The sequence below is a fragment of the Mixophyes fleayi genome, chromosome 9 (assembly GCF_038048845.1).
Source record: "Mixophyes fleayi isolate aMixFle1 chromosome 9, aMixFle1.hap1, whole genome shotgun sequence".
Taxonomy (NCBI): domain Eukaryota; kingdom Metazoa; phylum Chordata; class Amphibia; order Anura; family Limnodynastidae; genus Mixophyes; species Mixophyes fleayi.
The window spans coordinates 24,303,097-24,364,044 of record NC_134410.1 but is presented as its reverse complement, the minus strand read 5'-3'; the positions used below and the strand labels follow the sequence as shown (position 1 = coordinate 24,364,044).

Genomic DNA, 60,948 nt, shown 5'->3' with positions numbered 1-60,948 from the left:
TAATTTACATTCTGGGACGAATAGTGGGTCCAAATCCGAAACTGCTAAATTGGCCCAAGATGTGGGTAGAGTCGGATGGCAGAGACCCTTGTCCAATGAAAGAGAGCAGAGGCAGCCATATCACAAACGTGAGACCTATGTCCACAGAAGGACGAAGGACGTTAAAGTGAAGTGTAGAGGAGAGAAAAGTACTACAGTGCACAGGGCACAGTGCCTTGCGCTTCAAAGAGATTCATTGGAATACATACTGATGTACAACAGTGGGCAGCACTGGGGTCATGAGTTAGATTCCCGACCATGGTCTTATCTGTGTGGAGTCTATAAGTTCTCCTGTTTGTGTGGGTTTCCTCCAGGCACTCTGGTTTCCTCCCACAATCCAAAAACATACTAATAGGTTAATTGGCTGCTATCAAATTGACCCTAGTCTGTCATTGTGCGTGATAGGGAATTTAGACTGTAAGCTTTATTGGGGCAGGGACTGATGTGAGTTCTCTGTACAGCGCTGCAGAATATATAAATAGCTGCTGATGATGATGATATCATTGAAAGGGTCTACCAACATCATATACTAAGTACTAATAGCAGGTACTGATGGGAATAGCAGATAGATAGAAGATGGGAATTACTTACCATGACCTTTAAAATATAGTTCCATAGATGGCAGAAGACCTCTAATCCTCAAAATCTCCATGATCCACCAGAGCTTCTTTAACAGCATCATATCCACAAAGAACAATTACTCGACATTGTCCGAGATATAGTGTGTACACGTCTCCATATCTATCTCTCATCTAAACATTGGACGCATTTATATAATTGGTGTGTTATACAGTGAGACAAACTTGTTTTCCATTCAACTGTTCATATAGGATAAATATGGAAAATAGTGTACTAAATCAGTATACTAAGACCTCCACCCACACTGTAAAATATAAAACCTGTCCACCCCCATACTCTACAATAGGGCTTGTCCTCCTACACATAGTGAACAATACTGTCCCCCACCTAGACTGTACAATGCAGGGCTTCCTCCCACACTGTACAATGCAGCAATGCAGCATCTACCATCCCCCCCACACACACACATACACACTATAAAATACAGATCCATCTCAACAGTATCCAATACAATGATCAATCTCCTATAATATATAAAATACAAGATCCAATCTCCTACAAACTATACATTACAGGGTCTTATTTCCCCACACATGACATATGCAACATTCTCATACTGTACAATATGAATGATTCAAAAAGTAAAACAACACATGTAACATTAGATCATGTATTTACAAAACATTGTTTAATAGAAGACACCTGATATCCGCTCTAATCTAAATAGTGTTTGGCATGTCGGACTCACAGTAGGAAACTTAGAATCTTCACTTACTCACCAAGTTCTTCAGTGATAAAAAATAAAATAAAATAAAATGTTGCTGAATTCAAGCTGAATTAAACCACAAGACCGGGACAGGACCATATGGAGAGAACAGGGTAAGACTCCTATCGATTCCGATGGATTGCTGTTGCTGGTTCAACTTGCTAAATCATACTCTCTGTTCGCCTCCTCGCTCAGACAAAATAACTATAAATCACTTCAAGCAGCAGTCCTGCATTCAGAGTATTTACGTTGTTTGAACTATTGTTTTTATACTATTATTGACTCCCAACACAATGTTAACCACACATACTGAAAATGCAGTGGTGGTGGGACAGGAACCCTCACCTTGCACAACCCTGGGGTAAAGAGGACCCCAGGCCTGTATAAAGGAATACAGGCGTTGGGGTCCGGGTATTGCCGCATTAAAACCGGCATTTTCAGTCTGTCCATACTTAATTACATAATTTCATACTGTAGGTGTTTAGGCCATTCAGATTGGACACTGGATGGTGGTTTCAAGCTCTGGAAAAACTACCTGTTTGACATATGGTTAGTAGTCATTTTAATACTGTAGGGCTTATAGGCATCGTTTGTCCCATGCTGTTTACAACATTGTTGGGGTTCACAGTGCCGTGGTAATGTATACCACCAGATATGATGACTGGCAATTATGTGATAGAGTGAGAGAAACGTATAGACTGGCTAATTATTTTTTTAATTGAATCGGAGAAAGCAAATGCAACAATGGTACAAAATCCTTCATTAAGACTTTGGCCAAAATTGGTAGAAATTGTCTGATGTAAAGGGATCATTAGAAAATAGACTTGAAATGACTGGAAATGAATGTTATTGCTATTAATAGAAATATAGGCGCAAAACCAGTTCAAAATCACATCATTTTACCTATTTTTCTCAATTTTGAATTAAATCCAGATTCAAAACCAAAACAGTTTTTGGGCAAAACCAGTAGCACCATATTGTTGTTAGGTAAGACTTCTTTTGTGGAACTTTTCCAGAAAACTTCTGGTCCTGGAGATGGTGTCTGACAGTGAATTTTTAAATTTTGCAATATCCACAACTTTCTGACTCATTAGAGTTGCCAGCTCTTAGGTTTTAGTCATGTTAAAGGAGGACAAAGGGATTTTACATGTGTGTTACTTTATATTTATACCCCAAGGAAACAGGAAATTATCATAGTTAAAAAAGTACAGTTGTTCTTGGAGAATAAAAGCAATAAAAAGAGTTTTTTGCACATAAGTTGCAAATTACTTTGGTTTTATTTAAAATATTCTTTAGGGTGCCAATAATGTTGCCCCATTTGTATTTGAAAGAATATACTATTCTTAGAGTAACATCCCTTTTCCTAGCACTCTGAAAGAAGTAGTGAAGTGTTGTCTCTCTCTGCTTCAGTGCTTCCACCAAAGCCTTCTATACAGTATGGTGGGATGTTAACTTTATATGAATCCCTCACGGGTTGACTTAGGAAGCCCCTTGTGCCCAACCACACTAACAATTATGGACCACACACTGTAGCTACGAACAATTAACTATGTGTTTATTTTGGGGGAAGAAAATGGGTAAGACAGATTTAAATAGGGGGAGATTCTGGAATAGGTAAGTGGGACGATGGGGAAGATAATATTCAAAGGCAACAGTACGGTGAACAGTAATGCCAAATAAATAAGTTGGCCGCCACATGTGCATTGACTGGCGCCCAAATCTCCCATAACTCACTCACACACAGTATGAGAAAAGTATAGCTACACAACGTGGGTATCTTTAGGGGTAACTTGCATTAGATCTCAGATACTTAGAATGTGTATATATCTCTGACATATAACACAGTCATTGATATATGTACAGATTAATGTTATGAGGTATAACCTGTGAAATTAGGTATAGTGTTCTTTCCTTAATGCAGCAATAGTGGTAGCACAGTGTTTGGTGTGTTATTACCTATCTCTCTCCCTCTGCATGAAGATCTCAGCCACTTTTGTGTCATAGACTACCTGCAAGCCTGATCTTGCTAGCTGTCCCTCTCTGTTAACACGCAATTAGCTAATAGTGGGAGTCTCCCTCTCTCCACATAGGCTTGCTTTGCTGTATAATCTCTCTCAGGCTGCTTGATAGCTGATATTCTGCAAGGATCCGGCTACAAGATTTTCCTGTGCAACTGTACACCCAGCATCTCTTTGATGACTCTAATGGCTCTATGTTTGCTTGTACATTCTGTATTTCCAGAAAACCCTCCTCTCAGACCTGTCTCGTTTCTTTGCTGCTGCTACATACGTCTCTAACTTCTAGCACCTCTCCTTGCCTGTTTTCTCTTTCCTTTCTGTCTCTCCTCCTAGCTCTGACTCACTGCAGAGGCTGATCTTTGTTCCACTGCTTACTTACATGGCAACATGATATCCTGGTTTCCCAGCACAAGCCATAAAATAAAACAACACTCTTGTAGGAATATATATTTTCCCAATTTCTATAAGGATGCCAATAATTCTGAAGTTGACTGTATATTCCTGCAGGACACAGTCATAATTGATACAGCAAAAACCATATTGGAGTGGTTTAAATACAAAAAATAATGTCCTGGAGTGTTCCAGACCTCAGTTACATTGATAGTCTGTGGAATGAATTGAAAAGTTTGTTTAAAAAAAGTCTGCATCCAAACGTATAGAACTTAAGCAATATTGTAAACAGGCAAATATTGTAGTGTCAAATTGTGTTAAGCTGTTTTGTAATTTCAGCTAAAGGTACAGTTTATTTTTCCATATTGAAACCACAGTGAATGATTTTACCAGTTGAGTTTTGCCAATAATCAATATATGGTTTTAGTTTTCAAGGAAGAGTTTATTATATTATTATTATATGGCATATAGACTAGAACTATCCATGAAAATAATTGTGAGAGATTTGTTTATCTGTCTTCCTACTAATGTTTTCAAGAAGATCATATATAATACATAATGATTTATATAAGTGGACCATAGTGTTGAAAATATCTACTGACATCATATAGTAGAAGCAGGTACTATACAAGGCAGATGGTGTTTACTGACCATCACCTTTAAAATCTAATTCTATGGAACACAGTAGAACACTGTTTCATCAGAGCTTCCTTAACAGCATCATACCCACAGAGAACAACCACTCAACGTGGTCAGAGATATAGTGTGCACACATCTCCATATATCTCTCTTGCCTATACATGGGATGCATTTCTATAAATGCTGTATGTATTACAGTGAGACAAACTTTTTATCTCTTCAACTATTCATATAGGCTAAAGATGAAAATAATATTCTAAGAACACTCCCTGTACCAGTCTTGTCCTCCTACACACAGTATACAATACAGCCCCTCCATGCTGTACAATACGGGACCTTTTCTTCCCCCCACACTGTACAATACAAGGATCAATCTCCTATATACTATAAAATACAAATGATGCCTGCGATTATGCCGCGAGTGCTTCCGGAATGGTAGAGGGCATTCTACGGTGATATAACATCATGGATTTTGCTTCACATTCCACAGAGGATGATGGATACTGTAATACCTGGAAATATCTGTGGCAAAACACTGAGGTGATGTTCAGTCGCACAGAATTGAATCGGTGGTTATGGGCCTGATTCAGAGATGGAATTAAGTTAATTTGCTCCATAGGAAAATGGGGTTTTAGTACAATTTTTCACAATACTCACAACTTAAACACAATTTTGAGTTGAGTGAATGTCATGAGCTTGAGATACAATTTTACACCTAAGACAAAACCATGTTACAGGGTTGAGTGGGACATATTTAAAATGTATGAACAGAATGCAAATTGGGCACCACATAATTGATGCCTAAAGGGCAGTATAAAAATAAACTGTCTAGTATTTGTCCGCTAAAAGCGTACATAGCAGTTGTTTCCCTGTTTAAAAAAACATTGCGTTGGCACCCCTTGCATTATTACATGTTAATCCATGTTTAAGTTTGCACTCTAGCATACTGTAATGCATGCCAATGGTGTATGAGAGTGGTGAATTGTATGGTAAATGTATATGTGGCTGGAGGGGCAAGGAGGGAATGAATAAGTGAATGGGTGTGTATAGGTTCTAGAAAAATGCATGTCCCACCTTCTCCTATTTTTTGAAAACATTAAAAAAATATAAGAACTATTCAAATTGAAACTACAAAGACAATTAATGATGTTAAATGATCATTTATTTGGGTTAAACAGCATCTCGTTAGTCCCAAGTATTGATGCAGGTGTCTACTTTATTCCCAACAAATATTGTCAGTTTATACTAAAAGAGTAACATTAGCTTTTTATATAGCTATTTCAGTATGATTTCATCTCATTCCCTCATTGTCTCCATTCCCTTAGCTCAACGAGGGATAAAGCTAATTTTGTAAGGCCGCGGAACATTGGAGAACCCAACCATTTGTGGTGAGATGTCCAAGTCTTTGATATCTATGGGTGTAGTGATTTCAAAATTCTGCAGAACAGTGGTAATGGTGATAAACATCTCCAGGCGGGCCATACCTTCACCAAGACAGACACGCTTCCCTGTGGATAAATAAATTAAAGCCAACAGTCATATTCTAGAAGATAATTAAAAAAAATATTCCACTTATCCTGTTGTCTTATACACTTGTTCCTATATAGCATGACTGACTAAATGTAGTGACACACTAGCCATCATCCTGTCAGCCAGGTTGGTCATGTTCAACCAATCTGGGTCAACTAGAACTCTCTCTTATCAAATATTACTTGAACAAAATGAAAAATATGGTTAGTCAAGGGCATATTGGCATGCTCCGGATGACATTGACCATTCCTGAATTGCCATCTGCCCTGACTTCTGCTTGAACTTTATTCCATTTTCTCCAACCTACACATGTGTACATGTGGTCTCTTGTTATTCTGTTCCAGATATTGTTGATTGGTGTCTCCAATATTTCTAGTGCCAGCACCAATCCCATAATGAGCCTCTACCCTAAGACCTATGGCCACCAAGTACCAGAAAACACTTTGGGCTCTAAGAGACAGAGAGCTGCTATAGGCAAAGATCATGACTAGACTGGTTCTAGAGGTTCATTCGAGGAATTCAGCATGTGGTGTGGTAAAGATAAATGTATTGGTCTCTACAACTTGTTTCACTAACTTGCTCTATTGTCTCCAACAGAGTAGGTAACAGGAAGTCAATGGTGCATTGCTTCCTTTATAGGACAAATCACATATTAAAAATGCAGTTTGTACTAGATCCAGAAACTTTTACATTAGTGCTAAAGCTGTTGTACTTGTTGAATGTAGGGGAACATTGTGTTTGTTAATTGTTATGGATTTTTCACTTGATCCTGATGCTGGTATCTGAAATAAGAATTGATGTTACAGACTGAGTTTTTTCTTTTTGATGGGATGAGTGCCTTATCAGACAAGCTGTTTTTTTATCTCTATTTTGATGTACATTCATTACCTATATAATGTACTTTATTAATTATTTTTGAGAACTTATTACAATATATTTGTCTTGTTATCTCCTATCCCCAATTTTCGAAGTTGATGTCCCTCATTGAGAAGGAGGTGTAGAGGGCATTGATCTACATTGATCAGATAATCCTGGTTCATTTTTGCACTTTGATATGAAACTAGATTGCACAGAGCATTGAATATTGAACATTATTTTTAAAGAAATGCACTGTAGTACAGGGCACAGTTTTTTAGGATTATTATTATTGTTGAAATGTAGGTTTAGGTTGTACCTGCAGAAAATACCATGAAAGCCTCATTCTTTTTAAAATTTCCATCTTGATCTAGGAACCGATCTGGATTAAAGGTAAATGGATCAGGAAAATATTTTGGATCTTGGAGAACGAACGACAGGATAGGAAAAACATCTGTACCCTATGAGGGAGAGAGGACAAGAGGAGCCAAATTTATTAAAGCAGTATGCACAGTTGAGCTATTGGATTGATATATCTGTTATAACTAGACGAAAGGTCACACCTAGCTAAAGGATTCTATTTAGTGAAACATTTTAATTAATGTTTCACATTGTTGAAACCTAAGAGTGTGTTTTAAAAATGAACTAAAAAATGGTTTGTGTTGGTTTTAACTGCTGGCTACTCTCAATAATATAGGGTGATAAACGAGAAAGAGACAGTTTAAAAATCAATTCCTTGATTGTTGACTAAATTCAGAAGAGGACTTGAATTGGGAAAGAAGATATTGAAGGAGATTTACTAAAGTGCAGTTTAGTATGTGGCTTCTAAGCGGCCTGACATTAGATACGATTTTCGGATCCGTATTGCACAATTTACTGTACTGCAGATTTCAAGGATGGAAACGCAAACTGCATATGATGTGTAATGGCTTGCAAACTCTAGACTGCATTTGGTTCTGGGCAAACCGCATTGTAAACCTGGATGATAGACATCATATTTTACTTTGAAATTTATCTGTGTGAAGGGCCAGAGCAGGCATGAGCAACCATGCCAGGCTAGCTTGGATTTAATTAAAATAAAGTAAAATAAAAAATCTCATTCCCAGCCTACTCACCATCAGGCCCAGTTCACTATGGGGCTTATATCCCCTAGCTTCTAAGGCCAGATAAAAATATTTCAGGCACCCCGCAACTACAGAATTCTGGCCCAAAGTTGAGTAGCACTGGGCCCCTCCTAGTACCCCTGGTCTTTTGGTACCAGGGTAATACTGAGAAGTGCAGTCTCATGTTAAAATAATAGTGGCCCCATTAGTAACAAAATAAATTGTAGTGCCCTCAGTAGCAATAAAATAATTAGTTGTACCCTTGGTGTAAATTTAAAAAATTATGCCTCCTTAATAAATACATTTGTATTCCCCCCCATCATTAATAAACATGTTGCCTCGAAAATCAATACTTACCTAACATCTTCTATCTATCTTGTTCTACCATAATCCAATGGTAATCTTGCAATCCCTGAGGAGAAATATAAAAGCACCTATATACGGAACATACTGCTCCCGAGGAACATGCAATGCAAGATTAATTAAACTCCGGTGAGTCTGGCTAGTTAATAGCTGAGAAGCCAATCAGGAGTGGTCTCTTGTACCGATCACCCAATCACAAATTTTGACTGCTGAGCCAATCACAAATTGGCCTGATGCTGAATAGGCTAGGCTTTTAGAAAATGAAAGGAAGCCATCTCGCCTTTTAGAACCACATGGTTTACAAACTGCACATCACAATGAATAAAAAGTTTCAGTTTTTCAAATGGCAATTTAGTAAATCTCCTCCTGGGTCTGATAATGTGGAAAGTGAGAGGATTTTGATTAAGACATGGAGACATTAATTAAAGAAGGAATTTTCTCCAGTCCAAATTAAATGGTTCATGAAACCACACCCAGCATCCAAATATACCACAAGAAGCACCCAGATATAAGTGTTTATAATAGTTCAACAAATTAATTTAGTGCAGAGATTATTACAGTGCTTATGTCTACATTTGGAAACTCTTTATAAAGGGTATTAGTTCTCACTATATTTTAAATCTTAATAGTTAATTTAATATTAATAACTTGTTTTACCCGAGGAATGGTAAATCCACGGAATTCAGTATCCCTTGAAACTGCATGTGGAAGGTTCATAGGCAACACATTGGCGTATCGGTGAATCTCATGGATTACAGCATCTGTGTATGGCATAGATTCCCGATCTTCTGGATTCGGGGCTCGCTGCCTGCCAACTACTTGGTCAATTTCCTTTTGTACTTTACCTGTCATGAAGAATTCATAGTAAGACCATTGGTTGACATTTTTATGTCTTAGAATGAATTGGCGAGAATCTTGATTGAGAATATGCCTAGACTTCGTCATTCCAGTGGTGTTTTGCAGAAATTCATCAATAAGGTATGGGGTATTGAACAGCTAATTCAAATTGCAAAACACCTGCTATTATTACAGGACAATAAAGGTCTCTTACTTTTCTTTGATTGACAATAACTGGATAGACCAAAAATACACACATGACAAACTGCTGCCAATATCTTACACAACACTAAGATATCTCTACTTACTCTCAAAGCAAGCTGTTACTTAAAAGGCAATGGGATACAACAGTAGCAAGAATAAAAGTATAAATACACCAACTGGGATGTCACATTACCCACAAGTCAATCATGGTCTGAATTACAGTTCTGCAGGTGCTTTGTCTCACTCAATCATGAAACAACAATAGTTGACAATATCTGTGGAACCTCACTTCCTCAGACTTTGTCTCTTACTTTTGATGTTAGGGTGTTTTAGTAGAAGCAGAAATGCATGTCTTAGCGTTGTGCTCACTGTTTCTGTCCCAGCAATACACAAAACTGTAGTGTTTGCATAAAAATTCTTCATATTAAACTGTGTAAATGGATACTGCTTTTCCTGACAAAGAGATAGAGAGAGAGAGAAACAATGTAATAGTGGACTTTTGTAGTTTTAGTATCAGAAAATCAGCAACACAATTTTTTTCCATCAATAGAGAAGATGGGATACAATGTAGTCATTTGCATATCACATATCCTGGATGCTCATTTTTTTGGTATAAACAGAAATAACCAATTAAAAAATATATACAGGTACTCACCTTTAAACTTTTTAATATAGACTGCAATGAGATCTTAATAAACAAATATTTAATTTAAAAATACCAATGTATAAGACAAACATATAAAGAGAACTAGACTAGGGGGTAAATGTATTAACCTCCGGATTGTTGAACTCCCGCGAGTTTGCCGTCTTTACAAGGCAGCGCCGCTTTAAATTTAAGCGCTGAAGACGGCGAACTCGCCGGGAGTTCAACAATCCGGAGGTTAATACATTTGCCCCTAGATATCTTCTCCTGTGGAGATATACTGCAAATTCCACCTTTTACATCAGAAAGACAAACATTAAATATTCAAACAGAAGCGCAGTTTGTGTCAATCAGCTTTCTACTAAATAAATATATTTATATATATATATATATATATATCTATACATGCACACACAATTCTCAACATGGATACATATAAATTAACAATATATATATTTTTCAATACAGGAACAGCTGCAATACAATCAAAGATTCAACGCCAATATTACCCCTATGGAAGGAAAAGACTGAAACATTTCACAGCCAATAGAAACTCCCAAGTCCGTAGGGACAACCTCCACATTGTTAATTCAATTGGTAATTTGATAAGTCCCTATTTTTGGAGTTATATTTTCCCAATTATTCTTGCAAGGATTAAATTCTCAAACAACAATTAATAGCATCAACTTCCATGTTTGTATGAATAATTTCTTAGAAGCATGTTATCCTGCAGGTGTCTAAGGATTCCACAAAGGTACAAATAATAGTGTATTGTATTAAGTTCACACTCAAATAACCCGCCATGAGTAACAGCACTTAATGATCTCCAGATTTAAACAAGACCTGGGTCTCCTGAGATAAAGTACAGATCCTCTCCAAGATTTATGTCTGTGCAGATATGAAGCCTGCTTTTGCAATCCAATCACTAAAGCTTTTCTCTGCCTGGTTATGTAGCAGTTTCATCTGAGGATATGGGGAACAAATCCATTTCCTACTTTTTAAACAATACACATCCAAGCAAAATATCCAAACAAACTAATTAGCAAAAACAAGGGATATAACATTAACACTACCTTAAATAATCCCGCATCTTGTTGGCATTTAAACAATAAATTGAATAAATATACATTGTATACAAAAACTGGGAGATTCAAGGTGTAACCTCATTAGTATACTAAACCCAGCTGAACAACATTTGGTAGGCTGGAACCTCTCCAATTATACATTTTGGGATTTAAAATAATCACTATGACACACATTTAAATATAAATATGAGCATCAAAATCTTAAAAATACATCATCCTTGTGATCAAACAATCAACATTATTTAAATTAATCAAACATATCAATACTCGAACCCCGACCCTCATCCTAACTCAACAGTCTCTTATCTTTCTGAGTCACAGCATCATAAATAAATACACAAAGCTCAATTCATAGTTAAGTATTGCAAAATTATAATTAAGCCTTAGCAAAAACAATATAGAATTCAATAAACCAAAAGTTTCAACCTATAGTGAATTCCATCATCCATATTTAGCATATCATGATCAGTTACAATTCTAATTTACTGTTGCAAATTTATTTCTCTGTTACATCTAAAGGAAAACATTCGGCTTATCTGGTAACCAAACAGGTCTAATTAAACTCATTAAATCTTTTTAGTAGAATTAATTCTTTGTGCTGGTCTTAAAACTATTCTTGCACTCTTCCCTATGCATGAATTTTCTTTATTTGTTCTGAATAAGAATTAAGCTACCTAACAAAAATCAAAAATTCACCATCAGCAAATCCATCCATTTTACTACCAGTTTTTCTATTCTTTTCTTGCAAAAAGAATATACCTATTTGTATCGCTAATCTTCATTAATGATTTATTTAATACAAAATCTGGATAGCCTTGATCTCTAAAGACTCCTATAAGTTCATTTGCCTGCCTCAAAAAAAGTCCCATATGTTGAGCAATTGTGTTGTCTTGATCTCAATAACTGCCCTTTTTGGGATTTTTTTTTTCATGTCCTTAGACGACTACATTTGTAATTCAAACATCTTTTATTTGTATGTCTTTGTAACCACCTATTTTCAATAGCTAAGGCGATGTTCAGAAAGCTGATTTGAATGGCACTATATGTGCTTGTAAATTTTAAACCGAAAGAATTCCAATTAAAGTGCTCAAAAAATTATAGAAAAGCAGATAAACTCCTTCTCCAAGCAAAAAAAACAAATCAACAGTAGATCTGCCATATAGCACCAGCTTCTCCCTGAGCAGACCATTCCAAATATAGGTCTCCTCAAAATGCCCCACATATAAGTTGCCAAAGCTAAGGGTAAACCTGGTGCCCATGGCAGTCCTATGTCTAAAAAAAAAAAAAAAAAATGAAAATCAAAAATAAAATAACCATGTGACAAAATTAACAAAATTTATTCAAATTTGCATTCCCCCAATATTTGAATCCGTATAAAGGTAATGTTTACCTGCTTCCTCTGCTCCCACATGTGGATTGTTGGTGTTCAAAGATTTTACCACACATGTGAGGAATTAGAACCCTTTTTCCCATTTAACAGACTCAATTATATTCAAAAACTGTGTTGTATCTTTAATTTAGGATATAGGAATGTAAGGATGCGATGTGAGCCTGTTAAAAGGAATCTGCAAATAATGACACACTTCAAGTGAGGGATCCAAAACCTGAAATAATAGGTCTCTTGGGGGTGAATGTGATTGACATATGAATTTTGGGTAGGTGATAATAGGTAGGAGCAATGGGATGTGTAACAAATGAAAAAAAAAATCAATTTCCTCCCTGGAAATCGCCCGATCTTCAATAGACTCTAAGGAGGATCTTAAGTTCATTTTGAAATTGTTTTATGGGTTTACTCATCAATGTTATATAAAACTCTGCTTATAAGCCTCATCAGTATTATCCTCCTTATTCTGGATCACCACCTGCCATTAAATTCTTAAAGGCCCTTCTCTCATTGATTATTAAGTTATTCTTAAAAATTATTATCTATATTATCTGTATAGAATTTTATATAGAAAACATTTTTCAATAAACTAAAATAAAAAGCCCTATCTGAATAATGACCATTATTATACCTCTTCCATTTTGATAAGGAAACTGTCTATCAAGTGTCGTGGTTTGCTTGGATCCAGTGTCTTTTGGTCAATCTCCATCTTCTTTTTGACAAACTCATCCAGTTGGAACAGATACATAGTTATTCTGTGATGAGGTCCTGGTATGTACCTCATCAGCAAGTCAAAAGCGTCATACAGCTACATTGTAGAAAAGAGGTAAACATAAATCAAATGTAAATTTTAAAGGGATGAATGTCAGAAAATATTCATATGAAAGGACTTTACCTGGATTTTATGGTGTTACTTGGGTGTGTCAGTAAGTCTGCTTGCAGAACTCACCATTCAGTAGAGATGCTCCTGTTCCGCTTTTCTTGCCTATAATTTCTCACACTCTCATTATGTCAAAAATCCCCTCAAAATACAAAATATTGAGTTGACTTGTGGGCTACACATAGGGATATATACCTATGTTTAGCATATAGATTCATCTCTGCTAGAAATAATTAAGCAATTTACTGTTAGAGCCCCTTTTATTGTAATACAGTATTCAGATCTTTAAATTACTTTTGGTTTATGGAATAATGTCTCTTGTCGACCAGGTTCCTGGCTATTAGTGTGAAATATTGATTGGCCTCACATGCAATGCTCAAACATTGAACATTAACAATTAAATGCATTTATAGCAATATTAATTTTGTAAGAGATTCTTCAAAAAAAGACTCATGTTAGCAGTCATGAAACACATCTCTCATCTCATGACTAATCCCCAGCAGCTAAATCCATGTTTGGTCAGTATAAATAATAAGATGTTGTGTTTTGAACACATTTAGAGTAGATGACCATGGAATCCACCTGGAGTCAGTCCCAGCTAGCATTGAATCACACCCAATTTCCCTTCAGCAGAATATTACACTATGCAGAGTAAGCCAGCAAATTGGTTCCCACCTTCTGGTAAAAGAGGGGGTCTGGGGTGGATTGATTATTGATTAAGAAAGGGTTTCCAACATCGGTGATCTTCAAAGAGTACCTACTATCTAAAATATTTTATATTTATTTACATCTCCCTCCAATCTTAGCTTTTTCTTTACATTCCCATTAGAGTAAGAAGATGGCTCCCGGACCTTTAGTACTAGGCAATCTCATGGTGGACCCTTAATTTCAGTGTTTCATTGGGAAATCACCTTTTGCCCATTTATTAAGCAAATGTGAAACCACAATCTTCTTCCATAAGTTATAAGAGCTTAATTTCGGTACTCTGCTGTTGGGAAGCCTGCACAATCCACTATATAATTATGTCTGTGGCTTCCTGCTGTCTCTATTTCCATCCTCACATAATGAAATTGCCCATGTCACATGAAGCCCTGTCATCACTAACACAATCTCATTAGTGGACAGGTCATTGATTCCCACAAGATTAGTTGACTAATCTCCAGAAATACTTTGTACTGCTGTGAGCATTCTAGATCTCAGTAATTATGCTAAAGTATGAAAACTGTGATCATCTTATTGGCTAAAAAAATACAAAAAAAATCTGTGATTTGCCACCATACGGGCTTCTACACTACCTATTGCAAGACACTATATTTTCCTATTTGTCTTCAAGGCCCCTCCACCATTTTAGCCTTTGACCCATCTTGACCATCCAGGACTGTGTACAATATTGGCCCATGCACCATCATGTGCCCATCTAGGCTACCACAGTATGCATTCTATTATCATGTATGTCATATCTGTATGATTATGTCAGGAGTTACGGAACCTGTGACACCATACAAATAAACAATGGTGATTGATGAATACATTATGTGGTCAGACCCTAGTAAAACATATATTTTAAAGCCCTGACACATGTATTTACATTGTTATAGTTTGGATTATATAAAAATGCAGTAACAATGCCTCTTGAATACCTGGCCCCAGAAAGAGGTCATAGATCGAAATATGTCATCGATGATGTGCATGAGCCTGCGGAATTCAGGATCTTCATAGGCATACCTATTTCCAAAGATTATGGAGCAGATGATGTTGGCAGCCACCTGACTGAAGTGGCAAATTGGGTCAAAGGGAACACCTAAGTATGAAACAAAGGAAAACTTGTACATGTTGTCTGCCAGCATGAATGCTTTCAAATCAATAAGAATTCAATAGAGTTCAACTCAACATAATAGTTTTGATCCTCCCAAACCATGCACTTCTATTGACATACTTATGTATAACAATATCAAAATTTCAAAAATATGTTAATATTTTTACATTAAACACACTGGGCCTGATGCAGAGTTGTACGCAACTTGGGCATAATTTGCACCAACCCCTAGGCTAGGGCACATAACATGGCTGCAAAAGGTGTATCTGCCTCTGCATCAGTTTCCAATTCCATGAACACACCCATGAACAATGCCCCGTCCCTCCCCCATCACTCTTTAGGCTCAAACAGACACAAGTGCGGCAACCACCAATATCTTAGGCAACCCGAATATGATAGTAAAAAAATTTTTTTTATTTAGACTATACAATTATAAACATAATGCAGCTTTCTCATGTTTTCTAATGTCTTTACAACCAGGCTAGAAATACAAAATGGTCTCTTAATGCAGCTTAATAATATTCAGAATTTTATAACTCATAGTATATATACATATATAAACTATGCATGACAGGTCCTCAGGCTAGTATTGTGTTCACAATAAGATGAACCTTTGCAGATCATTTTTTATTATGTAGCATCTCTGAACTCTGCTGAGCTACAAAATGTGTGAACAACCTACACCCATAGAGCTAAGATATGTTTTTAAAATGTCATAAGATTATTGGCCAAGAAAAAACACCCACCCACATATAGTTCAAAAAAGTGAACAAAGCATTTTAGTTAGTTTTAGATTTGATTTTATGTTCAATAAAGTTTTTTTTCAAGATTTGCTTATAAAGAAAAAAGAAGTTATTTTGCTTTTAAAAATGATAGAAGTATTTGCTAGGTGTTGTTTTTAGATCATGCAATAATCATGTAATTATACCTAGTAACAATAGAGATTTAAGTGTTAATGCATCATACAAAGGGTTAATATGCAGGGTTAGTATGATAATTATGTCTTGAAACATGAGTGTAAGGAAGGGACTGCACACCTGTGCGTTTCTCTGTCAATCGGCAATACAACTGTATGTTGTACACAAAAGTACGTCTGCTGGTGAATCAGATAGAGGTGCAAATAAAAATACACAGCTACATGCACCACGTTTTACGTCACATAAGTGGTTTACTCCTGTATTTATCAAGGAAGATATTGGCTGGATACACTCGCCCTTGAATACGTATGCCCAATCTACGTGCGTTTTTTAAAAACACGCACATTACATTCATTTTGCGTTTCTTGATGAACAATGCCCAGTATGTATACATTTTTTCAATATAAATCAAGTGTTGGAATTTTGTGCACTTGTACTCAGCAGCAATGGTAATTGGAAGGATATAGGCAGCAAAATTAAACTAAAGGAGGAAAGTAGTTATCTTACCTTCTCCCTTTCTTAAAAAAGAAACAACCAAATCCAGCAGCAATTAGTCTATGGATAGATGTATTTCTGAAGAATAAAATATTGAGATTACTTTTTTATGTATCACCATGGCCGGATTAAGGGGGGGGCACAGGGGGCACGTGCCCCGGGCCCCCCTCTCTCCGAGGGCCCCCCGCTGATCGGATCACCTCACCTGTCATTTGGTGATCCGATTACTCCCTTGCTTGTGCGCGCGGTGGGAGAGGGGCGGGGGCTGACGTATGCGCACCCTCCTCCACCCGACAGACTAAATGTCTGATAGATGTATGTACAGTAGCACCGCTGCTGCTGTACATTTTAAGATGGAGGAAATGGAGCTGCTGAGCTTGCGCAGCTCCTCCAAGGAGTTGGAACAAGTGTCTGGGTAAGTAGTCACACTTTTACTGCTCATGTACATATTTATACAAATTGAAAGATAAAACAATCATATGTATATACTTATTCAAGAAGACCCTCATCGCATGATTATTACTTGATTAAATGTCAAATGTAGCCACCTATAGCAGCTAGAATAATATATATATATATTATTTTAGCTGCTATAGGTGGCTACATTTGACATATTTGATCAAGTAAAACTATACGCTATGAAGGGTCTTCTTGAATATGTATATACATATAATTTTTTTTCAGTTATGTTTCAGTAAATATACAAAGTACTTAAACATTAATAATATGCTGGTAAAGCCAATCCATGCCAGAGTGGCAGGTTAATGTAGTCGTACAAGAGGGGCAGATCGTAATTTAGTAATCATTATTAAAGTAATTACTGCTTGAATAAGATTTTAGGTGTGTGTATATATATATATATATATATATATTCTAATTACAGCTTTAAAATAAGTGTCTGGCTTCGATAACTACCTCACTACTGATTAATAAAAAAGAGGATTCGCTAACATAGTTGCTGCATTATATAAGGGTATACATACGTACATAGCTACACACATGCAGACAGGGGCGCATTGGCCATTGGGCTTACCGGGAATTTTCCCGATAAGCCGGGGGCTTAATGTGGAGGGCCGTAGGCTGCTTGAAGTTTTTTTTTTCCGTTACATATATTTTTGGTCTGTTTGTTTTTTTTTATAATTGGGTATCGACCAACAATCAGGACCAGCGTCACCAGCCTAACATGGGCCTCTCCTGGATCACGGGTGCCAGCGGGGGAGAATTGTTGTGGCCGCGGAACTTATGTTAAACCCCGCCCTCCTATACGTGGCCTCGTCCTTGTCCTATCCAGTCAAAAGCAAAGGTCACATGGGACGCGCACCACGTGACAGGTGCAGTCCCATGTGTACAATGCAGGAAGCGCGGCTATAATAAGGTAAGTATGAGGGTGTTTTATGTCAATATAGTGTGTGTTAATGTAGTGTGTGTGGGCAGGGGAGCCTATGTCAGTATAGTGTGTGTGTGGGTAGTGGGGCTTATGTCACTGTAATGGGGTTGGGGGCAGGGGGTTTATGGCAATGAAATTGGGGTGTGAGATAGGTGGTGACTAATGGGTGATGGTGGGGCAATTTAGTTGAATAGTGGGGGGGGGCTTTTATTTTAAGATAAGGAGGAAGGAGTTTTAATTCAATGCTAGTTTGGGACTATTAAGTGTGGGGTTGAGTTTGGGGAGGAGGGCTATTTATTAAATGTGAATACGAATAATTTAATGTCAGGGATGGTTTTGGGAAATGGTTACATTTATTAAACGTAAATGCTATTTATTTCTGGGCCTGTTTGGAGGTAGGGAAATAGGTTTATTTATTAAATGGGAATACTATTAATTTAAATGTTTGGGTTGGTTGGAGGAAAATATCTCTATCAAATGTGAATGCTATTATTTTAATGTGGCTGAAGGGAGGCCTAATTATTAAACGTGTGTGCTATTGATTTAACGCAGGGGCTCAGAGTTTTTTCTTAATTTAATGTACCCATTTTTTTTCCAGATAGGACTCTCAACATTCCAGGATCCAGACAAGCAGCAACTGAGCTAAAAACACCAGCAGCCACAGGTAGGGAAAGCGACAAGAACAGGACACACATACTTGGGCACATACAGTGGGTGCACAGACAGACACAGTAAATGCACACACATACAGGGACAGACACAGTGGGTACACACACATACTGCGGTCCGCCTACCATTTATTTGGCGCCGCCCACATGAGGCCATTTTCAGACTTTTTTTCCAGGGCCACTTTAAGTTCCCAATCCACCCCTGCATGCAGACATATATAGTCAAAATTGGTGTTATGTTATCAATGTTTATTTTTTTATGTTAGTTTCATTGTTCATTGTTTCATTGCTAGTTTTAGTGTACGGTATCATTGCTAGTTTTAGTGTGCGGTATAATTGCTAGTTTTAGGGTGCGGTATCATTGCTAGTTTTAGGGTGCGGTATCATTGCTAGTTTTAATGTGCGGTATCATTGCTAGTTTTAATGTGCGGTATCACTGCTAGTTTTAGTGTGCGGTATCACTGCTAGTTTTAGTGTGCGGTATCACTGCTAGTTTTAGTGTGCGGTATCACTGCTAGTTTTAGTGTGGGGTTTTGATGATTGTTTTAATGTAAAGTATTTTAGTTTGTGGAAGTAATGACTTTTCTTATGCAGACAACCTAGGCGAGCCCTCTGGGAGAGCTGTAAGTGTCGTACTGCTGGTTATAGGTGTTGTAATGCAGGATGTGTCAATGCTTACAGCCTTATACCCAATGAAGACACTTTGCTCTTAATTTTAGATCTTAGGGGGCCCCCCTGTCTTAAGTGCCCCGGGCCCCCCAAAGCCTTAATCCAGCTCTGTGTATCACTTACCTGTCCTGAAACTCCTGCCATCTTTGAGCAATTGTTGATATATCAGGGAATACCTACCATTGGTTTCCTTAAATGCCTCCACCAGATAATGAGCCTCCTCTTGTATCCTCTCTTCAATGCTCCTTTTCCCCATACCAAAACTTCTGAGGGTCATAATGGAGAAACGACGGAGCTGTTTCCAGCATTCCCCGTTACTGAACACCACTCCTGAGGAAGACAATACACATAACACGTGTTTTGTAGAGTGTAAAAAAGATGCATCGCTAAACACCAATCCTCGGGAAGATAAGCTAACTATAATTATATATATATATATATATATATATATATATATATATATATACATACATACACACACACAGCATGTGTGCAGTCGACTTGGCCGCCGACATGTTCAGCTTACTGTGGAACAAAGTAGGCCACTTACTTATAAAGTGTGAAGCACATTAGTACTTATTTACTTCATCATATGGGTGCTTTTTTTCACTCTCCTGCACAGATGCCACACTTGAGAAACAGGTTTATATAGCAGGCAGCCGCCCTGATATACTTGAATAAACGTCTTTCTTCACCTTATGCAAGATTCTGCTGCAATGCAACCTATTATTAATGAACTTACTGGACAGTTTATTTGGCTGTGGAGATCCAAAGATCATTAGGAATCCAGGAGCAATTAACCCCATATGTTTGCTGGAAAAGCCTCTCTGTATTAATGAACTTATTGGACTTTTTATTTAGGACTTATTGATATCACCTGTGGCTGGTATACCTGTTGCAGTCAAAATTTTATTTTCTTTACCATAATATTTTATATAACTAGGGTTCCTTGTGGACCACTCTCTTTCTTTACTAACACAGGATATACAGTCATGGCCAAAAGTTTTGAGAATAACGCAAATATTGGTTTTCACAAAGTTTGCTGCTTCAGTGCTTTTAGACCTTTTTATCAGATGTTGCTATGGTATACTGAAGTAAAATTACAAGCAGATAAGTGTCAAAGGCGTTTATTGACAATAACATTAAGTTTATGCAAAGAGTCAATATTTGTAGGCTTGACTTCAGGCCGAAACCAACACCAAAGCTTAGAAAAGATAACATGATGACCTCAGCGAGGTGCTCTGAGTGTGGCGAGCAGGGGCACTTCCGGAGACATTGTCCAAACTGGCCAGAACTGTTGGATTGTACGGTGGTTCAACCATACCCCAAGTTTCCTGCTTGTTTTACCATGTCCTCGTCCACTGGGAACCTGCTGCTGTTCTGGGTGACCATCCTGATACAAAAGCAGGTGGTGTTAGCATTGGTAGATTCAGGTAGTGCATTCACAGGGTCACTGAGGAATAAGACTGTGTCAGTCCTCCCATGACTGTGAATGGATAAACAGTGCAAGCTGTAGCATTGATAGCTCTAAGTCTACCATACCCCATATTCTGGGGAGAGTCTGGACATGTCGGCAACTGAGTCACTGGCCGGTCGTCCGACCCTACTTGATCCTGCCTTTCAAACCACAGAACTGGAGATAGAGACAGAGAAGCCGCAATACCTAGAGCCTGGATAACAGGCTTTGGCTGCAACTATGCCAACATTGTGTTCCAGAAGACGGGAGAGAAAAGTCCTAACTGGAGAAAGTTGGAAAGTTGCAGAAACCTTGTCAGCTGGTGAAGATTGGTCCTCAATAGCCAGGATTATATCATTGCAGGACTTTGCAAGGGACCAACTTAAAGATAGTCCTTTGGAAAATGCTAATAAATATGTGGTGGGAGTGAGTGGAGTATGGAAGACTGAGAGACCGGCCAGGGGCGAACCTTATTTTATAATAAAAGGCAACTGCTATATTGGGTAGTGGTGGTATAGGAGAAAATAGTTAATCATCATTTTGTGCCATAGGTACACGTCCTTCTGAGGGAGACAAGCCTGCTGAGTTCTGGATATCCTCAAAGAAGGGTAGGAAGAGTAGGGACCCAAAGAGTCAAATATAGTACAGTTTGTGCTCCAATTATACAATTGACTACAACATATCGGTCCATTGGTAAAAACAGCATCCAACGGAAGCACAGGTTGGCAAAAAAAAAGGGGTATGGTACCCGTGCCATCTAAAGCACCTTTAACCCAGGTGACAAGGTGCTTTTCCAGGTACCAACTCAAGAGAGCAAACTGTATGCACATTGGCAAGGCCCTTAAGATGTAATAGAGCCCATAGGACAAGTAAATTACCTGGTACGGCAGCTCGGTAGACTACGAAAAGAGCAAGTCTATCATATCAACTTGTTAAAGCCGTGGGTAGAGGAAACCCTGATGTTAATGTTGGGAGCAGTAATAGTCCCCGTGGAGTTTTTTCCTGACATCGACTCAGACAATATGTTTTTTCGCTATTCCAGGGAGAACCAAGATAATTGAACATGACATTCTCACCCCACCAGTTCCAGTACAGGGTATTGCCATTTGGGATGTATGGGGCAAAAGCCATATTCCAGTGGGCAATGGACAAACTGCTAAAGCCTCATCGGGAATACCCCACTGCTTACCTTGATGATAGAGTTATTCACAATCAGGAATGGGAGTTCCACCTTCCAAGGTAGAAGTGGTTTTGGAATCGTTATGTGTATACATACATACACAAGGTTGCTAGATATAAAGTGGCTGGAGTGGAAATTTTAGAAGTGGTGGTATAGAAATTTAGAAGTGATTGTATGGAAATGTAATTCAATGGCATTTCATAGTTTTACAATCAAAACAGAAGGAGACCATTGTGTGTGTGTGTGTGTGTGTATATAGAGATATATATATATATATATATATATATATATATATATATATATATATATATATATATATATATATATAATTATATATATTTATTTGACGTAGGGTGTGCCCATTAAGGAGGGCAATTAGAAGTACCACACATTGAGAGGGGATCAGAAGTATGTGATGGGGCCAGAGAATTAAAATAAAACCCAGCCAATCCAGTAGAAAGCTTGTGTAGAGAGAAGTGTGAATAGAGAAATTCAATATACTCCTGTGATGATCATATATGTATATATGTACAGAGAATAATAATCCTTGCTGATAGACAGAAATCAGACCTCAATTATCCCATTTTCTAATCCTTAACTGAAAATGGAGAAGCCTACCTAGTCCTGATCTTGTCCAGTAGCTGGCTGGGGGTGTCTGTGCTGAGGGAAGAACCAATGATCAACGTGCCATTGAGAGACATTCTAGGTTGAGTTCCGAGGGTAAGAATATTGAATGCTAAGCACAGTTACAGAGACTGTGAGTGCATTTACAGGCATGCTGGGATCAAATTGGGTCCAAATCCAAAACTGATAATTTGGCCAAAGCTATATGTAGAGACGAATTAGAGAGACTCTTTACCCATGATGAGAGCATGGTGAGCCATATCATAAGTGTGAGACTTATGTCCAGAGGGAGAGAAGGACAAGGAACTATAAAGATAAGTGTATTGGGGAGATCAAGAGTTAACATTCTGCAGTACACAGTGCATAGGGAGGCCTTGTGCGCCACAGAGAATATTCTTTCTTACAACTTCTTGGATTTGAAATATGTGTAAAATAAATAATCAATGCTTTTGGCTTTTAGAATCATTGGACATGCCACGAATAATTGGAATACGCTTATTCAATCTTTATCTGATGCCCAAAAGAGATAGAGAGGCAGTTTAAATCTGGAACTATTTAAATTTAAATCTAGCACATATTGCTACATCGTTTACAGTTACATAAGATCGGGAGAGTCTATTACTGTCACACATAGAAAATGTAATCATTTATATGAACAGGTTGTATTGAATTACCAATGATAATAAGAGTGATTTTATATTATGATTAATGCAAATTAATTTATACTAAGCTGGCAGATACTCGAAAAGACTCTAAACCTTAATTTTGTAATTGCAGCTAAAGGTGCTTCTACCAAAGTATTGGAATAAGTTAGCTAATATTTAAGTATTCAATTATTGTCTAATTATTTCTAACTAGGTAAAAATGTTTTTAGTTGAGATTAGTGAATATTTAGTGTATTCATTTCATAAATAAAATTGAAATGAATATTTAAAATATGCTACCATAAAAATTTGTGTAATCTTGTTAACCATTCTGCTGAGGGCATTTGTCAGTCATTTTAGGTTCCACGTCTGTGGACATTTTCCTTGGAGTTCTACATACATCATGTTTTCAATTATGTAAGTTATTTTTACATACTGAAACCACACTGAATGATTTTGCCAATTGAGTGTTGCTAATAATCAATATATGGTTGAGGATTGAAGAAATACTTTGATTTATGGTATAAAATAGAACTATGCATGAAAAGAATTGTGAAATTTGATAAATCTCTTGCTGTCTTCCTAATGATGAGTTCAGGAAGACCATACATGATTTAAACTGGTATATAGGGGATCTATCTTTGAGAGGACTACTGACATCATATTGAAGAATCAGATACTGTGCAAGGCAGATGGGATTTACTTACCATGACCTCTGTAATATAATTCTACATTTGGCAGTAGACCTCTGATTCCAAAAATCTCTCCATGATCCACCAGAGCTTCCTTAACAGCATCATATCCGCAGATTACAATCACTCGACGTGGTCCCAAATATAGTGTGTACACGTCTCCATATCTCTCTCTCATCTACACAGGGGAAGCAATTACAACATTTGACTGTTACACAGTGAGACTTAAACTTACTTTCTATTCAACTATTCATATAGGATAAGATGGAAAAAAATATACTAAAAACACTCCCTGATCTCCCTCCCACACTGTACGATACAGGGCTTGTTCACCCCCCATACTGTAGAACAGGGGTGGGCAAACCAGTCCTCAAGGGCCAACAACAGTTCATGTTTTTAGGATTTCTGTCTGTAGAAACAGCTGGGATAATTACTGACCCAGCCTAATAGATTAACTCAGTTGTGCATGATTAAAGAAATCCTAAAAACATGAACTGTTGATGGCCCTTGAGGACTGGTTTGCCCACCCCTGCTGTAGAATACAAGGATCAATCTCCTATACTATACAATGTAAGATCTCCTACAAACTATGCAATACAGGGTCTAATTTCCACACACACAGAGCATTTGCAACATTCTTATACTGTACAATAGGAAAGATGCAAAACTTTACACTAAACAGTAATTGTTAAAAAATAATAATTGCTTGGAACACAAAAAAATTAAATATAACATTATATATTGTAATTGCAAGGCACTGTTTACTAGAAAACACCTGCCTTAACAACCCCTATCAACCTCTTCTACTAACCTCTTGCAAAGACTCCAACATTTTCCCTGACTTCAGCTGGAGAAGATTACCGATAATAGGCAGTGGGGTAGGTCCAGGAGGCAGATTCTGTCTTTTATTTATGCGGTCCCAGGTGTACAGACATAGGACACAGGAGATCAGAAACACCAGAACCAGAGTCAGGGGCTCCATGCTGAGCTAAGTTCAAGTTATTGTGATTTCTGTTCTGGAAAGGAAGTATTTTGACTTTTAGAAATCCTTTCACGTGATTAAGTCTCCTGGCAGCTATTTGCAGAGAAGGCGTGGACACATAATGACTGAGAGGAATCCTTATTTGTCTGGAGTCTTTGTTATACTAATGACAGGAGGATTTCCAGGGGTGTTTACACATTTAGAAGAATTTTGCTCTATAGTTTAACAGGTTTCACATGAACATGAGCAAATCAGCACATTGTGTTTAGTGTTTAATGGAAAGTATACCTTTTCAGGATAATCAACTCAATGGCTATGAGCCAGCAATATTAATAGCTCATGGTTCTCACTTTCTTGTCCTACACTAAACTCTTACTAACCTGTTAACAGTAGGATTAAAAATTGGACATTTCTAATTATTAATTGCTCAGATTAACAGCGGTGGTAATGGTAATTGCGATACTTATTATACTGACACTGACTTAACAGACAAAAAAAATCTGAAGGCTAAGAAAGCGACATAAATAAAATGTACACATGCAACAAAACACACATAGAACTTTACCGATAACAGTGTCATGTAGACAGCTGTAAATTCTGAACATCCTGCATGCTGGCAGCTACGTTTCACGTCAGATAAGGAAGAGACAGTCACCTGTCTGTATTTAAAAGGGCAATCAGAGCAGTTTAGGAAATATACCCCTTGGTCTAGTACTATTTAGAAAATGAAAGCAAGTATCTGATTGGTTTCCAAAGGTTAAAGTACATTTGTGCACATAGCACCATATTTACTAAGCCCCAAGTTCTGATTTTGATCTTAAAAAAATGACTCCTAAAAACTTTTAATGATTTTCAGAGGAAGGTTATATGATACACAGTCCAATTTATCTTTGGTCCTGAATTACAGAGAACTAACCTCTGCCTATATTCATTGTTCTGGGAAGTCCTTGGATACACCCTGACAAGAACTTGAAACAAAAATATTTATAAAGTCATACTGCATATAAAATATTTTTTCAATTACTAAGAATACAGTCTAAAATCATGAAAAATCTATGAAACCATACTGAAATAAAACATTCATCCTGAAAAAAAAACTTTTAAATAACTATAAAAGCGCACTGAAATAAGTCCAAAATCGGAACATGTTAAATATATGGATGCCATTGGGACTCATCAGTGCCTTTTGCAGATCTCCCACTGCCTGCCTCAAATCTGAGAATAAATTATGGTGTCTATCTGGCAGCTGGATATTTGAAAACTGCAATGGGCACAGCTTACAAATTATTTTTGAGCCAGTTTCACCAGAGACATGACAGGTTACCTGTAACCTTGATGTTCTACCTCTTCTTCACTCCACTGTGAGGAGAGCACGGGTGAAGAGTCTCTCCCACAAACTGTATATCCATATACAAGTACCTGGCCTCTGTTGTGTTACTGGGAGAAGGAGCTCTAAACAGGCCAGGGAGAGCAGGGGAATCAAGCAGTGGTTCTGTTGTGGATGCTGGAGCTCTATAGCAATGAACAGCGGCATGCAGTCTGAGGGAGATAATATGAACAGATGGTAGTACTTGTTAATTATTAGCTAAAATAATAAAAATGTATTTGAAGAGTTAGAGAGATGTCAATGTATGTAAATAACAGCTAGTACAGGTTAATAAATTATTTGGAAGGAATGCCAGTATACAGGCTGTCATTGATATGTACACGTGGAAGTTACACCCATATAATTAACAAGTACTATTAAATCTCCAATAAATCACTCTAAAATTACATTGAGAATCCTCATTAACTGGAGCGCCAAAGGTTGCAGAGTCAATTCCCCCCCTGTCCTGGAGGTTTTTGACATCCACTATGTATAGGCAATTTTTCTCTATGGTCTGTGATCACTTACGACACAATATCAAAACCATTATCAGAATATTTCCAAATTAATTGTCAATGTCTTGCCAATAACTATTGCTGTTATGTTAAGTTAGTGATCTTTTCAAGAAGTAATTAGTCCATAAAATGCAATCACTCATCAGAGGCAAGCCTGCATGACAGGGAAGGAAAAGGGAGTAGATACCTACCTGCCTCCTGCCCCTCACTGGTGGACTATGAAAATGACCCATGCATGGTTAGGTGGGATGTAATGATGTCACAACGTATAATTGAAAAAAATATATATATGAAAAGTGCAAGAAAATTAATGTTTTACAAAGTAAATTATAGCAGTGCGCCCATAATTTCAACTGTCTTCATAAAATAAAATATAAAGTGCTTGTCCTTTTAAGACATTTTAAATCTCTAGCTTAATTATATATGAGGTGTTCACAGCCTTTGCTATAGTGTTTCCCTGGCCCATTGTCAGTGTATTGGTATTCTACTGGCTTAGGTAAGTGTGAAATTATTTTATTGAAAAATACTGTAAACACATTAATATACCTATATAAATAATAACTATTAACACCAAACACCTAATGCTACCTGTGTAATAATGTAATACAGCAAATTCTTTATTTTAAATAATTGTTATTTTGGCCTAAGCATGTTGCCCTTATTGACTTTTAGTCCCCAGGGCTAGTACTGTGGTACTAGATTACTAGATACCCTAGGCAAAGCTTCAGTCCCCTAATTCCTAGCACACATGTAAAACTCCAATGTAAATAATTAAATAATGAAATTGTTTAGAATTAAGATGTGTATGTAGTAGAGATGCTCACTCACCCCCGTGTTTTGGTTTTGTTTTTGGTTTTGGATCTGGATTACCGTCGTGTTTTGGTTTTGGCTTTGCCAAACCACCCTTGCGTGTTTTGGTTTTGGTTTTGTTTGGTTTTGTTTTGCTATTTTTTAAAAATACATTTTTTTTGGTCTAAAATAACCTAATTTAGGGCTCCACCAGTTTCTTGGATAAGTGAGGTAATTCTAAAGCTAATAAATTATGAAAAAAACAGTTTAATCCCTGGTAGGCCGTCCTTAATTCTAACACTTGCCTGCAAATTATACAGACACACCTTGTTGTCTACCTCCTCCATCTTTGATTATTGGCAATGTAGCCATCGTCTTTAGGTGTATATTACACCCTCCACTTGTAGTTGAATAGAAAAAAAGCAGCCTGCATAGACTGTAGAATTAGAATATAAAAATAAATGGACCAAGGTAGTTTGGTGGCTATCTATGCCCCCCCCCCACCACCCTCCACTTGTAGTTGAATAGAAAAAAAGCAGCCTGCATAGACTGTAGAAATGGACAAAGGCAGTTTGGTATCTGTCTGCATCAGACCCCCTCTCCACTAGGAGTAAAATAGAAAACTATTCAGCCGTTATAGAGTCTAGAATATAAATAGAAATTGAGAAAGGCAATTTGGTATCTGTCTTCCTCATAATCATCAACATCAACATTAGTGCCCTCGTCGCCTACACAAATCTCCCCCTCAACCTCTTCTAATTCCAAAGTGGCATTATCAATTGGTGTATCACCGGCTACACTCAGGCTGTTAAGGCACACATCAGCAGAACTGCTGAAAGGAACCTTCTTTATGGGTACACTGTCACTAACAGAATGCTCACGATTAGACATACCACTGTTGGATGGACTCTCCACAGGGATTGGTGTCATTTCTGATTTAGAGCATACATTATCCTCTAATGCCTTACTGTTTTCTTGCAGCTCAGCTTTCACGCGTAACAGTAGTTGTGCACCACTTTTAGACTCCAAATTACTTGGTTTTGCTTGGTCACGAGTGACCCTACAAGAAGAAGGCTCAGTAACATTTTTTGATCTGCTATTAATAGAGAAAGGCGAAAGCCTCATTCTTTCTTTGCCACTGCGTGTGTAGAATGGCATGTTGGCAATTTTTTTTTTATCCGCACTTAACTTTTCCTCAGTTACACTTCTTTTTCGTTTCAACACGGTAATTTTTTTTTTGGTGTATGTTTTTTTCCCTGATTTAAAAAGACTATGTACTTTTACATCGCCTTTCCCAGATGACGTACTGGGAACACTACCATCAGGACTGGTGACAGAACCTGGTTGCTGATTCTGCTCATATGTGGACTGCTTTGAATCCATTTTAATGAGCCAAAACCACTTGTAGTGCTACAAATTGTAGAAATACTGCTGACAAATATGACTTTTGACAGCCAGAAAAATTACTGTAAAACACTGGGGAATATGGGACACCCCAAAAGCACTTGGAGTGCTAAAAATTGTTTTTTATACTGCTGACAAATATGACTTTTGACAGCCAGAAAAATTAATGCAAAAGAATGTGGAACACCCCAAAAGCACTTGGAGTGCCAGAAATTAAACAAAAACCCTTCTCTATCCTCCTCTTACTGCTGTAACAACTGGTATTAGGATTAGAATGGTATTGAATAGAAACAATAATGTGTCCAAATACTGCTCTGTCCCTGCGCTGATATAGCCTGTGTGACCTAACCCTGCTCTCTCCCTCTGTCAAATGGCGATGAATTGCTGTGGAGGCTGGTATTTATGCTTTTTAAATCTCGCGAGAACCGAGCTCAGAAATACAAATACGTGACGATGACGTTTAGCCTCAATTTCGATTCCGAACGAGCTGGAGAGCACCGAGTGGATAGGCTCGGTACTCGGATAGGCTAAATTCGGATGAATTCGGATCTCAGGGAACCGAGCCCGCCCATCTCTAGTATGTAGTGATATGCATCTATGAATACTGACAGGCACCACTCAATCTTCAAGTCCTTCCTCCATTCCTCAGCCCCCTCCTTAGTCTTAAAAACCCGGTATCTTCACATTTGGTGACAGACAGTGCGATCACACAGTTCTGATGTTGGATAGAGCTTAGGGACACATATTCTGATATGGTCAGGCTCTGCAAGGATGAGAGACAACAGAGGGTCAGCACCAGTATCAATTCAGGAACTAGTAGGGAATCTCACAGAGATGGCCACAGAGGCAGACATGAGCAGGCTTGCTTAGAGGGCAAAAAAACAATACCCGCAGGGATTTTGCAGGAGGTACGTGAACACCTATGAGGACTCTGAAATTTGTAAAAGAGACAATGAATGTAATGTATTATATTAAACATCTATGCTAATAAAGTAAACAAAATTTGTTGTTGATGTTATATAATATACTTTGCATAATACACTGTTTTATATTATGTATACAATTGTTACAATTACAATTATAATTAAAATATAAAACATTTTAAATTTACCTACATCTTGTGTGTAGTCTTTCTTGAAATTATAAGCATAAGCTTATTATATAAATATTGGTCTTTTGGATTTAGAGCAGAACAGGAAGTGTATTACTTGGGTTAAACCAGAACTACCTCTTTGAGGAGTTTGTTGAAGTAAAAGTCATAAATATGCAATTAAATGATCATCAAGACATTTGCCAGACTGTTAGGTCACCCTCACCCTTTAACACAACCACATAATAAGATAAAACTAGAACAAAGGGAACCTTACAAAAAGGATGAGGAGATAAAAGGTAGAGATGGCTAAACTTGTGAGAGTTAACATTCAAGAGTAGTGAGACGATAGGGGTGGATCAATCTTTCCTGAAGTTTGCCTCTCCCTTTATGCAGTTCTTAATATGGTGATGATTTCTTTTTTTATGTTGTTTATTTTCCTATGGTGTTTTGAATGTCAGGAAAATTTACTTTCATTATTTCTGCAACTGGTTCTGCAATCAAGCACACTATTTAGTCCAACTTATCCTGACTCACAGCGTCAAATAATTCTGTTTTGCTTGCTTGGGGTTTGTGACCACATAGTTCTACCCTTGGCTAAGTCCAGTCTAGGTACTGACCTGCTGGTGGTTTCTCCAGTTTTGTACCCTGCTTGTCCAGAACTCTATTGTTTGCTACCTGCCTTGTGACATTTGCTATGATTTTTTGTGTTTTTGCATTGCATAGCAAATAGCTGTTACATTCAATTCTATTTTTGCATACTCCCTTGTCATTGTGTTTTTTTTGTTTTATGCATACTCTCTTGTATTGTTATATTGTTTATCACTTTTCCATAGAGTAGATAGTGGTAGATGTGTGGGTTATAAACATCTATAATGCAAATTTTGACAAAACATCCACAACTTTAACCAACACCTTACACTGTCAAAACAGAGCATAGAAAAGAGAAAGATAAAACTTGAACAAAAATGAAACAAAACAAGCAAAGGCCAAATGCTGAAGATTCCTGATGCCTAAAGGCAAGAATATTTAGAAATGAAACATAAGACAACATTGCTAACAAAGACATCTGATACAAAAGCCACCTGTAGGTAGGTGCGTGTGGGACAAATTTAAAATGTACGGACGGAATTCAAATTTGCACCTTATAATTGATGCCTAAATTACAGTATAAAAATGAAACCGCTTAGTATTTGTGCACTAAAATAAAAAAGATTTTTTTTCCCTGTATACAAGAAAAAATTGCTTTGGCACCCTTTGCATTGTTACATGTTTGCCCATATATATATATTTTCACTCTAGCATACTGAATGCATGCCAAGTGTGTATGTGGGTGGACACAGGCATGGTAAATATTTTTGTGGCTGGAGGGGCAAGGAGGTAATGAGTAAGTGAATCAGTGTATATAGGTTCTACAATAATGTCCCACCTCCTCCTATGTTTTGGAAACATAAAAAAAAATATAAGAACTATTCAAATTGAAACTACAAAGACAATTAATGATGTTAAATGATCATTTATTTGGTATAAATAGCATCTCATTAGTCCCAAGTACTGATGCAGTTGTCTACCTAATCCAATCAATTATTGCCAGTTTATACTAAAACAATAACATTAGATTCTTTATATAGCTATTTCTGTATAATTTCATGTAGGTCCCTCATTATCTCCATTCTCTTAGCTCAACGAGGTATAAAGCTAATTTTGTAAGGTCTGGGCAAATTGGAGAACCCAACCATTTGTGGTGAGATGTCCAAGTCTTTGAGATCTATGGGGGAAGTGATTTCAAAATTCTGCAGAACAGTGGTAAGGAAAATAAACATTTCCAGTTGGGCCAGACCTTCACCAAGACAGATACGCTTCCCTGGGGAAAGATAAATTAAAGTAAACAGTCAAATGCTATACTTTAATTATAAAATTATTTCACTTATCCTGTTGTCTTATACATTTGTTCTGACTAAATGTAGTGACACACTAGCCATCATCCTGTCAGTCAGTTTGGTCATTTTCAACCAATCTGGATCAATACTTTATGGTGTTTGGCCCAAAACCAGACCTCTATCTGATCAATTGTTAGTTGAGCAAAATGAAAAATATGGTTAGTCAGTGGCCTATTAGCATGCTCTGGATGTTATCATTGAACCATAATGCATGTAGTCCTTTAAGAATGGCATGTATGGCCTAAATACAAAATGACCAGAAAATTAACCATTGGTTACTGAAATTAACCACATATGTAATTGAATAATGTTACTCTCAATCGTAAGCATTATGGATTGTCAGGTGCACGCCACCACTTCACGCAGCTTCCCATGCAAGCCACTTTGTTACTATGGATGCTTCAGAACAGCTAGACAGGCAATTTAAAGAGCAGTCATATGTTACCTATGTTTTAGATCTGTCTTTGCTGCCTGGTCCTGGTGCTGGTTTGGTTCTGGTACTGGTCTTGACTGCCTGTATACTACCTGTCCTGACCATTTTCCTGGACATTGACCAGTCTTTGGACTGCTGCCTGCCCTGACCTTTCACATATACATTGACCATTCCTGAATTGCCACCTGCCCTGACTTCTGCTTGGACATAGAAACCTAATCTATTTTCTGCAACCTATGTGAGTACATGTTGCCTCTTGATTCTCTGTTCTGGATATTGTTGATTGATGTCTCCAAAATGTCTGGTGCCAGCATCAATCCCAGAATAAGCCTATACCCTAAGACTTATGGCCAGCCCTGTACCAGTTAACATTTTGGGCTGTAAGAGGCTGAGGGCTGTTATAGGCAAAGATCATGACTAGCCTGGTTCTAGAGGTTCATTCCAGGAACTCAGCATCTGGTGTGAGAAAGATAAATGCATTTGTCACTACGAATTGTTTCATTACGTTCCTCCTCTGTTCCCAAAAGACCAGATAACAGAAAGTTAATGGTACATTGCTTCCTTTACAGGACAAAACACATATTAAATATGCAGTTTGTATAAGATCCTGAATCTTTTACAATAGTGCCAAAGCTGCTGTACTTGTTCAATGTAGAGGAACTTTGTGTTTGCTACATATTAGGGTTTTTTCACTTGATTCTGATGCTGCTATCTGAAATAAGAATTGCTGTAACAGAGTACAGACTTTTTCTGCTTGCTGGGACATTTGCCTTATCAGGTAAGTTTTTTTCTATCTCTATTTTGATGTGCACTCGTTACCTATATTGTACTTATTTTGTCAATTTTTTTTAGAAAGTATTACAGTATATTTGTTATTTCCTATCGGCAATTTGCAAAGCTGATGTCCCTTATTGAGTTAGAGATGTGGAGGACAGTGATCCACATTGATCAGATAAGTCTGGTTCACTTTGACATGAGGCTAGACTCATATAATATTGAACATTGATTTGAATTAATTATTATTGTTATTATTGAAATGTAGGTTCAGTTTGTACCTGCAGAAAATACCATGAAAGCCTCATTCTTTTTAAAAATTCCATTTTGTTCTAGGAACCGATCTGGATTAAAGGTAAATGGATCAGGAAAATATTTTGGATCTTGAAGAACGAAAGTCAGGATAGGAAATACATCTGTACCCTATGAAGCGGAGAGGACAAGATGAGCCAAAATTATTAAAGCAGTATGCACAGTTGAGTTATTGAATTGATTTTTCTGTTATAACTAGCGAAAGGTCACACATAACAAAAGGATTCTATTTAGTTAAACATTTTTACTCATATTTCACATTATTGAAGTCTAAGGGATATATTTACTAAACTACGGGTTTGAAAAAGAGGATATGCTATTTATAGCAACCAATTAGATTCTAGCTGTCATTTTGTAGCATGTACTAAATAAATGATAACTAGAATCTGATGGGTTGCCAGAGGCAGCATCTCCGCTTTTTCAAACCCACAGTTTGGTAAATCTAGCCCTAGGAGTGTGTTTTAGAAATTAACAAAAAAGGTTCTTGGGGGCTTTAAATTCTGTCTACTCTCTTAATATAGGGTGATAAGTGAGAAAGAGACTGTTTATAAATCCATTGCTTGATTGTTGCCTGTAGCTAGAAGTGGCCTTGAATTTGGAAAAGAGATAGTTAAAGGTTTATTAAAGTGTGGTTTAACATGTGGTTTGCATGCTGCAGCACATTGGATGCGGTTGTCAGATCCAAATTGCAGGATTTACTGTACTGCGGGTTTGGGGGTTTAAACTCAAACTGTGTATGATGTATGGTGGCATGCAAACTCTGAACCTCATTTTGTTCTAGGCCAACTGCATGGTAATCCCAGATGCTAGACATCCCGTTTTACTTTGCGATTTGCCTGTGTAGAGAGCCAGAGCAGGCATGAGCCACCACACCAGTTTAACTTAGATTAATTTACTCCCAGCCTACTCACTAACATGCCCAGTCCCCTACGAGGCTTATTTTCTCTAGCTGCTAAAGCCAGATACATTTTTGTCAGGTTCCCACAAATAGAGAGTGCTGGCCCAATGCTGAGTTGCACTGGGCCCCTCCTAATATCTCTGGCTACTCTGAGAATAAAGTGCAGTCTCTTGTTGCATTACAAATGGTACCATGCACTGACAGCCCATGAGTGTTCTTGCATGGTGCAGCTTGTAAAATTACAAGAACAACAAGTACCAGCATTCACATATGTGCAAGTGAAGGTCCCCGTCATGGGATAAAAAAATGTGCCTATCATAATTAAAATTGAATTGCCCCATAATAAATTGAATAGTAGTGCCCACAGTGTAAAGTAACAATCACAATGTATAAAAAGTTTTGGATTTACAAACAGCAATTTAGTAAATATCCTACTGGGTGTGATGGTATGGAAAGTGAGAAGGTTTGGATGAAGACATGAAGAGCATTAATTAGAAAAGGACCTCTCTCCAGTCTAAATTATATGTAAGATAAAAATTAAAATAGGAAAATAAAAAGTGGATGTTTTCTCTTCCTTTTCTGATTCATGAAACTACACCCAGTACCCAAATATAAGTGTTTATAATGTGTCAACAAATTGCTTTAATGTAGAGGTTAGTACAGTACTTCGGTCTATATTTGGAATCTCTTTAAAAGGGATATTATTTATCACTATGTTTAGAGTCTTATTAAATAGTTAACTTGAGATCAATACATCATTAACCACTGGTCTAAGTGTAGTACCTGAGGAATGGTAAATCCACGGAACTTAGTGTCCATTGAAACTGAATGTGGAAGGTTCATAGGCAGCACATTGGCAAATCGGTGGATCTCATGGATTACGGCATCTGTGTATGGCATAGATTCCCGATCTTCTGGCTTCGGGGCTCGCTGCCTGCCAATCACTTGATCGATCTCCTCTTGTACTTTACCTGTCATGAGGAATTCATAGTAAGACCATTGGTTGAATTTGTTTTGTCTTAGAATGAATATGGTGAGAATCTTGATTGAAAATATGCCTAGACTTTGTAATTCCCCTGGTGTTTTACAGAAAGGCATCGATATGGTAAGGGATATTGAACAGCTAGTTAAAATGGTAAAATATCTGCTAGTATGACAGAGCAATATAAGTCTCTTACTTTACTCAGATTGGCAATAACTGAAAAGAACAAAAATACACAACTGGCAACTTGCTGCAAATATCTTAGACAACAAATAGATATCTCTACTTACTCTCAAAACAAGCTATTATATAGGTGTAAGCACACCGACTGGGATGTCACATCACCCACATCTCAATCATGGTCTGATATACAGTTCTGCAGGTGCTTTGTCTCACTCAATCATGAAATAACAATAGTTGACAATATTTGTGGAATCTCCCTTACTCAGACTTTGTCTCTTACTTTTGATGTTAGGGTGTTTTAGTAGAAGCAAAAATGCATGTCTCAGCGTTGTGCTCACTGTTTCTGTCCCAGCAACAAACAAATTTAAAGTGTTTGTATAAAAATTCTTCATATTAAAGTGTGTAGAAGGATTCTGCTTTTCCTGACAAAGACAGAGAGAGAGAGACACAATGTAAAACTGGACTATTGCAGTTCTAGTATTAGAAAATCAGCACCACATCATTATTAACCATCATTAGAGAAGATGGGATACAACAATGTGATATATTTGCATATCACATTTCATTGATGCTCTTTTTTTGCACAAATAATCAATTAAAAAATATATACAGGTGCTAACCTTTAAATTTTATAATATAAACTGTGATGAGATCTTAATAACAAAAAATACAATTTAAAAATCCCAATATGGAAGACTAACATAAGAAAAGAACAAGACTAGACAGCTTCTCCTGTGGACCATCAGAAAGGCAAGCTTTAAATTTTCAAACAGATGTTCAATATCTCTCAATCAGCTTTCTACTTCATTAAAATATATGTGTGATAAATATAATATATATATATATATATAAAACAAAACCAAATACCATGTAGGGTGTTTCAACAAAGTATCAGTATATAATAGAGAGCAGAAATATCACAAGTTCATATGAGAATCTACTGTTCAAAACATCTATTAAACAGAGTGTACACTTCCCATTTGCAGGTGGATGCCAGTCCTCCAAAAACCTTGTGGTGTAATAAGGAAAAATCTGGAAATGGAGAGTAAACAGGACAAAGGCGCACAATAGTGTAGTATTATAATATATGTTAGGACCAAGGAAGGTCCAGAAAGAAAAATGTCCTTATCACCAGAGAAATGGACCAAAGGTTTAAAGTGCAAAAAAGATGTAGTGAATACACCAGACACTCCTGAGTATAAATATGCATACCAGAATGAAGATCTTTAAGGCTTATCAAATCAGATTTCCCAAAGGAAGCAGGTCACACATTATCAAAGTCCCGCATATAGTAGGTGTCTCAGGAGCAAAACAGAGATGGAAGCCACAGATGTAAAATATTAAATATGCAATTTATTAAATGCACAGTAGCTACTTACACATATAGTAGCAGATAACACATTCTCCTGATGAAGTCCGGTGATAATATGGATGAAACGCGTTGAGAGGACTTTGTTATTGTTTCTGCTTATCCGGGATCATTGTATGTCATCTACCGAATCTGTGATCGCTGTACAGATATGCCTGTAATCTGCTACTATATGTAGGTTGCCTTACTATGCCAGGGAAACCTACCCAGTACCTTCTAGGGTTCTTATAGTCGCTCAGGCAAATGCAGTTAGAAAAATACAAAAGTGTATATATTGTAATAACAACAATCACTGGAATACTATATACAAACAGTAAATAAATGCCAGGCAGGTTTGCAACATTATCTGTCCCTTACCTCACTAGCTTAAGGGGTTACCTGGCTGTCCTGACTTGCAGAATCAAAGACTCATGCATTTCTCCGAGCTGAGATTTGCAGCAGCAGCCTGCTTTCCAGGGCACAGGCCAACGATGATCACCAGGTCTGCTGGTAGAGAAAGATTCTCAACACAAGTCAGTCCCACATCTTCCAGGAATAAATCAATAGTGAGTACCACACCTCCTGGCTCCTTAATATCTAGGGCCAGATTTCTACTGTCTTTATCCCTCCCTAGGGCAAACCCCTAGTTCTCTCCTTCTTGAAAATTGGTGGGTGCTGGTCCAGGGGGTTTTAAGGGAGTGGAGATGAGCTGTCCTTCCACAGTGCCTCCCCTCCTGCTGTGTCCCTACAAAATGCCATATCTAGTATAGCACTAAGCGTCTCCTGAAATTCACCCCATAAAAACTTTTTGAGCCAGACCTAGCTTCCAGCTGTTCAGGACTTCCTACAGAGAAAGCACAGAAGAATTAATGTAGCTACAGTCGTGTCCCCCCCCCCACTTTCCCTCTCACCTGTATCGTGAAACTGGACCCGGCCTAATCCTTACCTATAGACCACCTGGCTTCGCTTAATGTATAACAGCGTCACTGCAATATCCACAAAATATAATAACCAATATACATTTTTACAATGCATAACATACTGAAAATAGTATCCAATATATGCCTGGCTACAATGTTCCCTTGTCCATATGTATTTAGACACTCTATTTGTACTCTGGTGAACCGGGGAACATTAACAAGGCTTTAAAAATTACAGGTTGTTATGCTCCACTTTTTGTGAGAAACTAGAGACTCACTGGTTAAGGTGTTATCAAACTCATTCTGTGACATATCCAAAAACTGGGAGACTAAAGGCGTAACCACATTAGTATACTAAACCCTGCTGAACAGCGTTATTGGATACCACAACTGCATTCTATTTGATATACTACAAACATTAATTGGCAATTCATAAAATCCGTAATTTTGTATCTCTCTTCAGTTACAAGTGAACATACATCAATTATTTTATGCTGAGCAAAAGTAGATGTAACAGATAAATGTACATCACTTATAAAGAAAAGTAGATGTAACAAAACCGATCTAATCAAACTCATAATTATTTTTTTTAGTAAAATAATTTCTTTAAAAAACAACAAATGGGCACCAGTTTGCTTTTTCAGGGTTTGTGCTTGCCTTAAAACTCAACTTGCACTATTCCTTATGCATGTTTTCAAAGATTTGCCACCATTTGTCATCCATTTTACTACCGGTCCCTCTATTCTTATCTTGCAAAATAATTTCAATATTTATATTATAAATCTTCATTATTGATTTAGTTAAATCAAAATCTGAATAGCCTTGATCTCTAAGGCTACTATAAGTTTATTTGCCTGCCTCAAAAAAGTCGCATATTTTGAGCAGCTTCATCTTAATCTCAATAAGTGCCCCTTTGGGATGTTTCTTTCATATCCTTAGGTGTCTATATTTGTAATTCAAATAGTTATTGTAATCAACTTTATTTTTTATGTCAGTGTAACCACCTAATTATTTTCAAAAGCTAGGGAGATGTCCAGTGAATTGATTCAAATGGGGCTGTTTGTGCTCATGAATTTTAAACCAAAAGTATTCCTATTAAGGTGCTCAACAAATGACAGAATAGCAGATAACCTTTCTCTTGAAACAAAAAACAATTCATCAAAAGATATGTCATATAGCACCAGTTTCTCCCTCAGGGGACCATTTCAAGCATAGGTATTCTCAAAATGCCTAACATATAAGTTGTCAAATCTCAGGGTAAACCTGGTGCCCATGGCAGCCCCATGTCTGTAAAGTACATTTGAGAATCAAATATAAAATAATTATGTGACAAAATTAACAAATTGATTCCAAAGCGAACTCATGTTGCATCTCACCAAGATTTGAATCCAAAAAAAGTTAATATTTAACTGTTTGTTCTGCTCCCACATGTGTAATATCATTGTACAAAGATTCTACCTCACATGTGAGGAAATAATGTATTCAGTCATATTCAAAAACTGTGTTCCAACTTTGATATATAAATGTGTAACAAATAAAAAAATCATCTCCTCCCTGGATATCACCTCATGTTAGAAAGCATCTGTAAGGAGGATCTTAAGTTCATTTTGAAATTGTTTAGTACGGCAAGTCGTCAGTCCTATATTAAACTCTGCTATATTGAGCAGCTTATAAACTTCTTCACTATTATCCTCTTATTCTGGATCACCACTTTATTCAGATCATAATTCCAGGTTCTGACATTAAATTCTTAAAGGCCCCTTCTCACATTGAAGCTTAAGTTATTCTTATTTTTTTTTATCTGTATTATCTGTATAGAATTTCACATAGAAACATTTTTACAATAAATTAAAATAAAAAGCCCTATTTGAATAATGAACATTACTATACCTCTGCCATTCTGATAAGGAAACTGTCTATCAAGTGTCGTGGTTTGCTTGGATCCAATGTATTTTTGTCAATCTCCATCCTCCTTTTGACAAACTCTTCCAGCTGGTATAAATACATATTTGTCCTGTGATGAGGTCCTGGTATGTACCTCATAAACAAGTCAAAAGCATCATACAGCTACATTGTAGAAAAGACATAAATATAAAATCAAATGTAAATTTTAAGGGTGGAAAGTCAAAATATATTCATATGAAATTATTTTATCTAGTTTTTATGATGCTACTTGGGTGTGTTAGTAAGTCTCTTGTCTGTAATTACTCACATTGTCATTATGTCAATAATCCCCTCACAATTCAAAATGTTGAGTTGACTTGTGGGATGCACATAGGGATATATACCTATGTTTAGCATAAAGATTAATCTCTGCTAGGAATAATTAAGCTTTATCAGGTTATAGCCCCTTCAATTATAATACAGTGTTCAGATCTTTAAATTGCTTTTGGTTTTTGGATCAATGTCTCGTGTTGACCAGGCTCCTGTCTATTAGTGTGAATCATTGATTGGCTACATAGCCAATTCTCAAACATGGTACATTAACAATAAATGCATTTATAACAATATTAATTTTGTAAGACATTCCTCAAAAAAAAAGTCATGTTAGCAGTCATGAAACACATCTCCCATCGTTTAGAATATATAACCAGGGAAACGACCTGGAACAAGTCCCAGCATGGAATCACACCCAATTTCCATTCAGCAGAATATTATACTCCGCAGAGTAAGTCAACAAGGCAGTTACCACCGTCTGGTAAAAGAGGGGGTCTGTGGTGGATTGATGATTGATTAAGAAGGTGTTTCCAACATAGGTGATCTTCAAAGAGTACCTACTATCTAAAATTCAAAATTATTTAATATTTATTTACATCTCCCTCCAATCTTCTTCATCTTTCCATTAGAGTAAGAAGAAGGCTCCCCTAAGCTCCACAGTGTTTGTAATAACACAGTGGAGGTTGTAGGGACCTTTTTTTGGGGGTTTACCTTGGATGTCTGCACTTCTATTATGTGTTTTGATAGTCGTTGCTGCCATTACAGGTGTCACGGTCGTCCCGATTTCCGTGGACAAGGTCTTGTATTTTGTTGGCTCTGCCGTGGCCAACTTAAAGTTCCTGGGAGTTGAGAGAGATAAGGAGGTGGGGTGGAAAACAGAATAGTAGCGGTACAGACAATATACTGGCGTACTGAATGTTGTAGCCTCGTGATTTTAGCTTATTTGCAGATTTTAAGTGCTATAGCTCTTTTGCTTCTTGTTTATAGCTCTAATGTGATGTATTTTGCTGTAATGTTAATGGCCACTAGATTGTACTAGCTCTCTGTTCAGCTTCTTCAGGGACATATATCCCTGACAAAGTCTCCGGACAAAACGCGTTGGATACAATCTTCACGGCACCCACACCAGAAGACCCTAAGAATCCCCATGCCAGCGGGGATCCAGCATCAAGCAACATCCACCCCCTGCACCGAAGAATTACTGAGAGAAAAGCCGAAGAAGCCAGCAGTGAGCAGACCTATCAGTGGAACGCACAGGCATCTGTGCGCTCCACCGGAAACCCGGAAGTCCGACATTTGGAACGCACAGTGCATTCCAAGTGCCGTTCAAACGAAACCGCTTGGCCAAGCTACACAGGCGCTAAAGGAACAAAGAACAAAGCCCCGCACCTCACAGATCTCCACTGGGATAGGAGATGGGCAGCAAATACAACTGCTCTTATAAGAGCATGCATCTAAGAGCATGCAATTATTATCCGCTATTCATAGCAAAACATAACATATAACACCGCAGCTAATCCAACCACATAGATTACATAACTTGAATACCAGAATAACATGCACACTACACAGCACCCCAGGCTACCAACCCAATACCCACTTATACAACCACACACAATTAACGGCTATAACGTTAGCTCTCTAAAACCAACATAAACTAATTAATAGGAGCTATAATACTAAGAGCTATAAATACTGCTATAAACACCTGACATTCCCTCCCCAGAGCTATAAACAGAGAGCTAACAGAATCTAGTGGTCTTTCCCATTACAGCAATATACATCGCATTAGAGCTATAAACAAGAAGCAAAAGAGCTATAACACTTAAAATCTGCAAATAAGCTATAATCACCAAGCTACAACATTCAGTACGCCAGTATATTGTCTGTACTGCTACTATTCTGTTTTCCCACGGCACCTCCTTATCTCTCTCCACTCCCAGGAACTTTAAGTTCCGCCACGGCAGAACCAACAAAATTTGTAATAACACAACACGAGCAAAAGAATACTGATGATCATATGCAGCCAATCATGGGACCTCTTTACTGCTCTCGTGAACACACATATAGCCTTAATTTCTAGGACTTAAAAATATAATACTGTTATCGCTGCAGCCATTAAAAACAAATCTTTTAGCAAAAAGACCCAAGTTCGCAGGTCTAAGAAATTTTAAAATATAACCAATGATCCCACATTATTTGTATATGTACGATGCACAATTGCAGATTACTTGCAGAATACCTCAACAAATGTCCTCTATTTAAAAACAGGGAAAAAACATTGAACCATTGATTTAATTTATCTTCTTAATATACCAGGGACCTTTATTACTAGGCAATCTCATTCATTTCAGTGGTCCATTGGGAAATTTCATTTTAATCATTTATTAAACAAGGATGAATCCACAATCTTCCTCCATAAATCTTATAAGAGCTTAATTTCAGGCTGTTGGGAAGCCTGTACAATCCACTATATAATTTTGTCTGTGGCTTACTGCTTTATCTACTCCCATCCTCACATAATGACATTGCCCATGTCACATGAAGCCCCTGTCATTACTAACACACTCCCATGAGTAGACAGGTCGCTACTTCTCACAAGATCAGATTACTCATCTCCAGAAATACTATGTACTTCTGTGAGCATTATAGATCTCAGCAATTATGCTACAGTATGAAAACTCTGATCAACTTATTGGCTAAAAAATACAAGAGATCTATGCCTTGCCACCATCTAGGCTTCTACACTACCTAATCCCAGACACCATATCTTCTGTGCCTTCTCTTGACCACTGCACCATCCAGGACTCTGTACCATATTTGCTGCTGCACCATGATGGGCCCATCTAGGCTACTGCAGTATGCATGCTGTTTTCATGTATGTCATATCTGTATGTTTATGTCAGGACCTATGGAACCTGTGATGCCATACAAATAACCAATTATGATGATGGATATATGAATGTGGTCAGACCCTATTGAAAAATACTTTACAAAGCCCTTGACATATGTATCTGCATGGTAATATTTTGAGTTATATGAAAAAGCGAGAAGAATGCTTCCTGAATACCTGGCCCCAAAAAGAGGACATAGATCGAAATATGTCTTGGATGATGTGCATGAGCCTGCGGAAATCAGGATCTTCATAGGCAAACCTATTCCCAAAGATTATAGAGCAGATGATGTTGGCAGTCACCTGACTGAAGTGGCAAGAAGGGTTGATGGGAGTCCCTAAGTATGAAACAAAGGAAAACTTGTACATGTTGTATGACAACATAAATCCTGACTAATCAATAAGAATTCAAAATCGAAAATATGCTGGCAATATATTTACATTATACACACTAGACCTGATGCAGAGTTGAACACAATTTAGGCGTAATTTGTAGGCCAAAAATGTGCACAAAAAATATATACCAAGTCGGAAGCATCTCAAGATCTGCATCCATAAGCAAATTTGCCAACTTTATGGCAGGCATACTTACACCTATACATACCTTACCAGCTTGTAAGTGCAATAAAGCTTTGTAAATTATTATCTTCATAGGAAAAATGCATTTGCTATTAGGCTACATAGAAAACAGCAGATATAACTCTTTTCCTGGCTATGCATGAACATAGCAGAATATTTTTTGCAAATGTATATGCATATACATAAATATGTCAAAATCCTATAATATATGTGCAATCAATGAAAAAATCATCCAGCAGCTTTAGAGGTGAAATCGGCATCAGTCAATCAGAAGCAGTTAGCTAGTGCTGGTGATTGCCATCATCATCATCATCATCATCATCTATTTGCACCAACCCCTAGACAGCTGCAAATAGTACAGCTGTAAAAGGTGTAACTGAATCTGCATTATGGACTGAATCAGTTTGCAATTCCTTGAACACACCCATACTGTATTTGGCCTATATTAGAATGGCCTATGTTACAATGCCCCTTCTCTGCTCCCTCACATCTCTTCAGATGCAAGCAGACACAAGTGTATCATTTTTGCAGCATTACCATTTGCAGCATTTTGCAGTATTACCAACAGATTTGCTGCATATCAATATTTGTATGCTGCAATAGGGGGCCATCCTGCAATTCTGCATTTCTATCCTAGTTGCATAAGAAAATTATGTCTTTGCAACTAGGCTAGAAATGCAGAATTCAGGATGGCCCCTATTGCAGCATAAAAATATTGATAGTTTTATAACTCATAATTTGTATGCATTTTTTCAATATAAATCAAGTGTCGCAATTTAGCTTATTTGTGCACAGAAGCAGTTTTGAGATTACTTTAAAGGCTATCTACACTTTTTTATAAAGCACTTACCTGTCCTGAAATGTCTGAAATCTTTGAGTAACTGTTGATATATCAGGGAATACATACCATTGCTTTCTCTAAATGTCTCCACCAGATAATGACCCTCCTCTTGTATCCTCTCTTCAATGCTCCTTTTCCCCATGCCAAAATTTCTGAGAGTCTTTACTGAGAAACGACGCATCTGTTTCCAGCATTCTCCATTGCTGAATATTACTCCTAAGGAAGACAATAAATATGACATGTATTTTGTAGAGTGTAAAAAAGATGCATTACTAAACACCAATCCTTGGGGAGATAAATATAATAATATATATATATATATATATATATATATATATATATATATATTGTGACGGAGTCACTGGAAGGAGGCTAGATACAGAGGTATGTGTCCCAGGCTTCCAGCATTGTATACATAAGGCCCAGTCCGTGTCTTCTGTTCTATCAGTATCTAACAGACTGATCAAGAGATGCACCTGTGAGGTGCTTGTAATAAGGCAGCTGGGATATGCAGCCAGTGTCTTAGACCTGGGAAGAGGTGAGCTGCCTCCTGAGACACTCTGCTGCAGTAAGCAACAATATACATGTGGTTTGGTGTTTGTTTGGGACATAAGGTCCTGCACATGAGAGAGGGCCTTCATAAATGTATTAGCTAGAAGCCAGATGGCTAGGATTTTATTTGTGCTTTTGTTCTGTTTACAAACTGGTGAATAAACTGGCTGTGGCTGTTATCCTGAAACTTCTGGACTCGTGTGTCTTACTGGTGCTGTTCATCCAGGAGATGATACCTGTTCCCCTGTTTATACTACAAAGATCTGCGCAGATCAAGAATAGCAGTAGTCTTGGAGATACTTACAGAAACCAGCTCTGTGTGTGTGCTTGGAAAGTTTAAAGGGACAGACACCGTGGAAATACATGTATGTTTTATCATGTGGACAAATGCAGCTAAAAATTGGAATGTTTATGTACAGCAACAGTGGGATCCAGAGAACCACGTGGATGTGAGCAATAAATCCTACTGTGAAATACTGTTTGAACATATTTGCTGCATATATGATGATTTGAGAAGAGTTAAATGTTGTCAGTGAAGACTGACCATCTGTGTTGGAAAAACAGAAGTGTATGCAAAGACCAGTGAGAGGCAAAGGAATCAAGTGTTTCATGGACTGTTTTTGTTAATTGCTCTAAAGCAGAGTCAATACAAATTTGTTTGTGAAGCCATTCTCCATGTTTACAAAGATGGATTAGTGCAACCATTGCATTACAGTTGATGTGGTTTATCCCAGTGTCCAAGGGGCTTCCACAAAAAGCAGCAAGAAGTCTCAGAAAAATTAGCACATTATTGGCACAGACAAAAATGTTTTCTGCAATGCAAAGACTGAGTTGTGTTAATTGATGGAAAGCAGGTGTGTTCATTAAGACTGGGAAGAAAACCCAAGTATATGTGTGTGTCTGCAAAGCACAAATTGGGTGTGGCTTGGTTCTGTGCATTAGCAAAGAGCAAAAGAGTTTAAAGAGAAAATTTATTGAGAATCTTTGTCAGTGTAAAGTGGGTGTTTCTGTGCGGAAACATGAAGCATGCAAATGTGTTTGCAAAACTATTGAGCAGAAGTTAAGGAGAAAAACTTTTGGCTCTGCAAAGGAAACATTTGAGACATATGCTGGGTATTGTAGTGCCACACATCTTAAGTCAAGTGAGGTATTCCTTTCACAAAGAAAGTAGATGTTTCTGTGTTGAAATGACAGAAGTGGGCAAATGTGTTTGCAAAACCCTTGAGCAGAAGTTAAAGGAGAAGAAAAAATTACTTTTGCTCTGCAAAGAAAAAGTTTGTGATATATGCTGGGTGTTGTAGTTCCACACCTCTTAAGTCAAGTTAAGTGAAGATTAAAGATAAAATTGGCTGCTTCTCAAGCTACAATGTCCAAGAAAAAGCAGAAACCTACTGTTTCAACCCAAAAAGAGTGCATACAGGTGTGTCAAAGTGTTCATATGGAGAGAGACAAAAATCACAACTTGGAGCACGTTTGTGTAGCGGTAGATTATGACCCTCGTCATTGTGCTAGGTTAAAAGAGGAGGATGTTTCTGATAAAGACTTACTGCAAACTGTTACGGCCCAGCAGACAGCTGTTAGGCAACCGCTGTTAATAGATGCTGCAGCTATGTCTGATAAAGGACTAGATCCGCATTTGTTTGAACTCTGGGAAAAGGCTGTGATGCAGTGCCCTGAAAAGGAGGACATGCTTAAAGATTTTCTACAAGCTGCTATAGCCCAGCAATCCGCCATAAATCAACAACAGTTAAAAGTTGAGGAGTCCCTGAGGCAACAAAACCTAGGCCTAGAAGTGTTGGTACAATCTTCTCTGGCTCAGAAAGAAACTAACAGGTACAGCAGGTGGCTAATGCAGCTCAGCAGGAAACTAACAGGCTACAGAAGATAGCCAAATAAGGGTCCAACAGACGACTTTAAGCCATTGAGGAGACCATTGCTCAACTAAGGGAAAAATTTGCAGATTAGAGCAGAATCATAGGAAGGCTGAGCTGGAGTAGGGCAAGTTGCTGATGGAGAAAAAAACACTAAAGGAGGGTATGATGCTTCTTCAAGCATCCTTTACTCCTCGCCAGGAGCATGGAAAAGATATGAAGGATATGCAGTTAAGAATCATAGAACTGGAGAAGCGGTTGGCAGATGTGTCACAGAAAGATGAAGAGGAAGCTAAAAGAGGAAGCTCTCTCCTCTCAGAAAATGCCAATCTGCTAGACAACCACATAGCGCTGACAACACACCGGCAAGCCTCTGCCGCACTGACCACAGAGTTGGAGAAAGCTAAAGCTGAGCTAGCCATGATCAGGAAGCAACTGGAGAGTGAGACAAAAGACCTGACTAAGATACGGACAGAGCTGCAGAGAGAGGTTACTAAGCAAGCAGCCCTGCAAGCTCTGTTAGACAGGGAGGTGGCTCTAAAATCAGAGTTGCAGGACTTGAGAGAACAGATGTGTTCGGGCTATGTGACGAGGAAGGAACATGAGGAGAAAGTGTCAGAGCTGCAGAAATTCAAAGAACAGATGAAGCAAAAGTATATAAAGGCACATGACCATTATCAGAGTGACAAAGTGGACGGTGAAATAACACAACTTCAAGCTAAGAAACAAAAACTTAAAGCAAATGTGTTACTGTTGCAACAACCTTACTCCAAACTCGACAAGAAAAGAGAAACGTAGCTGGCGGAAAAGAAGTTTCTTAAGAAAGATGAGAAGAAAGAGCAAGCACCCGCCGACAAAGAATTAGAGCAGCGTGAAGTGCAAGATGCAGAGCTCTAGGCAGTAGAGACCCAAGAAGAAGCTGGAAAAGTAGAGTTGCTGGACAATGCAAACTTGTTGCAAGTCATCAAGGAGCAGCCAGTGCAGCAAAAGCGTTTCCTAGACCAGCAGGAGAAGCTCTTGACGGTTATCAAAGAACAACACATGGAAATCCACCAGGAGCAGCAAGGTGACAAGCCAGAAGTGCATGTTCTGGAGCATCCCAGGAGTAAAGAAGAAATTAAGGGACAAGTAGCAGAAAAAGGCCTAGGGCCTGATTCATTAAGGATCTTAACTTAAGAAACTTCTTATTTCAGTCTCCTGGACAAAACCATGTTACAATGCAAGGGGTGCAAATTAGTATTCTGTTTTGCACATAAGTTAAATACTGACTGTTTTTTCATGTAGCACACAAATATCAACATTAAAATTCAGTGTACAAATAAGCTATTAAGTATTTGTGTGCTACATGAAAAAACAGTCAGTATTAAACTTATGTGCAAAACAAAAAACGGGTTTTCACCCCTTGCATTTTAACATGGTTTTGTCCAGGAGACTTAAATAAGATACTTCTTAATTTAAGATCCTTAATGAATCAGGCCCATTGTGCGCATATGTGCTACATTGTTTACAGGTACTTGATACATAATGTCGGGAAAGTCTATTACTGTTACACACAGATAATTTATAAGAATATGTTGTATTGAACTACAATGATAATAATTTTATAGTATTATTAATAAATATTGATAATAATATAAATTAACTGTAGTTTTGTAATTGCTGCTGAAAGAGCTTCTACCAAGTATTACAATAAGCTGGTTAATATTTTAAGTATTCACTTATTGTCCAATTATTATTTCTAGTTTAGAAAAAAATGACATTAATGAATATTTAGTGCATTCATTTCATAAAAAGAACAGAATATTTACAATATGCTAGCATAAACCTTTTGTATAACTTTGTATCCATGTTTGTGTACATTTTCCCTGGTGTGCTCAATACAGATTTTTGAATTATGTCAGTTGTTTTTACATACTGAAACTACACTGAATGATTTTGCCAATAGAGTTTTTCTAATAATCAATACATGAATGAGACATTCAATAAATATTTTAATTTACTGCATATATGAACTATCAGTGAATATAACTGTGAAAATGTGACAATCTCTTGCTGTCTTCCTACTAATGTTTTCAGGAAGACCATATAGGATCCATACTGATATATAGAGGACCATATCTACGGACATAATATTGAAGGATCAGATACTGTGCAAGGCAGATGGGATTTACTTACCATGACCTTTAACATATAATTCTACACATGGCAGTAGACCTCTGTTTCCAAAAATCTCTCCATGATCCACCAGAGCTTCCTTAACAGCATCATATCCACAGAGAACAACCACTCTACGTGGTCCCAGATATAGTGTGTACACGTCTCCATAGCTCTCTCTCATCTACACAGGGGAAGCATTTACAACGTTGTGTGTTATACAATGAGGCATAAATTTGTTTCCTATGCAACTATTCATATGGGTTAAAGATGGAAAATGATATTCTAAGAACACTTCCTGACCTCCCTCCAACACTGTACATTACAGGGCTTGTTCACCCCCCATACTGTATAATACAAGGATCAATCTCCTGTACTATATACAATACAGTGTAAGATCTCCTACAAACTATACAATACAGGGTCTAAATTACACATACAGAGCATTTGCAACATTCTCATACTGTACAATATGAAAGATGCAAAAAATTAAGCTAAACAGTAGGTCTTAATAAATAATAACAAGAAAATAAATGTGACATTATATCTTGTAAGTACAAAACATTATTTACTGGAAAACATCTGACTTACCAATCCCTATTTCACCTCTTCTACTAACCTCTTTCAAAGACTCCAACATTTTCCCTGGCTTAAGCTGGAGAAGATTACCGATAATAGGCAGTGGGGTAGGTCCAGGAGGCAGATTATGTCTTTTATTCATGCGGTCCCAGGTGTACAGACATAGGACACAGGAGATCAGAAACACTAGAACCAGAGTCAGGGGCTCCATGTTGAGCTAAGATCAAGTTATTGTGATTTCTGTTCTGGAAAGGAAGTATTTTGACTTTTAGAAATCCTTCACATGTGATTAATTCTCCTGGCAGCTCTATGCGGAGAAGGCGTGGACACATAATGACTGAGAGGAATCCTTATTTGTCTGGAGTCTTTGTTATACTAAAGGCAGGAGGATTTCCAGGGGTGTTTACACATTTAGAAGATTTGTGCTGTATAGTTTAGCAGGTTTCACATGAACATGAACAAATAAGCACATTCAAAGTGTTTAATGGAAAGTATACCTTTTCATGATACTCAACTCACTGGCTATAAGCCAGCAATATTAATCGCTCATAGTTCTCACTTTCTTGTCCTGCACTAACTCTTACTACCCTGTTAGCAGTAGGATTAAAAATTGGACACTTCTAATTATTAATTGCTCAGATTAACAGCGGTGGTAATGGTAATTGTGATACTTATAATACTGATACTGACTTAACAGATGTTGTGTACATATTATTAATGTTGCTGTCATAGCCTTCAGATTTTTTTTTGACTCTTAAGTAAGTGTTGGTATAATTAGCATGGCACCAGCGTACCTTCTGGGAGGTGCTAACACTGCTGGTGCACCCTGATGTCGTGCCCAAGGAAGTCCACCATCTGATCCAGTTCTGTGTCATTTAGGTTGATGACCTTTGAGAGTTGCAGCATGATTTTGAAGCTTCGTGGAAGACAACATGTGGGGATGTTTGGCCCCACACACTCGGGCAAACAGTCGTATGCAATCGGAGCCTCTGAAGTGTGACAAGGCAGGTGGTTTTGCAAACATGTAGACATTTTGGATATCCACTCTGCATTCTTCACGCTTCTCTGCCAGAAGTTCCATTGCTGCTTGCATGGCTGGTGTCAGCAGGGTGGGGACTTTTCTTCCTCATTTTCCCCGGATTTCAATGAGAGTAGAGTGATGGCAGAGCTTCCTCTCAAACTCAGAAAGTGCTATGGCCACATCTTCATGGAGATCCAAAGTATTTCATAAGGAGAAGGTAGTCATAAGCATCTTGGAAACTATCCCTTCCCTTTTTCGATTGAACAAAATCACCTGTGTCCAGGTGAATTTTGCATTTGTTTAGCGTAGGCTCGGTAGATAAACTGCTTTGTTATGCTTGCTGTTTCTCATTGAGATACAAGTGCATCTTTTTCACATCTTCAGTGAAAGGGTACAGTTGAGGCATGGTCCAATTTGACTCCTTGAAAGTATCCAAGGCAGTTGATGTGATCAGTTCATTCCATCTTGCCTCATTGCTTTTCCTGAAACTGCCTGCATTTTGAACCGCAGCAGTGCAGCCCTCCATCTTCGCTCACTATCTTTTGCAAGCAAGGTCCGATCTTCTGTGCCAGCAAGGGTGTCTTAATTGAACCTGTCTCCTCGTCATAGCCAGCTACCAGCCTCACCGCGCCTACTACATACAGAAAGTTTGATGGGATGGTAAAGTCTTCCATCCTCTCCAAAGCTCTTGTGGCATATAACAGTAGCCAGCCAATGTCTCTAAACTTCTGACGGAGGTACTCGTGTTTGTCAACATCTGAACCGATTCAGTTGAAGAGATGCTGCCACATCTGCATGATGCTACGGCACACAGACTGGACTCTGTTTTGCCAGGTTTTATCTTGTTGCCCTTTTGGTTTAGCTTACATCTCTTCATGTGTCATCACAGGTATTTTATTACAAACAAACCTTGGCAGGCATCGCAGTGCATGAAGCCTTTGGCAACCATCTGTTTGTCTGGACATTTGCATGGAATCAGAACGCCATGCCCTGTCCTTATCACCTGAGCGTTGTGGGCAATGTTGCCTTTATTTCGATGATGTGCAAATTGCATGCACCTTTCTTTTCGAGTGCTTGGGAAATTTCATGGCCCAGGCTACTTCAGTATCATTATGGTGAACATGCTGGATATGCCAGGCTATTTTTGAGAGGGGTTTCACACAGTACAGACTGTACTGCTTTTATTATACACCCTGCTGTCATCACTTTTACATAAAGTGTTTGGATGGAGACCGCATCATCTTCTCTGCCTTCTGTGTTCAAAACTCTGCAACCATCAAGTTAAGAATCATTGTCCATAGAACGTGCCTCTGTGTTCCTCTGTGTTCGCTTTTATCCACTGCCCCAAAATGTTGACACATCACTGCTGCAATTGGCAGGAGAAGGATGAGAGTATTTCTTGTTCCCATAATGAGTAATACGGCAGGAAAGCTACAGTCTACTCACCTCCAGTGTGCACATGGACAAACATGGACAAACACTGCGGTTCCAATGACATCCAGTGGCGTTACCCTCCCACTGTCTCCTCCACCTTAGAAAAAGACAGACTTTTGGTCCAACAAATGTGTCTCACAGGGACATGCTAGAGTTTGATGCAGAGTATATTAGCATTGACTAACATTGGTAAGTTTTGTGGGGACGTCATTATTTATCTCCACTACGAACGAGGTCCCCACAATGTTGGTGTGTAAACAGGTCAATGTCCCCACAATTATAGGGATAAAGGCACACACACACATTCACCACACAAATATATATTCGAGATGTGCGCTGACCCCTGTGATTTGGTATTGGATGTGGTTTCATTTCTAAAACGTCTTTCTGTATTGGTTTTGTTATAGGTTTTGCCTAAATATCCTGAAAGGTTTTGGTTTTGGTTTTGGTTCTGGATTTAATAAAAAATTTGCTGCTATATTACTATTTGTAGCATTACCATTCATTTACAGTCATTTACAGCTTATTTCCTAATGATCTCTTCACAAGTGTCCAAATTTTCACAATTTTTTTCCAAAGTCTGCAGTGAGCTGGCTGGTTAAAATTAGTGACAGAGTAGCATAAACAATACATGGCAGTTTACCAAAAGATACAATCACCATTTCTGATTTCATTTTCTTTTCAATTCCATGTCTCACCTTGTAAGTTGATGTTTCAGTCCGACTTTTGGACGTTTGTCAACACAACCACATAGAGCAACAGAAAAGAAGATATTAAAAAAAAATCATGTAGTTACTTGACTTCTTGTGCAATCCCAGATTGTCTTCAGCTGTGACTCATAATTCATCAAAAGGTGATTGTCTGCATATCATTGCAAAATATATGAGGCATTGGCTCTCTTATATTCTGTATGATGCACTACAAATAATATGCATTCTACCCTGGAACGCATAAACTGGAAGTGCCAAAACCAGAAGTACACAAAACGGTTTTCACTCTAACAACCAAACACAGCGAGTCCTAGGTGAGTTAATGGAACACCTAACGTACTTCCACTATCAAGTGCACACTTTGGTGGTATGCACTCCAGTTTCCAACATATAAACTGTAAGTTTAATGATGCACGTCCTGTATAACAAGCATTTTGGTTCCATATTTTCTAGGAAAAGGAAGTTTTGATTCATTTTCAGATCCGATATTTATATATTATTATTATTATTATTATTATTATTATACATACATATAGTCATTGATGTGATGGTATGGAAAATTAAAAGTGATGGTGTGAAAAATGTAATGGGACTGTAACTTAATCTAATGTGTTAGTTTTACAATGAAGGCAGTAGGGCTCCTACCAATGCATTCTTCCATTGGACCCTTCATTCCTCAATCCAACACTGTGTCCACTTTATGATATGAGGACAGGGATTGAAGCAACAGGAAGCCTCAGATAGAGTTATATAGTGAAAGGCCAGGCTCCAGCAGCACAGAGTTGGGATGTGAGGCTCCTGCCACACGGATGCAGGAAGACTGTAGTGTTAAATACACCTCTATAAGAAACAAAATTCCTACATCCAATTTGGGGGTATATTTATTATACTGCTGGCTTGAAAAAGTGGAGATGTTGCCTATAGCAGCCAATCAGATTCTAGTTATCATTTATTTAGTACATTTTACAAAATGACAGCTAGAACCTGATGGCTTGCTATAGGCAACATCTCCACTTTTATAAACCCTCTGTTTAGTAAATTTACCCCTTTGGTCTTTTACTATTTAGCAAATGAAAGCAAGCATCTCATTTGTTTCTAAAGGTTAAAGTGCATTTGTTCACATAGCACCATATTAACTAAGCCCCAATGTCTTATTTTGATCTTAAAAAAATGACTCCCAATAACTGTTAGTGATTTTCAGAGGAAGTTTATATGATACACAGTACAATTTATCTTTAGTCCTGAATTACAGAGAATTAACTTCTGCCTATATTCATTGTTCTAGGAAGTGCTTGGATACACCCTGTCAAGAACTTCAAATAAAAATATTTATAAAGTCCATACTGCATATAAAATATTATTTCAATTGCAAAGAATATACTCTAAAATCATGAAAAATCTATGAAACCATACTGAAATAAACCATTCATAATGAAAAAAACTTTTAAATAACTATAAAAGCATTGAAATAAGACCAAAATCGGAACATGTTAAATATATGAATGCCATTGGGACTCATCAGCGCCGTTTGCAAATCTCCCACTGCCTGCCTCAAATCTGAGAATAAATTATGGTGTAACTCTGGCAGCTGGAGATTTAAAAAGTGCTGTGGGCACTGTGACTGGATTACTTATAAATAACTTATGGAATACATTTATTTAAAGGAAATAGTGCAGGTGCTTATTTATATAATTGTCAATGCACTTATTTTTGATATTGTGTATGTTTTCATATATGAAATCGTTTTTTCTGAGACCAGGGTAGAAAATTAGTTTTTTTCTGTTTTAAACTTTCTAGAGGAAATGCCTTATTACTGATGTATATATCTGATACAATAAGCCTTTGTTTTGAAAGCCTTTTGTATATCTTGGTGTAAGGAAATGTCTTGTTTGGGGATTACGTTTCCTGGGGAATTTTTTTCTTTGGAAGAAATGTGTATTCTGCAACTGTTGGTAGATAGGACTCATGCTAATCGCATGCTTTTGATGTGTGAGGGTCATAGGAAGATGTAATTAGACTTGCTGTCCACTGCAAGATGCAGGACATCACAGTGTTTCTAGAATTTCACAGATAAGTGTAAATATTGTTAGCTTTGCTATGCATGTAAATTCATTTCTGTGTAAACACATTGCATCCTGATTCTAAAAATTGCCTGTGTCCAAATCAGTATAAAAAGCATCTTTTAAAAATCAGGTGTTAAAAGTAACACAACTTTGCTTACATAGCTTTAGGTAGACATATATACAGTACATAGTGACAATTGGTAGACATAGGGTATGATGTACATTTATGACATGAAATAGGAATGTATTTAAAATAAATAATATGCTCCATGTGATTTAACATTTAAAATATTTTAGGGTGGTAAGGTAAATGTCAAAGATAAAACATAGTACATAACATGCAAGAGCCATAATATTAGGAAACACATGTGTAAGACGTGGGAATGAACAAGAAGATAGGAAGAGCGAGTCCTGATAACAATAGTTTTTTAGTGTTAAAATTACCTGCATCTCTACTATGTTCCTATCTATGTCCTTGCCACCCAATCCCTCTGTTTTCTGTAGATAAGTGAAGGCTATGGCTGTCTGGTCCATGAAAGTCAATTGCAGATGGCTAATAGGTCTGCCACCAGCCACTCTTGCATTTCTTTGGTGGTCCTATATGTTTTCCTTCAGCCTGTGCTTAAAATCCTGCCATCATTTTTGACCCCCTCCTCTGAGCCACTTTGCTTATTTTGTGCTGTCAGTTGGCTAGTTTGGCAGGTGCAGAGATACTCCAACTAGCTCCAAGCAGCACTTCCACCACATTTGTAAACAGAATTTCCACCTCTTGGGAGGAGAAATTGGGCTGTCTTTTTCAACAGTTGGCTTACCTTGCTGGGTTTCTTCTGGCAGTCTTTGCATTTTTGAGTTTTTTGCTGTAATCTCAAATTGTCCCAAAAACAAGCAAGGATTTCATCTAATGGATTGGAGGCCTTTTATAGTAGGAGCCACATTTTTTGGCATCTTTTAGCTGGTGGCAATTTGGAAATAATTTTCAGCTTTTTTTTTTTCAGACGGAAAATTTGGATGCAGGGCGGCCATGTGTGTTGAGTTAACTTAACGGATTCGCGGAAGCTAATCTGCATGATGACATCAGCGGCCACACATCCCTGATGATAAATATCAGTCAATCAATGCATTTGTGTTTTTTTTAAAATCCTTACTCAGTTGCAAGCATGAGAGCTACCAACTTTTTAAGGAAATAGCTTCATATTGCTACAAACTTTTTGGCCAGGTACCTTGAAGGCAGGGTACCTGACAGCAATGCAAGGAAAATAAAGGCAGTGGAGCAAACTGAACGGCAAGAGAGCTAAGAGATTTGTTAGATGTTTCTGTGATTTTTGCTGATTGCCATAAATCGTTACAATTTAACACACAAAACTAATGTGCCTAAAATTACAATTTAGCATTTAACATGAATAAGCACTCTCCAAAATCAAACTCCCTACAAACTGGACCACTTCTAAAACTATATATATATATATATAGTTCTAATTGCCTAATGTTTCAAATAAACATACGGTCTTTACAGCACTCATTACACTTGCAAGTGGGATAATTAACATCCTAATAATGTGAAGTAGTTCCAAAGGAGGATTGTGTTTACATGCCTTCCACAGAAGAATTTACTACTTGTTACATTTGTGTTACCACATCCTTGAGGCTAATGTGAGAGTTATATATGTTGCTCTAATATTGATATTTATCTATGTACTTTTTATATTTATTTTATTCTTATACAGCAAATGTGTGTGTATATATGTCTTTAAGGATCTTTATGTATATTATGTGTTTTGCATTTGATCTTATTGTGGAGTATTAATAAATGTCCATTTTATATTGCACCATCTTCTGCCTAAGCTAAATGAGGTAGCTTCATGCATATTTGTTTATGTCATTACAGACGAATTGTCTGACCCATCCATCATTAAGATTTTATCCGCAGCGCGATCCTTCTTATATTATGGCTTTCTTTCTATTCGGGACCACGGATCAGCTGCATCAGAGAATTAGTTTGCGCTGGAGATTATATCACAGATTGTTGGTTTTATATTATTTTAAGAATTCTGTATCCCTTATCCCCGTGAGCGCCAGAGTCAACTTTTAAGTGGGTATTTCTTATTCTTTGCCAGGTCCAAAATGTGTCCTGTTACACTCACAGAGTGTGGATTTTCAATTGCAGACATGTTTTGGGCAACCAAATGTGCATCAATTTGAGTATTATACATACTTGCATATGTGGGAAGGGTGACTTCTGGCCAATATGAACTGTCTCTTTTACATATTTTTTACACGTTACTAATAGAACATATAAATATAATTGATATATTCCATATTTATATATATTGGTCTTGGGGTCCACCTCCGCCGCATGTCTCTGGCAGTCCCCTTTGCCCCAGGGTTGGATGAAGTTTAACTTGGGGGAATGATTTTTCCTCCCTCCGTCACCATAAATATGAGTCTCCTGTTTTGATTCAGAAAGGCAGCATTATGCCTAATCATTTTTGTAGAAGGGGTGCAGGCCACATTTATCTCTCAGCATCCTCAGCATGTTTTTTTATAGATAGAAACTGAAAAGAATGAAAAATAGAAAAGAGTAGAATATATAGCGTCTTGGGGGGAGTCCAGCTATGTGTTGATCCTCACAAACAGCCTTCTTTAAATATCGATTTCACTGAATGACCCTTCCAAAAAATAAAAGTATTGAAAAATCAAAAAGATTAGAATAAATGGAGGTTTTTTGGGGGGATGTCCAGCTGCATGCTGACTCTCACAAACAGCCATCTTTATTTATAGATTTCACTGAATGACCCTTCTAAATTATAAAAATATTGAAAAATACTGGAAAAGATTATAATATAATAATATATAACTTTTTTTTTTGGTGTGTGCAACTGCTGCTGAATCTCACAGGCAAGCATCCAGTTTTTTTCTAAATTATTTCATTTGTCACTGCCCCACACAAGACTACTTTAACTAAAAAAACTTTCAAGTTTAAAAGAAAGAAATCTGTTTGCTTTTCGGATTCTATTACCATGTTGCATTTTAGGGGTGGGTGTCAAAAATGTAAAATGTACGGACAGAATTAAAATTGGGCACCTTATAATTGATGCCTAAATTGCAGTACAAAAATAGAACCGCTTAGTATTTATGCACTAAAATAAAAAAGCATGTTTTTTTTTCCCTGTATACAAAAAAAATTGCATTGGCACCCAGGGCCATCTTAACAACATTACGGGCCCCCGGGCAAAGCAGTGTATCGGGGGCCCTATATATATATATATATATATATATATATATATATATATATATATATATATATATATATATATATATATATATATATATATATATATATATATATATATATATATAAATAATTTATAGGGGCCTCGATGCACAGCTTTTTTTAAATGTACTCGCTCAATGACCCTTGAAGTTTTTCTTTAGCAGGATTTTTTTTATTGCAGGATTATTTATTCTTATTAAGAGACTTGACCCCCCCCCCCCCCCCGTGGGGCCCCTAGGCAGCTGCCCATCGCAGCCAATGGATAAGATGGCCCTGTTGGCACCCCTTGCATTGTTACATGCATGCATGGGTTCTAGAATAATGCATGTCCCACTTTCTCCTATTTTTGGAAAACATAAAAAAATATAAGAACTATTCCAATTGAAACTGCAAAGTAATTAATGATGTTAAATGATCATTTATTTGGGTTAAACAGCATCTCATGAGTCCCAAGTACTGATACAGTTGTCTACCTAATCCCATTAATTATCGCCAGTTTATACTAAAAGAATAACATTAGCTTCTTTATATAGCTATTTCTGTATAATTTCATGTAGGTCCCTCATTATCTCCATTCTCTTAGCTCAACGAGGGACAAAGCTAATTTTGTAAGGTCGGGGCAAATTGGAGAACCCAACCATTTGTGGTGAGATGTCCAAGTCTTTGAGATCTATGGGGGAAGTGATTTCAAAATTCTGCAGAACAGTGGTAAGGAAAATAAACATTTCCAATCGGGCCAGACCTTCACCAAGACAGATACGCTTCCCTGGGGAAAGATAAATTAAAGAAAACAGTCAAATGCTATACTTTAACTATAAAATTATTACACTTATCCTAATGTCTTATACATTTGTTCTGACTAAATGTAGTGACACACTAGCCATCATCCTGTCAGTCAGTTTGAACGAATCTGGATCAATACTTTATGGTGTTTTGGCCCAAAACCAAAGCTCTATCTGATGAAATGTTAATTGAGCAATATAGAAAATATGGTTAGTAAGTGGCCTATTAGCATGCTCTGGATGTTATCATTCAACCATAATGCATGTGGCCCTTTAAGAATGGCATGTATGGCCTAAATAAAAAATGACCAGAAAATAACCCTTGTGTATTGAAATTAACTACAGATGTAATTAACAATGTGTCTCTCAAGTGTAAGCAGTATGGATTGTCAGGTGCACGCCACCACTTCACGCAGCTTCCCATGCTAGCTACTTTGTCACTATGGATGCTTCAAAGCAGCTGGACAGGTAATTTAAAGAGCAGTCACATGTTACCTTTTTTTTAGATCTGTCTTTGCTGCCTGGTCCTTGTGCTGGTTTGGTTCTGGTACTGGTCTTGACTGCCTGTATATTGACCCTTCTTTTGATAGCTACCTGTCTTGACCATTTTCCTGGACATTGGCCATTCTTTGGACTGCTGCCTGCCCTGACCTTTCACATGTACATTGATCATTCCTGAATTGCCATCTGCCCTGATTTCTGCTTGGACATAAAACTTTATTCCACTTTCTACAACCTATATGAGTGCATGTTGCCTCGTGTTTCTCTGTTCTGGATATTGTTGATTGATGTCTATAATATTTCTAGTGTCATCATCAATCCCAGAATAAGCCTATACCCTAAGACTTATGGCCAGGCAAGTGTAAGTTAACACTTTGGGCTTTAAGAGACTGAGAGCTGTTATAGGTAAAGATTATGACTAGCCTGGTTCTAGAGGTTCATTCCAGGAACTCAGTTCAAATTCATTGATCACTACGAATAGTTTCATTATGTTCCTCCTCTGTCCCCAAAAGAGCAGATAATAGTAAGTCAATAGTACATTGCTTTCTTTACAGGTCAAAACACATATTAAATATGTAGTTTGTATAAGATCCTGAATCTTTTACAATAGTGCCAAAGCTGCTGTACTTGTTCAATGTAGAGGAACATTGTGTTTGCTACATATTATGATTTTTGCCTTGATTTTGAAGCTGCTATCTGAAATAATAATTGCTGTTATAGAGTACAGAGTTTTTTCTGCTTGGTGGGACAATTGCCTTATCAGATACACTTTTTTCTATCTCTATTTTGATGTACATTTATTACCTATATTGTATTTATTTTGTCAAGTTTTTTTTAAGAACGTATTACAGTATAATTGTCTTGTTATTTCCTATCGGCAATTTGCAAAGCTGATATCCCTTACTGAGATAGAGGTGTGGAGGAAATTGATGCACATTGATCAGATATGCCTGGTTCACTTTGACATGAAGCTAGATTGCACAACGCATATAATATTGAACATTGATTTGAATGAAATGTACTGCAGTACAAGGCAGTTTTTCTTTATTATTATTGCTATTGAAATGTAGGTTCAGTTTGTACCTGCAGAAAATACCATGAAAGCCTCATTCTTTTTAAAACTTCCATTTTGTTCTAAGAACCGATCTGGATTAAAGGTAAATGGATCAGGAAAATATTTTGGATCTTGAAGAACGAAAGTCAGGATAGGAAATACATCTGTACCCTATGAAGCAGAGAGGACAAGAGGAGCCAAAATGATTAAAACAGTATGCACAGTTGAGTTATTGAATTGATATTTCTGTTATAACTAGCGAAAGGTCACACCTAACAAAAGGATTCTATTTAGTTAAACATTTTTACTCATATTTTACATCATTAAAGCATAAGGGGTATGTTTACTAAACTACAGGCTTGAAAAAGTGGAGATGTTGCCTATAGCAACCAATCAGATTCTAGCTGTCATTTTGTAGAATTTATTAAATAAATGATAACTAGAATCTGATTGGTTGCTATAGATAACATCTCCACTTTTTCAAACCAGCAGTTTAGTAAATCTAGGCCTAAGAGTGTGTTTTAGAAATTAACAAAAAAAGGTTCTTGGTGGTTTTAAATTCTGGCTACTCTCTTAATAATATAGGGTGATAAATAAGGAAGAGACTGTTTATAAATTCATTGCTTG

The 60,948-nt window shown here is 37.4% G+C and overlaps 3 protein-coding genes and 1 long non-coding RNA gene across 6 annotated transcripts in view; 1 reads left to right on the top strand and 3 right to left on the bottom strand.

The window, feature by feature from the left end:
* Positions 1-5,575: 5,575 nt before the first annotated feature.
* On the bottom strand, positions 5,576-26,342 carry LOC142102249 (cytochrome P450 2G1-like). Of its 3 annotated transcripts, none has more exons than XM_075186986.1 (10): positions 26,170-26,342; positions 24,675-24,879; positions 23,879-24,041; positions 19,448-19,597; positions 14,956-15,116; positions 13,067-13,243; positions 9,635-9,776; positions 8,940-9,127; positions 7,136-7,277; positions 5,576-5,939 (listed from the first exon to the last, which is right to left on the bottom strand). In XM_075186986.1, the coding sequence occupies exons 2-10, from the start codon at positions 24,843-24,845 to the stop codon at positions 5,758-5,760; spliced, it is 1,476 nt and encodes a 491-aa protein (XP_075043087.1). In that variant the 5' UTR covers positions 24,846-24,879; positions 26,170-26,342; the 3' UTR covers positions 5,576-5,757. The 3 variants fall into 3 exon arrangements, with proteins under 3 accessions (XP_075043087.1, XP_075043086.1, XP_075043085.1); XM_075186985.1 differs by lacking the exon at positions 26,170-26,342 and adding an exon at positions 25,411-25,485; XM_075186984.1 differs by lacking the exon at positions 26,170-26,342 and having other exon boundaries at positions 24,675-24,951.
* Positions 5,747-7,332, top strand: LOC142102255 (uncharacterized). The gene is made up of 2 exons (XR_012679229.1): positions 5,747-5,819; positions 7,191-7,332. It is a non-coding gene; the product is annotated as an uncharacterized LOC142102255 (long non-coding RNA).
* Positions 26,343-31,509: 5,167 nt separating the features above from the next.
* On the bottom strand, positions 31,510-49,755 carry LOC142102251 (cytochrome P450 2A13-like). Its single transcript, XM_075186988.1, has 9 exons — positions 49,526-49,755; positions 48,928-49,090; positions 44,396-44,545; positions 43,087-43,247; positions 39,690-39,866; positions 35,812-35,953; positions 35,150-35,337; positions 33,438-33,579; positions 31,510-31,873 (listed from the first exon to the last, which is right to left on the bottom strand). The coding sequence occupies exons 1-9, from the start codon at positions 49,694-49,696 to the stop codon at positions 31,692-31,694; spliced, it is 1,476 nt and encodes a 491-aa protein (XP_075043089.1). The 5' UTR covers positions 49,697-49,755; the 3' UTR covers positions 31,510-31,691.
* Positions 49,756-58,386: 8,631 nt separating this feature from the next.
* LOC142102250 (cytochrome P450 2A13-like) overlaps positions 58,387-60,948 on the bottom strand; it is a 20,031-nt gene continuing 17,469 nt past the window's right edge. The window contains exons 8-9 of the mRNA XM_075186987.1: positions 60,351-60,492; positions 58,387-58,750 (exon numbers count right to left, since the gene is read on the bottom strand). Coding sequence (XP_075043088.1) covers positions 58,569-58,750; positions 60,351-60,492 — 324 coding nt within the window. The 3' untranslated portion in view covers positions 58,387-58,568. The remainder of the gene's footprint in view (positions 58,751-60,350; positions 60,493-60,948) is intronic.

Coding starts and splice junctions, on each gene's coding strand:
- LOC142102249 (XM_075186986.1), bottom strand. CDS start 24,845: ATGGAGCCCCTGACTCTGGTTCTGGTGTTTCTGATCTCCTGTGTCCTA. Junction 19,598..23,878: donor ATTATATTACAGAGGTCATG/GTAAGTAAATCC, acceptor TGTCTTCCTCAG/GAGTGGTGTTCAGTAACGGG. Junction 9,777..13,066: donor TCCTTATCAAAATGGAAGAG/GTATAATAATGG, acceptor TCTCTTTGTCAG/GAAAAGCAGTATCCATTTAC.
- LOC142102251 (XM_075186988.1), bottom strand. CDS start 49,696: ATGGAGCCCCTGACTCTGGTTCTAGTGTTTCTGATCTCCTGTGTCCTA. Junction 35,338..35,811: donor AAAACACCCTAACATCAAAA/GTAAGAGACAAA, acceptor TCCTCATGACAG/GTAAAGTACAAGAGGAGATC. Junction 33,580..35,149: donor GTGGATTTACCATTCCTCAG/GTACTACACTTA, acceptor TCCGCTTCATAG/GGTACAGATGTATTTCCTAT.